Source organism: Rhamphochromis sp. 'chilingali' (genome assembly GCF_963969265.1).
Source record: "Rhamphochromis sp. 'chilingali' genome assembly, chromosome: 15".
Taxonomy (NCBI): Eukaryota; Metazoa; Chordata; class Actinopteri; order Cichliformes; family Cichlidae; genus Rhamphochromis; species Rhamphochromis sp. 'chilingali'.
Genome location: NC_137942.1, coordinates 19431564 through 19503652, shown reverse-complemented (window position 1 = coordinate 19503652; position 72089 = coordinate 19431564). Strand labels below are relative to the sequence as shown.

The 72089-nt window shown below is 38.9% G+C and overlaps 2 protein-coding genes across 2 annotated transcripts; both read left to right on the top strand.

Annotated features, from left to right (window-relative positions):
• Positions 1–26589: 26589 nt before the first annotated feature.
• LOC308411391 (Ig heavy chain Mem5-like) lies at positions 26590–59551 on the top strand (the record flags this gene model as incomplete). The annotated part of the gene is made up of 8 exons (XM_080905269.1): positions 26590–26626; positions 26723–27031; positions 54442–54501; positions 56836–57132; positions 57801–57854; positions 58240–58569; positions 58997–59130; positions 59537–59551. The coding sequence occupies 8 exons, from the start codon at positions 26590–26592 to the stop codon at positions 59549–59551; spliced, it is 1236 nt and encodes a 411-aa protein (XP_080761395.1).
• LOC308411342 (putative nuclease HARBI1) lies at positions 48578–51046 on the top strand (the record flags this gene model as incomplete). Its single annotated transcript, XM_080905227.1, has 4 exons — positions 48578–49010; positions 49087–49199; positions 49285–49396; positions 49477–51046. 4 exons carry the CDS (start codon positions 48578–48580, stop codon positions 49857–49859), a joined length of 1041 nt encoding a protein of 346 aa, XP_080761353.1. The 3' UTR covers positions 49860–51046.
• Positions 59552–72089: the final 12538 nt, after the last annotated feature.

The following is a 72089-nucleotide window of genomic DNA, read 5'->3' as shown; positions in this document are numbered from 1 at the left end:
CGCTGTGTTTGTGTTTTCCTCCAAACAATAAGTTCCGTTTGAGCAGCCTTTCAACGCCTCTCTCTGTCTCTCGCTAGCAAATTTAACCCACACAACAAAGTAAAGCTAGTTTTCTGCTACGAGCGCAACATGGAACCCAATGTATTAGCCAGAGGTCCCTTTACAGTTTTACGCCTTTTTACCTGTTTTATATACGTGCAGAATAGTTTTCTATACCAGATCACTGCAAAAAGTGCAGCCTTACCTAATGTCCACCCTGCTGTTACTCATTTTATATTAAGATTTTAAAATCTAGTTGGTACTGGTATGGCGAGTAGTTTCAGTAAAAGTAATGAATCACACAGCAATAGTACAGTCATGTAGTTGTAAAAAGCATGATAATATATTAAGTAATCCAAAGTATTCAGAAAACGTTAATGTCATTGAGTAACGTAACAGATACATTCCAAAATACTTTTTGGGGCATGTATTCTGTAATCTGTAGTGGAATACATTTTAAAAGTGACATTTCCAACACTGCAGACAGGCTCCTGGTAAAGGAGTGGATTGCTTACTATATATAGTGGACTGTGTGAACAGTCCCCCATACTCATCCAGGAATTCATTAAAAAAAAACAGAAAAACACTCACACAATTTTCAAATTCAATTTTTCTAATATTTCATTAATTTATTGCTTCAATCTATCATCAATTTGTGGTTGAAGTTTGTCTATTAGATAGTCTCGGATGAGAACATGTGTAAAACTATAGAGCTAACTTTGTATGCAAGTCCAAAATATTTGGACAGAGAAAATGTTTTTTTCCAATTTGGGTTCTGTAATGTAATGAATCTTAAATAAAACAACTCAGATGCAGTTGAAGTGCAGACTTTCAGCTTTAATTCAGACGACTGAACAAAAAGATTGCATAAAACTGTGAGGAACTAAAGCATTTTTAACACAATCCGTTTATTTCAGGGGCTCAAAAGTAATCGGACAAATAAAATTACTGCAAATAAAATGTTCATTTCTAAAACTTGGTTAAAAACACTTTGCTGGCAATGACACAGCCTGAGGTCTGTGGCTCATGGACATCACCAGATGCTGGCTTTCAGTTGCTGTTTGTTTGTGTGCCTTTCTGCCCAAAGCTTAGTCTTCAACAAGTGAAATGCATCCTCCCATCCATCCCATCACACAGTGTTTTACAAATGATGTGTTATGCTTTGACTCATGAACTGCTCCATGTCTTCTCCATACTTTTTTCTTACCATGATTCTGGTAGAAGTTGATCTTGGTTTCATCCAATCAAAAAATGTTTTCCAGAACTGTGTTGGCCTTTTTAACACACTTCAAATTACTCTTGATCCCTTTATTTATTTTAATTTTTTCTTTGCCTGTCCTGTCTGGCAGTGTAGCAATGAGAATTGTTGTCTGAAGGCCAAAAAATGCTCAAGGGATAAGGAGAAGGGTCATGCTATCTGCCTAACGTCTCAAGGTGCCTGGGAGCTCCAGTCTACATCGACTTACTCACAATACCTAACTGTGTGTGGAATAAAGTATGAAACACATATATGATGCTAACCTTCAAATTCACAAAGTCACACAAAAAGTGATATTGATATTACTTGAACATACTTAAACACACTGTTTAAGTTTTTAAGTGTTTTATAAAACGTTGTCTTTTAATTATTAATTAAGTACCCAATAAAATAAATTGCATGGGTTAAAAAGATGTGTCTTCATTGAAGTCATTGTCTGGGCATAAATAATCAAAACACTACACATGGAGATTGCACCGTAAAATAATGTGGAACACTAGAGGGCATACAATGACAAGTTTCTCACATCTGCCAGTATGCAGAGAAACAATGAAACAGGTTTTCAACAGGTATATTGGCACTGACTGGTTAATCATGATTTTGTTTTGTTTGTCACACTGCATGAGACTGTATGAAAAGACTGAAGGAGCTGGTGCCTGCCTTAAACTTTTTGGTAAAAAAAAAAAACAAAAAAAACAGTACACCAGTAACAAAGCATCATTTGACCTTCTTATCTGTGACGTTTCATTAATGTGATAGCTTACATAACTTCAACTGCATTTCAGTTACACAAACAGGCAAATTCATCCCCACCCACTCTGCCTACACAGCATAAATATCTCTCATTCACGTCACCATTTACAGTTGAAGTCTGAACCAGGTTATGACCATGGCCATTTTACAGAGTCTGCTCCTTTTGACTTTTATTTCAGGTGAGTGAAGTCTGTATCAATATAGGAAAAGAATATTATTATAATTTGGATTTTAGCTTATTCCCTCTAAACTCTTTATCTCTTTTAGCTGCTCGCTGTCAGTCTCTCACCTCATCAGAGCCAGTGGTCAGCAGACCAGGACAATCAGTCACTCTGTCCTGTAGAGTTCAAGGACTCTCTCTGGCTTATCTACACTGGATTCGTCAAAAACCTGGGAAAGGACTGGAGTGGATCGGACGCATTGATGGTGGGACTGGCACAATATTTGCCCAAAGTCTCCAAGGCCAGTTTTCCATCACCAAAGACACTTCCCAAAATCGTGTGAATTTAGTGGTGAACAGCCTCAAACAGGAAGATTCTGCAGTTTATTACTGTGCACGGGAGCCACAGTGAAATAAGAGACTGAAAGGCAATGCAAAAACTGTGTGTGTGAGAAGCACTGAACCATGTCAAGCTTAGAAGATAAATAATGACAGACAAAAACTGTACATGAAAAATAACAATCTGAAATGTTTTAAATTTAAGTTCCTAGATATTAAATTAACACTTAAAAAATAACAACTGCAGCATTGTTTTGAAAAATGAATTATGTTTTGCCTATTGTCAGTCCTCGTAAATATAAATAAATTGATAACTACAAAAAAATATGAAATAAACATCTAACTAAATTGGTAGTAGCAAATAGTAAACAGCTGTAAAAGCCAAAGGCAGGTATACTGTTAACTCATTACAGTTTACCAGTCAATCACAGGAATAACACAGAAAGACAGACAATTATATGTAATTCTGAATGGCCAGTTTAGAATTACACATTGATGTAACTCTTTCATGTCTTTAGGGTGCAGAAGGAAGCGGGAGTACCCAGAGTTAACACATGTAGGCATGAGGGAAACACATAAACTCTGCAGAGAAAGGTCAGCGAGTTGGTTAGAAACCAGGACTTCTTTTTTGGCACTGCATCAACAGGTTCTTGAAACCTGAACTTAGACTAATACTGAATACAGAGATACTACTAAAACCTTATTATTAAAAAAATATCAGTATATTAAAGAGTTAATTTATCATTACAATTTAAATATGAAAATATCGGCAGGATATCTGTGAGTATTACTCAGTTCTTATCAAATAATTCAGTATTTAAAGTAATGTGAGTCTCTGTTAAACTGTGTTGGACAGTTTTCAATATTGTCTCTTCCAATCTAGTTTGATTTTAATAAGTTATATGCTTAGACTCAGAAGCCATATAATGGATCCACACAGTTCAATTTAAAGTCCCCAGTTGAATTGAATATTATGATAATAACTCTTTTAATTATTAGTTTGTTTAGAATCAAAATAAACAAACTAATAGCAAGTTAATACTGTGATAACAGAATAATAGCAGAGTCCTTTTAATGGGCACCTCCTTATTTGTGACATTTCATTAAAATGAAAATAAAATACATATTGTAACACAATCACTACTAACAAACAACGAATAACTCACAAATTCAGAGAGGAGAAGGTTAATGGACATACAAACTCTTTCATTGACATCATCATCACAATAATAATTCACTGTCACTTTAAGGGATAGCTCAGTAGGTAGAGTGGTGGCCCCATGATCGGAAGGTCGGGGGTTCGATTCCCCTGAACAGCTACCCTGAGGTACCCCTGAGCAAGGTACCGTCCCTACACACTGCTCCCCGGGCGCCCAGTGGCTGCCCACTGCTTCACTGAGTGAATGGGTTAAATGCAGAGAGGGATTTTCCCCACGGGGACCAATAAAGTACACTTTCTTAATATGCTGTCATTTAAAGAAAATGTGTGTAACAATATGCAAATAAGGTTGTTTTTTTTGGAGGGGGGGGGCTTATTTTTTTAAAGGAGTGTGTAGCTGTGTGTCAGTGTACAAGTGTACATCATTCAGGTGTAGTCATGATGGTGTTGTTAACGCTGATGCTGCTGCTGGCTGCTGGACACTGTAAGGAGTTTTTAATGGATTCACCTTAATAAATATAATAGCAATGCAAAAAATTCAGATCAATAACAAAGATCGTTTTGATTTCTGTCTCCACAGGTGTGTACAGTATTGATCTCCTCCAACCAGATTCAAGTACTGTGCAGCCTGGACAGACTTTAACCATCACCTGTCAGGTCTCTGGTTATTCTTTGACTGATAACAGCTATGCAACAGGATGGGTCAGGCAACGCGAAAGAAAACCAATGGACTGGATTTTTCATCAGTGGGGTGGAGGAGATTTTTATAAAAATGATGCTCTAAAGAACAAGTTCAGCTACAGCAGAGACACTTCTGCCAGAACAGTGACAATAACAGGACAGAATCTGCAGATGGAGGACACAGCTGTTTATTACTGTGTGCGTCGCTCCACAGTGATGAAAACCACTAACAGACCTGGACAAACACTGAGTAAATGGGAATATAACAGTGATAAAAATGTGATCATTAGTAGTCTCTGTAATAAATTTTTCTCTGTGGGAGATAAAAAGTTTCTTATTGTTTCTTTATTCTATTATTTATTGATATATTTTTAATAAAGACATTGCCTGTTTATGTGGTCTACACACTACTACCAGTCAAAAGTTTGGACACACCTTCTGATTTAATGATTTTTTTCATTATTTTTACTACTTTCAAATATTGGAAGCAAGATATATGGAATTATGTAGCAAATAAAAATTGATAATAACTCTAAATATGTCTTATACCATTGACAGCCCTATTTGGCAACTGTTAGAATTCATATTATGGCAAGAACCAATCAGCTAAGTAGAGTCCATCATTACTTTAAAAGCTGCAGCTCAGTCATTCTGGAAAATTGTAATTTGTGTGTGCAGTTTCAAAAACCAAAAGTATTACGATGAAACTGGCTCACATGAGGACTGCCCCAGGAAAGGATGACCAAGAGTCACATCTGTTGCTGTCACCAGCCTCAGAAATTGCAAATTAACAGCACCTCAGATTACAGCCCAGATTAACCCAGATTAACCCCAATCCAGAATGGAATCCCAGCCGTGATAACTATTAGGGCAGGATATAAGAATATCATTAGTAATTTTTAATAAAGCTGTTTCGGTGCTGTGGTTTAGTCTGTAAGCAGACTGGAATTTATTGACGTTGTTATTTCCGTCAACAAGCTGAAGAAGCTGACGAGCAACAGCTTTCTCAAGGATTTTGGAAATAAAGGGGAGTTTGGAAACTGGCCTATAATTATTTAAGGGTTTTTTTTTCCAGTAGAGGAAAAATACTGGCTTTTTAAAGTAATCTGGAATGCACCAAAATGAATAGGAAGGATTGACAATAGAGAGAAGCAGGGGGAGATGGCAGGGTGAGCCTCTTTAATGAATTTAGGAGGGATCTCTGTTGGGCAGGGTGAAGTGTACACGTATGAGACTACATCCAAAAGATCTGTTGAAGAAGTTAGTTTAACCCTTTACAGCCGATCGGAGCGGGCACGCTCTGTTTTGCGTAACTATTTTTAAATCCCGGTAGCTCTGCAACCAAGTAAGCTAGCGCAATAATTTTTTTTGCATATGAAACTGGAGGAGTTGTACTTACATCTTATGCCATCAGCTTGTCCTAGGTCACAGTTTCCTTCCACATATAGCTTTGCAAAAACTGCATAAAAATCACTTGCAGCAACAAAAACATGATATTCCAGAAACACGCTTCGCCGATCCATCAGCTGTTTGTAACACTTCCTACGTCCATCAGCGCGAACTATCACATGACCGCATGACCTGCCCGAAACCGGAAGTGACGTCATTTTGCGGAAATGTAGTTTTTTACGATCGGGGCCTTATGAGCTTGTGTTTTACTTGTTATGTGTTTTAAAAAGTTATGTTTGACTTTATGACTTTCTGTGTCGTTTCTGGGATGCTTAAGACTCATATTGCACTGCTGGAAATAGTTTATTTTGATGCATATGCTGTTATTTTGCAAATTTGCACTATAATATTTATTTTCGTTTTTCCTGCAGTATATAAAAATTGGTGTATTTCAAAAATAAAACTATGAAGACACTCAAAATAAATTTCCTGTGGTGGGAAACTAGTTTGTGTAACTTTTTTGTATTTACAGTTTTGAGGGATAAGCCTCTTAAATTTCTCTAACTAGAAATATATGTTAAAAAAACAAAAACGATTTTCAATTTTTTTGCAGTTTATTGCACTTTTTTGCAATTTATGTAATTACTATGCACCTAATGCAGACATATTATTAAAGTTTGGGCTATAATGGTTGTATTGATGTATAGCAACTTGAAATGCTCCCAAAAATGGCTCCACAGCATGTAAAAATATAATATAAGCTCTGGCGAACTTGGTTCTATGGTAGGTCTTAAAGGGTTAAACTCAGACAGCAGAACTGTTTGAGAGACTTGGGGTGGTTGAAGTTGTACAGATTTGAACTGTGACTTGATACTGTTGATCTCGTCAGTGAAGAAATCGAAAACCTTTTCACAGTCATCAGAAGCCACGGGAGGGAAAGCATATTAAGGAGGATTAAGAAGTTTGCTGATGGTCAAGTAGAACTTTGGAATATTTTTGATTGCTAATCAAACTAGCAAAACAAGATGCCACCAACCTTTGAAGAACTAGTTTATTTGGTTTGTATGACATGCAATTATAATTTAAATTAAAGCTGCAAGCAGCGTTATGAGGGCCCTCGCACCCCCGGCGCGTCGAGCCACGCCCAACACCTAAAACCAGCACGTCCGATCTGATGTCACATTGATGGAATTCATGCATTTAACCACCAGCTAACATTTCAACTCATTCATTCATGATTAGTTAGTCGTTCCACTAGGTGGCGCTCTAACCATTATGTACAAATGGCATAACAAACATTTCCGAGCTCGAGTCTCATCACACCTGAGACGTTTGGGAGAGATTGGACATTGTGTTTTTGAGTGACAGCAGATTACTGCTTTTTGGCGAGTGATTCAAACTCTAAGTGCCGCCATAACCACCCCGTTTCCCTGGACGTAAAAAGCTTCGCAATTTAACATCACAAAGGTCTTTAGATTCCACACACTGGAGATTGGTTCAATATGATGAAATCCCTTGGAGGAGTTCGTCAAAGAACGGTGCCTGGAAAGAGGGGAAAATGTCACAAAAATTACACATTAATTTTAAAATGGCTGACTTCCTGTTAGATTTGGGATATTGCTCCAAGAGACTTTTTTGTACATCTTGATATCTCCTATAAGCTTACCAGGTTTCAGACTCATACATAAAACACAGAGCTGGGGCTGATGTTTTGAAATTTTGTAGGGGGCGCTGTGGAGCCATTTTGCGCTATTCAATGAAAATGATCACATAACAACAAAGCCTTAAGCACAATGGAGGTGTGTGCCAAATTTCAAGCCTCTATAAACTTTCCAAGCCCCTCAAAAGCCACTTCATTTTTCACGGTGAACAGCGTTGCCACCAGGGTGCGCCGTTCAGTTTAAAGTCACAATTTTTGCACTAAAGCATCATCAAGGACTGATGGTGATATTCACCGCTTTTGAGGTGGCCACTATGAACCTGTGAAAATCAGTACAACAAAGTGTAAGACATGACATTTCCTGTTCCCACTAGGTGGCGCTCTTCATATTCCTGACAATGGGCACATCAATCTGTTCAGGGCGGGTGTGACATCATGCCTGTAAAGTCTGGTACTAATCAGACTGGATTTCATGGAGTTATACTAATTTGTTTCTTCATGGCAAGATATCAAAGTTCGCCATGCTGCTGAGGTCACACCCTTTCGTGAAAAGCCACAGTTTTCACTGTACCCCAAGACCAACTCCTTAAGGCTTTCCTGGAGAAATTTGAGGCTGCAGATGTCACCCATCACTATACTGTACCCCAAAGTGTAAAACATGACATTTCCTGTTCCCATTAGGTGGCGCTGTCCTTGATGTCAAATATGGCAGTTGAAATATGTTCAGGGGTGGAGCCTTATCATATGTGTTCACTTTGGTCAAGGTCAGAAAATGTATGACAAAATGAGAGGCAATAAGATTTTCATGGCGAGTCATCGAAATTCGCCGTGGCGCCACGGCCTCATGGTATTGTGAAAACTCAAAAGCTCCGCAATTTAACATGGCACAAGGGTGTAGTTGGCACTGACCAAATATGAAGGTTATGAAATCAAACCCCAAGGAGGAGTTCGTTAAAGTTCGAGGCATGGAAACGGTAAAATCAGAGCCAAAATGTCACCTTCAATCCAAAATGGCGGACTTCCTGTTGGGTTTAGGACATTGCCATAATAGACTTTTTTGTTCGACTCTGAACGTTATATAGGTGTACCGACTTTCAAACATGTAGGTCATACCCATACCGGGGGCTCGCGTTTTTCATTTTTCTAGGTGGCGCTACTGAGCTAATTTTCCCTGGCCATGTCTGAGAACATTAAAATACGTAAATTTTCACCAGACCTGACGCGTGTGCAAAATTTCATGAGTTTTCGAGCATGTTTAGGCCCTCAAAAGGCCAATTCATTTGCCGAAATAATAATAATAATAATAATTAAAGCTGCAAGCAGCGTTATGAGGGCCCTCGCACCCCCGGCGCATCGAGCCACGCCGAAAACGTAAAACCAGCATCTCCGATCTGATGTCACATTGATGGAATTCATGCATTTAACCACCAGCTAACATTTCAACTCATTCATTCATGATTAGTTAGTCGTTCCACCAGGTGGCGCTCTAACCATTATGTACAAATGGCATAACAAACATTTCCGAGCTTGAGTCTCATCACTCCTATGAGCTTTGGGAGAGATTGGACATTGTGACTTTGAGTGACAGCAGATTACTGCTTTTTGGCGAGTGATTGAAACTCCACGTGCCGCCATGACAACCCCGTTTCCCTGAACGTAAAAACCTTCGCAATTTAACATCACAAAGGTCTTTAGATTCCTCACACTGGAGATTGGTTCAATCTGATGAAATCCCTTGGAGGAGTTCGTCAAAGAACGGTGCCTGGAAAGAGGGCAAAATGTTGCCAAAATTGCACATTAATTTTAAAATGGCTGACTTCCTGTTGGATTTGGGATATTGCTCCAAGAGACTTTTTTGTACATCTTGATATCTCCTATAAGCTTACCAGGTTTCAGACTCATACATAAAACACAGAGCAGGGGCTGTGGTTTTGAAATTTTGTAGGGGGCGCTGCAGAGCCATTTTGCCCTATTCAATGAAAATGATCACATGACAACAAAGCCTTCATCCATTTGGAGGTGTGTGCTAAATTTAAAGCCTCTATAAACTTTGCAAGCCCCTCAAAAGCCACTTCATCTTTCATGGTGGACCACGTTGCCACCAGGGTGCGCCGTTCAGTTTAAAGTCACAATTTTTGCACTGAAGCATCACGAGGGACTGATGGTGATATTCACCGCTTTTGAGGTGGCCACGATGAACCTGTGAAAATCAGTACAACAAAATTAAAGCCATGACATTTCCTGTTGCCACTAGGTGGCGCTGTCCGTATTTCCGACAATGGGCACATCAATCTGTTCAGGGCGGGTCTGACATCATGCCTGTAAAGTCTGGTACTGATCAGACTGGATTTCATTGAGTTATACTAATTTGTTTCTTCATGGCGTGACATCAAAGTTCGCCATGCTGCTGGGGTCACACCCTTTCGCGAAAACTCACAGTTTTCACTGTAACCCAAGACCAACTCCTTAAGGCTTTCCTGGAGAAATTTGAGGCTGCAGATGTCACCCATCACTATACTGTACCCCAAAGTGTAAAACATGACATTTCCTGTTCCCACTAGGTGGCGCTGTCCTTGATGTCAAATATGGCACTTGAAATATGTTCAGGGGTGGAGCCTTATCATATGTGTTCACTTTGGTCAAGGTCAGAAAATCTATGACAAAATGAGAGGCAATAAGATTTTCATGGCGAGTCATCGAAATTCGCCGTGGCGCCACGGCCTCATGGTATTGTGAAAACTCAAAAGCTCCGCAATTTAACATGGCATAAGGGTGTAGTTGGCACTGACCAAATATGAAGGTTATGAAATCAAACCCCAAGGAGGAGTTCGTTAAAGTTCGAGGCATGGAAATGGTAAAATCAGAGCCAAAATGTCACCTTCAATCCAAAATGGCGGACTTCCTGTTGGGTTTAGGACATTGCCATAATAGACTTTTTTGTTCGACTCTGAACGTTATATAGGTGTACCGACTTTCAAACATGTAGGTCATACCCATACCGGGGGCTCGCGTTTTTCATTTTTCTAGGTGGCGCTACTGAGCTAATTTTCCCAGGCCATGTCTGAGAACATTAAAATACGTAAATTTTCACCAGACCTGACGCGTGTGCAAAATTTCATGAGTTTTCGAGCATGTTTAGGCCCTCAAACGGCCAATTCATTTGCCGAAATAATAATAATAATAATAATAATAATAATAATAATAATAATAATAAACAGAGCAATTACAATAGGGCCTTCGCACTGTCAGTGCTCGGGCCCTAATTAAAGCTGCAAGCAGCGTTATGAGGGCCCTCGCACCCCCGGCGCGTCGAGCCACGCCCAACACCTAAAACCAGCACGTCCGATCTGATGTCACATTGATGGAATTCATGCATTTAACCACCAGCTAACATTTCAACTCATTCATTCATGATTAGTTAGTCGTTCCACTAGGTGGCGCTCTAACCATTATGTACAAATGGCATAACAAACATTTCCGAGCTCGAGTCTCATCACACCTGAGACGTTTGGGAGAGATTGGACATTGTGTTTTTGAGTGACAGCAGATTACTGCTTTTTGGCGAGTGATTCAAACTCTAAGTGCCGCCATAACCACCCCGTTTCCCTGGACGTAAAAAGCTTCGCAATTTAACATCACAAACGTCTTTAGATTCCACACACTGGAGATTGGTTCAATATGATGAAATCCCTTGGAGGAGTTCGTCAAAGAACGGTGCCTGGAAAGAGGGGAAAATGTCACAAAAATTACACATTAATTTTAAAATGGCTGACTTCCTGTTAGATTTGGGATATTGCTCCAAGAGACTTTTTTGTACATCTTGATATCTCCTATAAGCTTACCAGGTTTCAGACTCATACATAAAACACAGAGCTGGGGCTGATGTTTTGAAATTTTGTAGGGGGCGCTGTGGAGCCATTTTGCGCTATTCAATGAAAATGATCACATAACAACAAAGCCTTCATCCATTTGGAGGTGTGCGCCAAATTTCAAGCCTCTATAAACTTTCCAAGCCCCTCAAAAGCCACTTCATTTTTCACGGTGAACAGCGTTGCCACCAGGGTGCGCCGTTCAGTTTAAAGTCACAATTTTTGCACTAAAGCATCATCAAGGACTGATGGTGATATTCACCGCTTTTGAGGTGGCCACTATGAACCTGTGAAAATCAGTACAACAAAGTGTAAGACATGACATTTCCTGTTCCCACTAGGTGGCGCTCTTCATATTCCTGACAATGGGCACATCAATCTGTTCAGGGCGGGTGTGACATCATGCCTGTAAAGTCTGGTACTAATCAGACTGGATTTCATGGAGTTATACTAATTTGTTTCTTCATGGCAAGATATCAAAGTTCGCCATGCTGCTGAGGTCACACCCTTTCGTGAAAAGCCACAGTTTTCACTGTACCCCAAGACCAACTCCTTAAGGCTTTCCTGGAGAAATTTGAGGCTGCAGATGTCACCCATCACTATACTGTACCCCAAAGTGTAAAACATGACATTTCCTGTTCCCACTAGGTGGCGCTGTCCTTGATGTCAAATATGGCAGTTGAAATATGTTCAGGGGTGGAGCCTTATCATATGTGTTCACTTTGGTCAAGGTCAGAAAATGTATGACAAAATGAGAGGCAATAAGATTTTCATGGCGAGTCATCGAAATTCGCCGTGGCGCCACGGCCTCATGGTATTGTGAAAACTCAAAAGCTCCGCAATTTAACATGGCACAAGGGTGTAGTTGGCACTGACCAAATATGAAGGTTATGAAATCAAACCCCAAGGAGGAGTTCGTTAAAGTTCGAGGCATGGAAACGGTAAAATCAGAGCCAAAATGTCACCTTCAATCCAAAATGGCGGACTTCCTGTTGGGTTTAGGACATTGCCATAATAGACTTTTTTGTTCGACTCTGAACGTTATATAGGTGTACCGACTTTCAAATGTGTAGGTCATACCCATACCGGGGGCTCGCGTTTTTCATTTTTCTAGGTGGCGCTACTGAGCTAATTTTCCCTGGCCATGTCTGGGAACATTAAAATACGTAAATTTTCACCAGACCTGACGCGTGTGCAAAATTTCATGAGTTTTCGAGCATGTTTAGGCCCTCAAACGGCCAATTCATTTGCCGAAATAATAATAATAATAATAATAATAATAATTAAAGCTGCAAGCAGCGTTATGAGGGCCCTCGCACCCCCGGCGCGTCGAGCCACGCCCAACACCTAAAACCAGCACGTCCGATCTGATGTCACATTGATGGAATTCATGCATTTAACCACCAGCTAACATTTCAACTCATTCATTCATGATTAGTTAGTCGTTCCACTAGGTGGCGCTCTAACCATTATGTACAAATGGCATAACAAACATTTCCGAGCTCGAGTCTCATCACACCTGAGACGTTTGGGAGAGATTGGACATTGTGTTTTTGAGTGACAGCAGATTACTGCTTTTTGGCGAGTGATTCAAACTCTAAGTGCCGCCATAACCACCCCGTTTCCCTGGACGTAAAAAGCTTCGCAATTTAACATCACAAAGGTCTTTAGATTCCACACACTGGAGATTGGTTCAATATGATGAAATCCCTTGGAGGAGTTCGTCAAAGAACGGTGCCTGGAAAGAGGGGAAAATGTCACAAAAATTACACATTAATTTTAAAATGGCTGACTTCCTGTTAGATTTGGGATATTGCTCCAAGAGACTTTTTTGTACATCTTGATATCTCCTATAAGCTTACCAGGTTTCAGACTCATACATAAAACACAGAGCTGGGGCTGATGTTTTGAAATATTGTAGGGGGCGCTGTGGAGCCATTTTGCGCTATTCAATGAAAATGATCACATAACAACAAAGCCTTAAGCACAATGGAGGTGTGTGCCAAATTTCAAGCCTCTATAAACTTTCCAAGCCCCTCAAAAGCCACTTCATTTTTCACGGTGAACAGCGTTGCCACCAGGGTGCGCCGTTCAGTTTAAAGTCACAATTTTTGCACTAAAGCATCATCAAGGACTGATGGTGATATTCACCGCTTTTGAGGTGGCCACTATGAACCTGTGAAAATCAGTACAACAAAGTGTAAGACATGACATTTCCTGTTCCCACTAGGTGGCGCTCTTCATATTCCTGACAATGGGCACATCAATCTGTTCAGGGCGGGTGTGACATCATGCCTGTAAAGTCTGGTACTAATCAGACTGGATTTCATGGAGTTATACTAATTTGTTTCTTCATGGCAAGATATCAAAGTTCGCCATGCTGCTGAGGTCACACCCTTTCGTGAAAAGCCACAGTTTTCACTGTACCCCAAGACCAACTCCTTAAGGCTTTCCTGGAGAAATTTGAGGCTGCAGATGTCACCCATCACTATACTGTACCCCAAAGTGTAAAACATGACATTTCCTGTTCCCACTAGGTGGCGCTGTCCTTGATGTCAAATATGGCAGTTGAAATATGTTCAGGGGTGGAGCCTTATCATATGTGTTCACTTTGGTCAAGGTCAGAAAATGTATGACAAAATGAGAGGCAATAAGATTTTCATGGCGAGTCATCGAAATTCGCCGTGGCGCCACGGCCTCATGGTATTGTGAAAACTCAAAAGCTCCGCAATTTAACATGGCACAAGGGTGTAGTTGGCACTGACCAAATATGAAGGTTATGAAATCAAACCCCAAGGAGGAGTTCGTTAAAGTTCGAGGCATGGAAACGGTAAAATCAGAGCCAAAATGTCACCTTCAATCCAAAATGGCGGACTTCCTGTTGGGTTTAGGACATTGCCATAATAGACTTTTTTGTTCGACTCTGAACGTTATATAGGTGTACCGACTTTCAAACATGTAGGTCATACCCATACCGGGGGCTCGCGTTTTTCATTTTTCTAGGTGGCGCTACTGAGCTAATTTTCCCTGGCCATGTCTGAGAACATTAAAATACGTAAATTTTCACCAGACCTGACGCGTGTGCAAAATTTCATGAGTTTTCGAGCATGTTTAGGCCCTCAAAAGGCCAATTCATTTGCCGAAATAATAATAATAATAATAATAATAATAAACAGAGCAATTACAATAGGGCCTTCGCACTGTCAGTGCTCGGGCCCTAATAAACAGAGCAATTACAATAGGGCCTTCGCACTGTCAGTGCTCGGGCCCTAATAATAATAAACAGAGCAATTACAATAGGGCCTTCGCACTGTCAGTGCTCGGGCCCTAATAAGAAAATGTTAAAAAGCATTGAAGAATCCAGGCCATTAGATAATCAGGGGAAAAAGTCATAGTATTACTAAATGCTTGTAGTGTTCAATTTTGCTTCATTTTTACAAATGTATTCTTGGAATCAGGCACTGCATCATCAAGTCACTCATTTCAATCGACATTGTGTTGCTTACCAAACAAACACTATAAGTATTATGCGTGTACTTTAAAATTATATTTATAATCAGTAAAACCACAGTCTCAGCAAGTAAGTCTAACCTCCTCCTGCAATTTAAATACATTTTAATACATTATTTATTTTGATGCTTTAAGGTGGAGCCAATGCAAATATTGATCCTTCCATCTGTATTTAATTCACAACAAAGTGCAGATGACTAAACCATACAGACAAAAACAACAACTTTTCAATAGGATTTCATCTACATGTATAATGCTTGTCCTGCTATTAGTGATACCTGGTAACCACCACAGTTTTGCACTCTTCTGTATTCATGCTTAGTTTTATTTTTTGGCTCATTTCTGATCATATTTATTTTCTTCTAGCTGTTTGTAGTCAGACTCTTACCGAGTCTGAACCAGTGGTAAAATGGCCTGGAGAATCTCACAAGCTGACCTGTACATATGCAGGAATATCAGATAGCTCTGATATGAGCTGGATCAGACAGGCTGAAGGAAAAGGGTTGGAGTGGGTTGCCTACATTTCTGGTCCAAGTGGGAGCACCAAATATTATTCCACATCTGTCCAGAATCGCTTCACCATTTCCAGAGACAACAGTGTGGATCAAGTGTATCTGCACATGAGCAGCTTGACAACTGAAGACTCTGCAGTGTATTACTGTGCTCGAAAGCCACAGTGAGACAGGAAGGCACAGAGCTGTACACAAAACACTGCAGATATTGTTGACATACTAACTGGTAGGAAATTTTGCAAAGCAACTACTGATTTTTGTAAATGTTTTTGCCCCTGTATTTATCCTACATACCAATTCCTATAATGAGACCAAAGTTTGTTAATAAAGTTCTTGTTTCCTGACCTGTGGTTGAATAAACGACAACAACAACAAAAAACAGATTAATAAAACTATAAATAGCCATTAGTTTCACCGTATTTTCTTGTTAGTTTTTGCTGTTTATTAATTATATCATAATGTTTGATCAATCTACTGATGTGCATAGCGGTCAGGAAGCAATAGCGTAATAGGGTTTGACATTGTTATAGTTGTCATTGTCCAGTTGAGCTTTTCTTCAACTAGGTTTTGTGAATACAGGTTGAGCAGAGTTTCTGTAACACAATTGTAACAATGTGAAATTAGGTGTGTTATAAAACTACAATGAAGTGCAGTTTAAAAGTGTTGAATGAATGATTTATTTTAACATTTTAAGGAGGAGTTAATGCAAATACTGGCTTAGCCAGCTTTACTTATTGAATGGGAAAGTGAAGACAAACCAGACAGACAACACAGACAAACAACTTTTCAGTATGACTTTAACTCAATGTATAATGCTCATTCTGCTAGCAGTGATTCCAGGTGAATAACACAGTTCTGCACTTTTCTATATTCATACTTAGGATTATGTTTGGCTTCTTTCTGATCAGTCTTCTTCTTTTTTTCCAGGTGTTTGCAGTCAGACACTCACTGAGTCTGAACCAGTGGTAAAACGACCTGGAGATTCTCACAAACTCACTTGTACATATGCAGGAATATCAGATGATAATGCTGATATCAGCTGGATCCGACAGACTGAAGGAAAAGGACTGAAGTGGGTTGCTCACATTTCTGCTCCAAGTGGGAGCACTAAAGTTTACTCCACATCTGTCCAGAATCGTTTCACTATTTCTAGAGACAACAATGTGGATCAAGTGTATCTGCAAATGAACCGCCTCATTGCTGAAGACTCTGCAGTTTATTATTGTGCTCGGAAGCCACAGTGATATAGGAAGCAACACAGCTGTACATAAAAAACACTGCAGATGTAACTGTGACACTGATGGTTAGAATCCATTTCATATTAGTTGTTTTAAAGACTCTTTGTTCTAAATGTTTCATATTTATTTAATCTTTGTTAAAACAGCAATCCAATCATTTAATAATAATTAGTGATTAGAACATTTAGCAATAGTACATATATTTCTGCCCCATTGTCTTTCCAAAAAAATCAAGAAACACTGGAGCCATTTCAACTTCTTTAAATTATGATAAAATTACTGTCTGGGTGTAAATGGCAGAAATACTACATGTGTATATTTAGGGACATAAAATAATCATTTGGAGTGGGGGCATTGTCCTGTAAAATAATTCTAAACACTAGAGGGCATGAAATAACAAGTCTCTCTCACCTCTGTCATTATGAGATGAAACAATGAAAGAAGACTGCAGCAGGAACTGCTGGTTATTACGGTGCCTGACACTTTTTGGTAAGTTAAAACAACAATAACAGAGCTTCCTTATACTGTGCACCTCCTTATTCATGACATTTCATTAAAATGACAGCATAGATTAGATGATATAAAAGGGCTGACAACACACTCTAACTAACAAAAAACAAATGGCTAACAAATGCTAGAAAGGAGGAGCTTAATGAACACATTCAAGCTCTCGTCATCATCATAATAATTCACTTTCGCTTTAAAGGACACGAGCTATAAATATGCTTTAATTCAAGTAAAATTTCTGCAGCAATATGCAAATAAGGGTTTATTAAAAGGAAGTGTGTGGCTGTGTGTCAGTGAGAAGACAGACACATCACATATCACTCAGCTTTGATAATAATGCTCATGTTAAGGCTGATACTGCTGGCTGTTGTACACTGTAAGGAATTTACTGAATTTGCCCTACTGAATATAATATAAATGCTAAAAAGTCAAATTACCAAGATAATGTTTATTTCTGTGTCCACAGGTGTGTACAGTATTGATCTCATTCAACCAGACTCAAGGGTTATTCAGCCTGGACAGACTTTTACCATCACCTGTCGTGTCTCTGGTTATTCTTTGACTGATGGCAGCTATGCAACAGGTTTGATCAGACAGCGTGAAGGAAAACCAATGGATTGGCTTTTTCATCAGTGGGGAGGAAGTAGTGGCAGCCTTTATCAAAATGATGCTTTTAAAACCAAGTTCAGCTACAGCAGAGACATGTCTGGTGAGACCGTGACAATAAATGGGCAGAATCTGCAGCCTGAAGACAGCTGTTTATTACTGTGTGCGTCGCCCCACAGTTATTCAAACCACCAACATCCATCCATCCATCCATCTTCATCCGCTTTATCCGAGGCCGGGTCGCGGGGGCAGCAGTCTAAGCAAAGAGGCCCAGACCTCCCTCTCCCCAGCCACCTCCTCCAGCTTATCCGGGGGAATACCAAGGCGTTCCCAGGCCAGCCGAGAGATATAATCTCTCCAGCGTGTCCTGGGTCTGCCCCGGGGCCTCCTCCCGGTGGGACATGCATGGAACACCTCACCCAGGAGGCCCCAGGGGGCATCCTTGTCAGATGCCTGAACCACCTCAGGTGGCTCCTTTCAATGTGGAGCAGCAGCTGCTCTACTCTGAGCCCCTCCCGGATGGCCGAACCTCTCACCCTATCTCTAAGGGAGAGGCCAGCCACCCTTCGGAGGAAGCTCATTTCTGCCGCTTGTATCCGCCATCTCGTTCTTTCGGTCACTACCCACAGCTCGTGGCCATAGGTGAGGGTAGGGACGTAGATCGACCGGTAAATTGAGAGCTTCGCTTTTACACTCAGCTCCCTCTTCACCACGACGGACCGGTGCAGCGTCCGCATTACTGCAGCTGCAGCCCCAATCCATCTGTCGATCTCCGGCTCCCTTCTCCCATCACTTGCGAACAAGACCCCGAGATACTTGAACTCCTCCACTTGGGGCAGGAACTCATCCCCGACCCGGAGTGGGCACTCCACCCTTTTCCGGCTGAGAACCATGGCCTCAGATTTGGAGGTGCTGATCCTCATTCCCGCTGCTTCACACTCGGCTGCGAACCGTTCCAGTGCGAGCTGGAGGCCCTCACCCGATGAAGCCAACAGAACCACATCATCCGCAAAAATCAGAGATGATGCCACCAAAGCGAAGGCCCTCCGCCACTTGGCTGCGCCTAGAAATCCTGTCCATAAAAATTATGAACAGAACCAGAGACAAAGGGCAGCCCTGGCGGAGCCCATCACCCACCGGGAACGAGTCCAACTTATTGCCGGCAATGCGAACCAAGCTCTTGCAATGGTTGTATAGGGATCGAATGGCCCGTAGCAATGGGCCAGACACCCCATACTCCCGCAACACCTCCCACAGGACACCCCGAGGGACACGGTCGAATGCCTTCTCCAAGTCCACAAAACACATGTAGACTGGTTGGGCAAACTCCCATGCACCCTCAAGTATCCTCGAGAGCATAAAGAGCTGGTCCAGTGTTCCGCGACCAGGACGAAAACCGCATTGTTCCTCCTGTATCCGAGGTTCGACTAGCGGACGAACTCTCCTTTCCAGCACCCTGGCATAGACTTTCCCCGGGAGGCTGAGGAGTGTGATCTCCCTGTAGTTGGAACACACCCTCCGGTCCCCCTTCTTAAAGATGGGGACCACCACCCCGGTCTGCCAGTCCACAGGTACTGCCCCTGATCTCCACGCAACATTGCAGAGGCGTGTCAACCAGGACAGCCCTACAACGTCCAGAGCCTTCAGGAACTCGGGGCGGACCTCATCAACACCAGGGGCTCTGCCACCAAGGAGTTGTTTAACTGCCTCAGTGACCTCGCCCCCGGAAATTGGCGGATCATTCCCCTCATCCCCAGACTCTACTTCCTCCTCGGAAGACGTGTCAGTGGGATTAAGGAGGTCCTCGAAGTATTCCTTCCACCGCCTGACAATTTTCTCAGTCGACGTCAGCAGCGCTCCGCCAGCACTATACACAGTGCAGGTAGAGCACCGCTTTCCCCTCCTGAGACGCCTGACGGTTTGCCAGAATCTCTTCGAGGCAGTCCGAAAGTCTTTTTCCATGGCCTCTCCGAACTCCTCCCACACTCGAGTTTTTGCTTCAGCCACTGCCCGAGCCGCATTCCTCTTGGCCTGTCGATACCTGTCGGCTGCCTCCGGAGTCCCACAGGCTAACCAAGCCCGATAGGACTCCTTCTTCAGCCTGGTGGCTCCCTCTCTGGTGTCCACCATTTGGTTCGGGGATTACCACCACGGCAGGCACCAACCACCTTGCGGCCGCAGCTCAATGCAGCAGCTTTGGTAATGGAGACGCTGAACATGGTCCATTCGGACTCAATGTCCCCAGTCTCCCTCGGAATGCTGTTGAAGCTCTGCCGGAGGTGTGCATTGAAGATCTCGCGGACTGGGGCCTCTGCTAGACGTTCCCAGCACACCCTCACTACGCGTTTAGGTGCACCAGGTCTGTCCAGCGTCCTCCCCCGCCACCTGATCCAACTCACCACCAGGTGGTGATCAGTTGACAGCTCAGCCCCTCTCTTTACCCGAGTGTCCAGAACATATGGTCGCAGGTCTGGTGATACGATTACAAAATCGATCATCGACCTACAGCCTAGAGCGTCCTGGTGCCACGTGCACTTATGGACACTCTTATGTTCGAACAGGGTGTTCGTTATGGCCAAACTGTGATTAGCACAGAAGTCCAATAACAAAGCACCGCTCGGGTTCAGATCAGGGAGGCCGTTCCTCCCAATCACGCCCCTCCAGGTCTCGCTGTCGTTACCCACGTGAGCATTGAAGTCTCCCAGCAGGACAACAGAGTCTCCAGGTGGAGCACCTTCCAGCACCCCCCCCCCCCCCCCCCCCCGCCCAGGGACTCTAAGAAGGCTGGGTACTCTGAACTGCCACTCGGCGCATAAGCGCAGATGACAGTCAGGACCCGTTCCCCGACCCTAAGGCGCAGGGAACAAACCCTCTCGTCCACCGGGAAAAACCCCAACGTACCGGCAGCAAGCCAAGGGGATATTAGAATACCCACCCCAGCCCGCCGCCTCTCACCAGGGGCAACTCCAGACTGAGACAGAGTCCAGACCCTCTCCAGGAGACTGGTTCCAGAGCCCAAGCCATGCGTAGAGCAACAAAGCTGCACAAATACTGAGTAATTACTGGGTACTGATCAGTTACAGTTGTCCCCATGGTACAGAATAAAGCAAAGCTAATGTGGCTCCATGGTGTTGTGGTCTACACATTCACCATGTGTAAACCATTCACATTTACCATTCACATGGTTCGATTTTGGGAGGAGACACAAACTTTATGGGGTTGCATCAGGAAAGGCACCCAACATAAAATTCTGCCAAATCAAATATGCACTACAGTACCTGCAGTCTTGACCCCTTCAGAATAAGGTAGCAGCTGAAATTAGGTTTATCTGGCAAAAAAATAAAAAAATAAAATAAATAAATAGCATTAACATCACAAAGGGAAGTTTGGGCTGTTATTATAATATGCAAAATAATTTTTTCTCTATTTTATCAGTCAATGGATCGTAATCATGCCCACACGAGTTTGGAATTAGGTCAAACTCCATGGCATGAACTGTAATGGCATGAGTGTTTACCTCTGTTCAGGTAGGTGGGCAGGCAGAGCGATATAGCCTAACTGCTGACTATTCTGAATCCCATAACCTAACCAGAAACCTGAAATGTCCCACCCTAGAAATGTAGACCACAACATCTTAACAAGTTGCAACAATTTAATTCAGTGCTGTTGTTTAGTCCAATACTCAAGCTGCTTCTTGTGCCACAATCTTAATAACTGGCTGGATAAGACTGGATAGAAGAGTGTAACCCAACTTCCACCTTGTACCACATTGGCCACTTACATAGGAAGTGTTGTAGGGTGTACATAGTTTTAACATAGATGATCAATTAAACTGAATGTGAAGCCATAAGGCACAATGAATAGGGCACAATGAATGCCCCTTCTGGGGCTCCTGTTGAAATTAATCACAAGACTTTTTAAAGGAAAGCTATTGCCAGTGAGGTCATGCACCTCCTGGGTGAGGTTTTCCAGGCTTGTCCCACCAGGAAGAGGCCCCGGGATAGACCCAGGACACGCTGGAGAGATTATATCTCTCGGCTGACCTGGGAACGCCTTAGTGTTCCCCCGGATAAGCTAGAGGAGGTCGCTGGGGAGAGGGAGGTCTGGGCTTCTCTGCTTGGGCCGCTGCCCCCACGACCCAGCCCCAGATAAGCGGAAAAAAAAGGATGGATGGATGGGTGGTCATGCTGGTAACATGCTGTCAACAACAACTGGCTGCATTAAGCAAAAATAATATAAATGACTAAATAGAAACAAGTAAAATTATAGACAGTTGGATTGAAATATGTAATGATCAATTCAAACAAACCAGCAGGTTTTGGTGCCTTGCCAATTTTAGAACTTGAACTGCTTTAGCATCATGTTCTTAGCTAAGAACCAAAGTCATTGACATCTGTCAGTCTGGGACTGTGTGTTCTAGACATAACAGATTTACTCAACTGAAAATAGAGTTGTAACAATACATTACATTTAAAACAGATTGTCTATTTACTGCTGATACCTTGAATGGCTCAAAACAACTCCTTATCCCCCTACCCAACCCTGTTGCTGGTCACGTGCTCTATAATGTTGTACTGTGGACATTTGTGTGCTTTTCTGTGCAGAGGAGATTTTTTTGTTTCCTGTTCTCATGCTGTCCTCCTGTAGCCCAGCATGAGTAGAGGTCTCTTTTTTTCCTCTTGTACCTTTCCCGCTGTAGTGTACATTTCAGTGTTTTTTTTCTGTAATGTAACCGTTCTCTGACTTGTATCCCCATGTGATGTCTGTGTTGTATGTGTAAGGTCGGGGGCGGGTTCATTCCACTGCAGGGCAACCTGCCACTGCATGTGGCGAATAAACTTTGAACTTGAACATAATATATTCAAGAATATGCAAATAATTGTTACTTAAAAGGGAGTAATATGTCTGCCTGTCAGTCAGAAGACAGATCAGCTCCAAAGATTTAATCTTCAACTTCAAAGTACTGTACTACAAGAACTTGTAGAGTTTCTGTCCCCAATTCTTTTTTTTATTGTATATGTGGCCTCTTGAAAGCATAATATATCTTCCCACTGCTTCACTGATGACATCCAGTTGCCAGTCAAACTGAAAAGCAGAGATCCACAGGAGCCTGTGCTGTGGATGAAGATCAGGCTCCTCAGTTTTAGTCAAAGATGTTTATGGTATAATTGACTGGTAGAAGTGTCCAACTGTATGTCACCCCTAAAGAATCTCTTCTGAAACTCTGAGTTATATGATTTTTTATTGTCATGCTCCTGCACAAAATCTGGGCATGATTTTTGTTCTAACTCCTGCAAAAGGGACTGTAAAAAGTCATTCTTGCTTTATCACTTCCTACCTGGATTACTGTACTTTACTTTAGTATTGAACAAAAACTTACAGAACCTCTAATTTAGTATAGAACAATCATCTGTGTGTTGCCTGAAGTTCATATTGAATGAGCTAGCACTTTTGTGTCTGTCTTAGCTGCTTCACATCATATCAAAAATTAATTTGATGTAGAGATCTCTTCTAGCATCCTTCTACAGTGATGGTCTGGTGACTGGCCTTGTTTTCTGGTTTCCTTTCTTTTAGGTAATTAATGGGTGGAGCTCACACCCACACCTGAGCATGCCAGGATCAGGTGCACAATAAAGCAGATTTGCCAGAGCATTTGGTGGTTCCTCTCCTTTGTATGCTTGGCTATGAAAGCATTTAGTTTTTGTGTTTTGCACATGCTCACTCTTGCATCCTCTGTGCATTCAGCCATTGCATGTAAGCTACTTTTAGTTTCTTTATGTTATTTCACTGAATCATGTAACAGCCTCTCTTATTGTTTGTACTAGAATAATTAAGTCTTCATTATTAGCAAATTAGGCAGTGAATAGAGTGACAAAGGAGTACAAATCTCACAAGAAGTACTACTACTATTATAACTATGATAAACAGCATTTTATTTTTTCTGTCTTGCACCTACAGTCATGATAATTTCATTGTCATGGTAATGACTAAAATCTCTCCTATTTTCATATTTATTTCTAAGAAAGCATGGAAACAAAATTGAATTTTAAATTGATTTCAAAAAGCATTTTTGCTGAAATATAGAAATGTTTGAAATGATGTGAGGTACAAAATGTAAAACAGACTTAAACTTGTATTTAATTAATTTCTGGCTCAAATCAAACATTATAATGTGGTTTAAATTTGTGTGGACTCTAAACATGTTGAGAAAATGATTAATTCTGAGTTCTTCCAGTGAGGAGGAGTTAATGCAAAACAGCAATGTCTTTCATGTGTACTTATCTAACAGCAGAAAGGATGACAGAGAGCAGTGGACTCAAACTTTAACAATATGGACTTCAGGGCAGGACTGCTGCTTTTAACTGTGTTCTTGGCAGGTGAAGATTTTTCACTTACAGATATAAATATTTTGCTGCAGTAGGACCTCCTGTTATTGTAAATGACCACTTTTCTTTGTTCTTTCTTTAATCCAACAGGTGTTGAAAGTCAGACTATAACACAGTCTGAATCAGTGGTTAAAAGGCCAGCAGATTCCCACAGACTGACCTGTACAGGCTCCAACATTGATTTCAGTAGCAGGTGGATGGCCTGGATCAGACAGGCTCCTGGAAAAGGACTGGAGTGGATTGCAATCATCGAATATGACAGTGATAACATCTTTTATTCTCAGTCAGTTCAGGGCAGGTTTACCATCTCCAGAGACAACAGCAAAGAGCAGCTGTATCTGCAGATGAACAGCCTGAAGACTGAAGACACTGCTGTTTATTATTGTGCTCGAGAGCCACAGTGACTGGAGCTGGTTGAATGGCTGTACAAAATCCACCATAATGTATGTTTGTTAAAAATACAACTTAAGACTATTCTCTCACATCTCAGAGACAATGCTTGAATGATTTTGTTGGAGGACAGTCAGTGTCACATCTGTCCATGACTTTTGAATTAGGCTATTTTGTCTATTTTAAGAAAAGAAAAAACAAAAGCAAATGAGAAACCCTGATTCTTATGATCATTTCTTAACTTTGATCACTCTTTAGCCTTCAGTTACTCCTTGTGTCATTAATTCATACTGTCCAGTATTCCCCTTCTTTTAATACCAAGTCACATCCTCCTTAACCCTTCAGTCATACTGCAAGCTGCACCTATACTAATGTGCAAAATGTCTTCATCTGTATCATTTCAGGAGGTGAGGGTGAGGAAGAGAAACTGAGCTTTGAATATCTGCTTATTCACTGTCAACTAAACTCTGTGTCTGTTTCAGCTGCTTGTGATCACACTGAATCTTCTGTTATCAAAATTATTAAAACCATTTGTATAGAATGAAGAAATATAACTGTTTATATTAAACCATATTCACTAAATAGGTTTGTTTTTATAACACAAATGTAGGTTTTGACTGATAGGGTATGAGACAAACACACAAATCATCCTTCCCTGTATTTTTCTTTGTTAATGCCGGCGCACATCCTTCTGATTCCCCCCATTCTGCAAATTGTCACCATCACAAAAGTGCAAATTATCTTCATTTTTGGTATCTTTTTGCTGGGAGGAAGAGAAGAAGCTAAATGTATTATTCCCGACTGTGAACAACAAGTTTTATTGGGAAAATGCGTTAAATTTCTTTAATTCATGTTAAAAGGACCTTTCTGAGAAAGTGCAGTAGGCTACGAAAATGTATCTAAAGAACGTTAGAAACAGCTGAGAACCAAAGTCATTGACATCTGTCAGTCTGAGAATGGTTACGAAGCCATTTCTCAGGCTTTGGGACTCCAGGGAACCACATTCAGAGCCATTATCCAAAAATGGAGAAAAGTTGTATATTGTGTTATGTAGACTCCCAGGAGTGGTCAGCAAAAAATGACTCATTCAGAAGATCACAAAAGATTCCAGAACAACATCTAAAGACTGCACGTCCAACTTGTGTCAGGTATGGCCCTTATTCATCATTCAACAATGAGAAATAGTCTCTGCAAAAGTGACATCCATTGGAGAGTTACAATTAAGTAATCATTTAAAAACTGGATTTTGTATTTACATGGGTTTTCTTTGTCTTATATTAAAATTTGCTTCAGATTCAGAAACATGTAATTAAGACAAACACCAAATAACAATAATAATAAATTACGAAGGGGCAAATAGTTTAACATATGTATCCTCACTTCAATTTAACGGACAGCTCATGAAACAACTGTAGCTTTAATGTGCTAGTTGTGACCACAGTGATTCAAACCATCAACAGATGCAAACCCAGTAGCATCACGTCTAAAAATATATCAACATTAACAGTTTGATTGTTTATATTTCTTGGATCTGGAAAAACAATCACAAATTAACAATTAACTCAGTACATATAGTACTATATAGTCAACATTAGCCACCTTGGATTCTATCAGGATTCTTACCAGTCCAGTGCTCACAATTAAAAAAAAAGAAAAACATTAGGCTGAATGGCGTTTGTATTTTCCCTTACCAATCTCTGGGAGGGTTCTCGCTGAGTGCTACCAGATTCCTCTAACATCCAAAGACATGCTAAAGGTTATAAGTGACCATGTGAGTCCCATGACAGACTGGCAGCCTGTCCAGTGTGTGCCCCGGTTCTGATCTCATATTCATTTATTTGTTATTTACTTAGTTAGTTATTTAAGGAAAATAAATAAATATCTCAAAATGCTTTGCATAGGACAATATAACTCTGTTCTAGATCTAACAGATTTACTAAATTGAAAACTGCAACAATACATTACATTCAAAACAAATTATCTATATACTGCTGACACCTTAAATGGATCAAAATATAATATATTCAAGAATATGCAAATGATAGTTACTTAAAAGGCAGTAATATGTCTACGATGTCTGTGTGTTAGTCAGAAGACAGATCAGCTCCAAAGATTTCCTCTTCAACATCAGTCATGTTAGCTCTGATACTGCTGCTGGCTGCTGGATCATGTGAGGAGCTTTTAGTGAATTCACTCGTATAAATATATTAGAAATGCTTAGTTATCAGATGAATGATGGAGATAATGTTAATTTCTGTTTCCACAGGTGTGTACAGTATTGATCTCATCCAGCCAGAATCAAGGTCTGTGCAGCCTGGACAGACTTTGACCATCACCTGCCAGGTTTCTGGTTATTCTATGACTGATAACAGCTATGCAACAGGTTGGATCAGACAGCGTGAAGGTAAAGCAATGGATTGGATTTCTCATCAGTGGGGTACTAGTGGTCTTCGCCAAAATGATGCTTTAAAGAACAAGTTCAGCTACAGCAGAGACACTTCTGCCAGAACAGCAACAATAACAGGACAGAATCTGCAGACCGAGGATACAGCTGTTTATTACTGTGTGCGTGTTAGTGACACAGTGATCCAAAACACCAAGAGACCTGAACAAATACTCACAAACATGCACGACATACATGGTGTAAATTTGAATATCAACAATGAAATGAAAACAAAAAATGACATGAATTAACACTCATTGCTCACTTCTTCCTTAACACACAACTCCCAAGTATATGCATTTGATTAAGTTTAACACACAGCAGATTTATTCTTACTTCCAGTTATTAACAAATTCACACGTTGGAAGACTTTGTTGCAGTATTTTGTAAACCACAGGTTTTGTCCCTCTCAAGCTGCACTGTTAAAAAAAACATCTTAAAAAAACAGTAATATTACGGCAGCTGGGGCGCCAAAATACTTCCGTAAAATAACAGAAAATAACTTTCTCATAAAAATACAGTTACAGTGGGGCAAAAAAGTATTTAGTCAGCCACCGATTGTGCAAGTTCCCCCACCTAAAATGATGACAGAGGTCAGTAATTTGCACCAGAGGTACACTTCAACTGTGAGAGACAGAATGTGTCTCTCACAGTTGTAAATTCTTTACAATTGTAAAGAATTTATTCGTAAATCAGGGTGGAAAATAAGTATTTGGTCAATAACAAAAATACAACTCAATACTTTGTAACATAACCTTTGTTGGCAATAACAGAGGTCAAACATTTACTATAGGTCTTTACCAGGTTTGCACACACAGTAGCTGGTATTTTGGCCCATTCCTCCTGCAGATCTTCTCGAGAGCAGTGATGTTTTGGGGCTGTCGCCGAGCAACACGGACTTTCAACTCCCGCCACAGATTTTCTATGGGGTTGAGGTCTGGAGACTGGCTAGGCCACTCCAGGACTTTCAAATGCTTCTTACGGAGCCACTCCTTTGTTGCCCGGGCGGTGTGTTTTGGATCATTGTCATGTTGGAAGACCCAGCCTCGTTTCATCTTCAAAGTTCTCACTGATGGAAGGAGGTTTTGGCTCAAAATCTCACGATACATGGCCCCATTCATTCTGTCCTTAACACGGATCAGTCGTCCTGTCCCCTTGGCAGAAAAACAGCCCCATAGCATGATGTTTCCACCCCCGTGCTTCACAGTAGGTATGGTGTTCTTGGGATGCAACTCAGTATTCTTCGTCCTCCAAACACGACGAGTTGAGTTTATACCAAAAAGTTCTACTTTGGTTTCATCTGACCACATGACATTCTCCCAATCCTCTGCTGTATCATCCATGTGCTCACTGGCAAACTTCAGACGGGCCTGGACATGCACTGGCTTCAGCAGCGGAACATGTCTGGCACTGCGGGATTTGATTCCCTGCCGTTGTAGTGTGTTACTGATGGTGACCTTTGTTACTTTGGTCCCAGCTCTCTGCAGGTCATTCACCAGGTCCCCCCGTGCGGTTCTGGGATCTTTGCTCACCGTTCTCATGATCATTTTGACCCCACGGGATGAGATCTTGCGTGGAGCCCCAGATCGTGGGAGATTATCAGTGGTCTTGTATGTCTTCCATTTTCTGATGATTGCTCCCACAGTTGATTTTTTTCACACCAAGCTGCTTGCCTATTGTAGATTCACTCTTCCCAGTCTGGTGCAGGTCTACAACACTTTTCCTGGTGTCCTTCGAAAGCTCTTTGGTCTTGGCCATGGTGGAGTTTGGAGTCTGACTGTTTGAGGCTGTGGACAGGTGTCTTTTATACAGATGATGAGTTCAAACAGGTGCCATTCATACAGGTAACGAGTGGGGGACAGAAAAGCGTCTTACAGAAGACGTTACAGGTCTGTGAGAGCCAGAGATTTTCCATGTTTGAGGTGACCAAATACTTATTTTCCACCCTAATTTACGAATAAATTCTTTACAAATCCTACCATGTGAATTCATGGATTTTTTTTTCACATTCTGTCTCTCACAGTTGAAGTGTACCTCTGGTGCAAATTACTGACCTTTGTCATCATTTTAAGTGGGGGAACTTGCACAATCGGTGGCTGACTAAATACTTTTTTGCCCCACTGTATATATATATATAGTACAATGAAAGAAAATCTAAATGCTCCAGTTCAACTACAGTGCAGCCCCTTCAATCACAAAAGCTCAAAAAATAAACTGCATACGGATTTTTTTTACTGCTCTTTAAAGTGAAATACGCCTACAAAGAGGCATACAAAGAAACATTTGCTATTACTTTTTACTTTGACTAAAGAACAAAAAAGACACCAATCATATTTCTTTTTTTCTTATTTCATACACTGTAGAAACTGGACTGAAGGCATGACTTGGCATCCATGTTTATCTACCTCTACAGTGGTACAGATATTGATCCACTCACAACACAGAGTTGGATTGATGTCTTCTTGCAAGATTAAAATTCTACTCCAAAAAATAAATAAATAAATAAATAAATACAAAACTAAACAAAAACAACAAGAAAATTAACCCAACCTTTTATTTAGCAGGCTAATGTAGCTACCACCTCCCACATTAATAAAGAAGATTTAATATAAAGTAATCTTAAAGTAAGCATCAACTTACACTCGGGTCACAAGTACAAACAGCCACTAATATTGAAAAAAAATGCCACGGTCTTTACTGTTTTTAATGTGGATGCTGCTGAATAAATTAGCTAGGGCTAAAAATTTATAAGGGTAACAAAGTGCGTTGCTAAATCAGCAAAGCACATTTCGTATTTTGTATTTTGCAGTTGTATAGTTAAGTGGCAAACTGTTTTGTTCTTACCTTTTCCTTGATCTGCAGTTCCAGTTGCCAAAGTGTTCCTGGGTCTGATATCGCAAAGACTGCCCCACTCCAGTCGAACTCCGTGTAGCTACTTGACTCGTTGAAGCTACCCGGGTGTTAGCTGGTCTAAAAAGTTCCCTCATCTCACTTTCCACCATGCTGTGGGTAACACTGGGTGCAGTTGAGCCCGTCCCATCTCGATCAAGTGACCAGGACAACGATGTGACCGTTTCAGGAGATGATAAAATATTTCTTAACAACCCGACAGCTTGCTGAAGAACTCGAGTTTCTTCTCCCGCCTCCATGCTGTCAGACACTTGAAAGTGACCCGCGCATGCTTCTCAGCCAATCACAGCGGTACAGACACCCAGCCTTCCATTTCCATTAAACTCCTTCCGTTTCCACTATACTCTTTCATTCACATACATTATTATCTTGCATACATATATTTTCTTCAGATATGTATGCATACTCTTCTTACATACATATATTATTTGTAAGATTAAACGCATTTTGAAGGCATGTAAATGAGAGCAAAATGTAGGAATGCATAAATGAAAATGCATGTATGTTAGAGTGCAAATGTGTAAATATGTAGATTAAAATACATGTATAAGAGAGCATAATATTGCAATGTGTGTGTTAAATATGTGTAAACATGAGAATAAAAATATCTAAATATAAAAATTAAAATAAAACTATATGAGAGTGAAAGTATACGTGTGTGAAAGAAGAATATATGTGTGCGAGAGTGAAAATATATGTACGTGAGAGTGAAAATATATGTGTGTGAGAGTGACAATACATGTGCATGAAAGAAGAATATATGTAGCTATGTGAGAGTGAAAGTATGAATTTTGGCTTGTACAGCCCCTCATAGAAAACCACGGCTCGCATCGTTCATTTCAAAGAGTTGGCTCTAAGAGCCGTTTCGTTTGCGACTGACACATCACTAGTTGGTGGGTTGTTGTGGTGGTGTGATATGCGGCTGGCAGCTTGGGAGCTGCAGCCAGTGTAAATAAATGGCTCAAAACACGGATCTGTGGTCCCGCCGTGCCTTATTCACGCCACAGACAGTTCTACATTTTCTGTAGTTATAAATTACTTAGGTTTATTTTTGGCTCTTTTCTTATCACTCTGGTTTTCTTCCAGGAGATTGCAGTCAGACTCTTAGTCTGAGTCTGAACCAATGCTAAAAAGGCCTGGACAAGCCCACAAACTGACCTGGACATATTGAGGCTGGTTCTGTCAGTACAGCTGGATCCAAAAAGCTGAAGAAGAAGCACAGAAGTGAGTTGCCTTCATTTCTGTCCTAAGCAGAAGACATAAATACTATTTCACATCCATCCAGATTCACTTCACCGCCTACAGAGACAATAACCAGATATATCTGCACGTAAACAGGCTGAATCTAGCTCTACAGTGACACAGAAAGCCACAGAGCTGCACAGAAAGCACAGCAGATGTCGCTGTTATCACTGATAGTAAGAATCCACATTGTAATACTTGTTTTAAAAACCTGTATATGGAATATATAATATAGGTATTTAGTATTTTCTAAATATATTTAAGAAATACTCAAATTAAATTAAAAATTAGAAATATACTTTAATAGTATATAAGTGAGGTGTTCATTTGGTTTATAGTCAGAATTAACAAATAAATAGAGTAAAGATTATAATTTTAAAGTCATTTTACAATTTTTCAAATGACAGAATATACATTTCATTCTTCCCTCTAATGCCAGTATAGGTTCCCTTACAATACAGGGTTTTACAGACTTTGCTTTTTTGTATTATTGTTTGTCACTGTGATACACTGGCTGGGGGGCACTGTGATGTATAACCATACAAAAACATAAAGAAATACTGTACCTCATCCAATTTTATGATGTGTCTAACTAATTGAATATTTAGGTTAATAACCAGTTTAACGTCATTAGAGTTGATATCTATTTTGGTTGTGATTCAGCAATTTGATTTGTGAGCAGCACTTTATTAATGTAAAACTATATTTTTGTATTCTCCAAAAGTTGATTCTGTTCATCTGGGCGTAGCGTTTTGTGAGAGAAAAACATTTTGTCACTCATCCAAGTGGATATATCTATATCTATCTAGATAGATAGATATCTAGATAGATAGATCGATAGAGAGAGAGATACTATTTTGCTTTCAACAACAGTTCCCTGTATAATTAAGTGAAGACATTTGGCACCTTAAAATTTAAAGAGAGCATGTCCTGAGTTCTGAATGTAATAAACATAGAAAGCCTTTCAAGATGTTGCTCTGTTGTTAAGGTTCTTAACAACACTTGAAATCAAAGTACCAAAAATGTTTTCAGTTAAATTCTTGAGGTTTTCTGCTGTTTCTCTGTTCTTATATTATGTGTTTATATTATGTTCCTATATTCCTATGACGATATATACAATTTTTTTCATCATCTAGAATATTTCAAACAACAAAAAGATATGTGTTTCCTTGGGTATCTCTAATAATGGATGGCAGCTATACAGGTGGCATAGGTTTTTTAACTGTGATATGTCACAGTGTATCTGGGGTGGCCACATTGATTCACACAGTTGCAAAAACCTCCTTAAGAAAGGCAAGGTCTTTGTGCTGTAAAGAGAATGTGTTTAGGTGATATATACTGTAAGGAGAGCCTTTATTTAAAAAGAATTTACTTCTCTGAGAAAGCTAACTATATTAATATTACTATGTATGGGGAAAAAATATAATTAGAAAGTATATATTTTATATATAATCTGCAAGTTCAACCAAAAGGTTTATGTAAAGATAGGGTGTAGGGTGGAGTTTTTGTGTAGGATTTCATCACAGTGGAGTATTACAACCACAGTGATTCATCCTGTGACCAAAACCTCCTGTCATTGAGTCATTTAATATGAGGATATTCTAAATTTCAACAAAAAATATTTGCATTATTTCTGATTATCAAACTCGCACACATCCACTGTTTCACTAACATGAATCACTATGGTATAAATGAAAGTGTTACTGACTACATACAGTAAGAGCAGTAGTTAAGAGCAACTGCAAAATTTAGAAAAATGATTACTTTGGACAAAAAAGACCACTCATTTGTCCCTTTTTGTTTAAAACCTTTATTTGAACATTTACTTCCAAACTATACACACAGTTTTATGGTTAAATGCCTGAACATCCAAATGATTTTAATTACTTAGTTAATAACTGGTATTCAAAACATTATATAATTAGGATTCACGATTTAAAATAAAATAAATTATAATATGAATAATTATAATAAATTATAATATTAAATTAAATTATTTTTAAAAAAGAGTTACTGAGAGGTCAAACACACCGCTACTTAAGAAAATGCCAGCATGCGTTGCGCATGGAAAATAGAAAAAATAAACAACGGGAGTTGAATAAAACACACCGTATGATTAATAAAAAACAATGTTAGTTGAAAAAACTGTGTTCCCTTAAGTTGCATTTAACAGTGCATTTAACCTCTCAAGACCATTGTAATATATAGACCACAGCAGCTTCATGAATCTTAGGCACAATCATACAAAGAAAAAAAATAACAATACACTATTCAGAGTTTGTATCAGCCAGAGGTTTTTGTATGACTGTGTGCAACAGTGTATCGGGCCACAGCTGTCCTGAGCTAAAATTATGCAGAAAGGCACTGACCCTCATAAAATAAGAGACTGGTTTATTCCACCACATTTCTAGACCCAGAAGAAAGATTGCAGACCACATTACATCGTAATAAAAAATGTTTATAAAAAATATGCAATTTTTAAATTGTGATCTGAAATCAAAGGAAAACATACCTTTTTACAAAGTGTAACAACAGGAGCAGCTCTTGGAGACTGCAATCTTATTATTATTATTATTATTATTATTATTATTATTATGCAAACATTATTTGGTCAGTCCTCATTCTTACTCAAAGGTCTTCAGATTTAGAACAGTTTATCATCTGCAATAAAAATGTTAACAACAGAGGTTTTTAAATCTCAGGTGAAATAATGGCTGAAAATGAACAAATCTCTGGACATTGATGTAAACCAGCCTGCTTTTGCTGTGGCTGGATAACACAGTATTTCTAACATGCATGGCCATGTATTTTCTGTTATTAGTTATAGTAATTCTCTCTCTCTCTCTCTCTGTGTGTGTGTGTGTGTGTGTGTGAACTGACTCATTTAATCTTTGCTGTATTTTATTTTATTTTTTAACTCCAACTACAGAACAACAACAGCATTATTTCATCATGTAACATTGTATTTTGTGCTGTCCTTGATTAAATAAACTTAACTAAGTAATAGGGCTGCACAATTAATCGTTAGAAAATCGCGATCTCGATTCATACTTATGTGCGATCTCATTTCCAAATGACAACGATTAAAAAAAAAAAAAGACGACGACCACGATTGTACCGCATTTTGATCTGGGACGTAATCTGCATGAAAACAAGCGCTCACTCTTCCTGCTCAACAAATGACAAGGGCGGAGCCTTATACAACGTGATACTATCACGATCTGGTACAGGGACTCAAACGCAGAGCGGTAAGGTGTCTCCAAGGTGTAGTTTATTTACAGTGCCAGTGCAATATATGTACAGTGAAGGGATCAAAAACTCCGGGGAATCACAGGGTAACTCGTTCACGTCTTCTTTGCTCACACTCACACACGTTCACACAGCAGGGAGGTCGCAGGTCCGGAGGGGGGGGGGAGATCTGAGGCGGAAGAGAAGGAAAGTCACCAACCAATCACAAATCACGAATTACGAAGCACAAGAGCTGTGAGAACACTAACGTCAGGAGTACAATCATCCAGCGACGAGAGGATCTCTGTTCCAGCCTCAAATAGTGCTCCCGGTGATGACAGGTGATTGTTGTCAGGTGTGTGTGTGGGCCAAGGGCGGGAGCCCACAGTGAGCTCCGCCCAGGCAGAGGGGGAGAGAACAGAAACAGCAAATGTAGCCTTGTGGGGCCGACCGGGCAGGCACGGAGACCATGACAGATACAGAAGCTGTGCCGTGTGATGCTAAAATTAGCAGGGAAAAAACAATGGAGAGCACGTCAGGGATGACGAGAAAGTGACAGGAGAAAATCCGTCCCGGTCAACCACCCAAACATCAATAACGGGAACCTTATACAGCGCTTCCCTATACCCGTCGAACTCCCGCAGGCACAAAGAAATTACGGAGGCTATCACTTATCACCTGACCAAAGATATGGCTCCCATCAACACTGTGTAAAACGAGAGATTTAGGAAAATGATCAACACCCTAGACAAACGCTACACAGTGTCGTCCTGCAACTATTTTTCTATTGTAGTTGCACTACCTGCTCTATACATGCAGTGTCGAGCAACAGTGGAGACGGAATTTCAAGCAGTACATTTTGTGGCAACAACAAAACGTGAGACATTTCTTGTTTTTATGTTTATTTATTGTTTTTGTGTTCAGTCTCAACTGTTACCAAGTTGATGTGCAGTTAATAAGTGCAATAAATATTTATACTGGAAAAGAGAATCGTGATCTCAATTCTAAGCCAAAAAAATCGTGATTCTCATTTTATGCAAAATCGTGCAGCCCTACTAAGTAATCAGCTCATCTACACCATGGCAGCAGTGATCAGTAAGATGCTTAGCTACAAAATGAATAGCCACAAGGAGCAGTTCCCCCCATGGAGGAAACTAGAAGCAAAGACCAAAGTAGAATGGAGGGAAGTTAGCCAACTATCCAAGTTGCAGAAAGGTGCGATGAAGAAGGTGCCTATGAACTACACCAAACTGTCCATAGGCCTTGGAAAATGCCATGTGACCAATATGTAGCCAGGTGAAAGGTCGGTATTATGGGACATGCCACTGGATAGCGCCGTTTCTTTTGGGGTACCTCTGAGAGCGCAACGGACGATGGGGATCTACAGAAACATTCACGGAAGTGCTAGCTTGCATTGGTGTAATGTGGGTGTGTAATGCCGTTTTTTGCTGCATGGTTTGTTTTAAACGCAAAGTGTGGAACAGTTAAGGCACCAGGAGTTGCTGCAACTGACTTCGCCGTTCATCTCAGAGGGCTCTGTATTCCGTTTTTCTGCTGGATTAAGGCACTGTATGTATTTGAGTTCACACTTGTATTATAATATCTCTGTGGGTAAGAGGGAAAATGTACCTTTGTTAACTGTTTAATTTTGGCTCTGTATTTTAGCAGGAACAACCACTACAGTTATTATTGCACTGCTAAGTTTGTTTTGTTTCTGGATGGGTTTATATCAGTCACAAATTGACGCTAGACATCTTTGAGTTCCAGACGCTGATAAAGTTGGGAAAATAACCTGCAGTAGCAGTGGGTTACCAGTGCACAAAGTTGTTACTGAATAAGAACTGTCTGTAACAATTTTATTTCTTTATTTTGAAAACCTTTTTATTTTCTTCTGAGCACTTACTTTGTCATTCAGATTAAAAGAACCCCAAAGATAATCTGTGTTCTGGGCTGGTTAATTTAACCAGGCTAGAAATACATCAATAAAAGAAATTCCAATACATCTGTAACATGCATCGCTCTAATAGAATATTAGGGTCAACAGTATCAAACGCTGCACTGAGATCTAGGCGTACAAGCACAGAGATGAGTCCACTGTCAGAGACCATACGATTACTTGTAAGCTTCACTAAAGCTGTTTCAGTGCTGTGAACTCTGAATACTGACTGAATCTCTTCAAATAAGCCATTCCTCTGCAGATGATCTGTTAGCTGTTTGACAACTACACTTTCAGATAAAAATGAAGGTTAGAGATTGGCTATAATAAGCTAAAACAGCTGAGCCAAGAGATGGCTTTTTAAGTAAAGTTTAACTGTGTAACTACTGCCAGTTTGAAGGCCTGTGGTACATAGCTGATTATTAGAGATAGGTTGATCATATTTAATATTGAAGCATTAATTAATGGCAGGACTTCTTCGAGCAGCCTTGATGGAAGGAAGTCTAAAAAGAGAGGTTGATTGTTTGGAGGAAGTAATTACTGAATAAAATCAGAAAGATCAATTGGAGAAAAAAGTATCTAAATGAATATCAACAGTACTGAAGGTAGTTGTAGAGAATGTTACATCTGAGAGATGATTATGAGTAATTTTTTCACTAATAGTTAAAATTTTACTTGTGAAGAAATTCATGAAGTCATTACTAGTAAACATTAAAGCAATGGTTGGCTCAACAGTGCTCTGACTTTTTGTCAGCTTGCTAAAATGCTGAAGATAAACAGAGGGTTGTTCTTATTTTCTTCAATCACTGATGATTAGTAAGATGCTCTAGCTTAACTAACATCATTTAACTCAGGGGTGTCAAACTCAAATACACAGTGGGCCAAAATTCAAAACTGGAACTAAGTCGCGGGCTAACGTTAATATTTATTGAAATATATTTATTCCTCCAGATATAAGAATGAATCTTTTCTTATGGACTCAAACACGTTTTGCTGAAAAACTGAATATGGAACAAGCAAAGCTTAATACCAAACAATGTATATATTAGCTGTATAATACCAGTAGGCCAGCTCTAATAGTAATTTGGTATGGCTTTGCGGGCCAAGTGTAATTAGGCTGCGGGCCAAATTTGAAACTAATTAAAATGTACAGCTCTGCTATCACTTCCAACATAAATGAAGACAGAAAACTAAACAGCAGTGGCGTTTGCAGGGTTACTGAAGTTGGACTACCTGGTATATAATGATGTGCTACGTGATTGCTAGCGACACAGCTATGTTAGCATGACATTAGCACAGTGAAGCTGGAGGATGAACGCTAACTTTTTTCCACTCGATAAAAGTTAACGTGAGGGATTCTGGTGGCCAGGGACAAATGCAATCGCATAGCAGGATGCTGTAAACGGGCCAAACTTCAGTCAGGAGAACAACTGAGATTATTCATCCACAATACGAGGTTAGTTATTAATATACTGCAACAACATGGGAATAGAGCAGCTGCGAGAGAATTCAACATTAATGAATCAATGTTAGGGAAGTGGAGGAAGCGCAGTTTTTGGCTTTCCCCATATTTCAACAGTGCTTCATCTCTTTGCTATGACTGTCGCTCAGCATAATTGCAGATGATAATAGTTGTAGCCGCTGCGATGCTGTCAACCAAAACAGGTGCAGCTTGATGACATCATCAACATGCGCTATCGCGATAGAGCGATATAATCAAAATCTCTATCGTTGGCCAAATTTATATAGTTTCTATCGTATATCGTTTATATCGCCCACCCCTAGTTGGAATGGATGTTTGTTTCTGTGTGTGCCTGTATGTCTGTGTCCACATGTCAGGTTGGGTATCAGACGCCACCTCTCTAGGGACATTTCAGGCCCTCCAATGTATGTGTCAGGCGTTGTGTGGAGGCGAGGAAGAAGGAACCCAAACGCAAGACTGGCAGGTAGGTGAGGTTTATTATAAGGAGTGGGTGAACGGACACTGACTGGCTGGACAACTGAATGGCGGACTGAACTGAGGGAACACACGGGAAGGACAACATAACATCAATGACATGACAGTGAACGAGTAGAAACAGAGGGCTTAAATACACAGACTGATGAGGATGATAATGAGAGACCAGTGAGTACACAGCTGAACATAATCTGGCTAATGACACAAGACGAGCTGACACAGGAAAAGCAGGAAGTGAGCACATGGAAGTGGCAAAATAAACTGAACATGAACAAAACTGAAAACACTGGGTCACCGACCCAGGAACCCTGACAGTATGGAGGCCTATCTCCCCCACCACTTCCCCTGCTGGTGGCAGACGCCCGCAGACTTCAGTGCGTTGGTGGTTTTTTTTGTGTCTGGGGATGGGCATCCAGGTACCCGCCAGCTCACTCCTTGGTGGCTGCTTAACGGGGCCTGGAGCCTGGGGCTTGCTCGGGCCACATCGGGGGTGGGGTACCCTCGGCCTCTTGGCCTGGGGCTTGGTCACTCTGGCGCAGCTGGCTGCCGGCGGAGCTCGCGGGCACGTCACTGCAACCCCCCCGGCTTCTGCTCCGCGGCTGCTGAGTGACCCCTCATCTGGGACTCTCCTCAGCTCTTTCTGGGATAGTGGCGCAGCTGCCCCTCTGTTAGTCTTCCTTGGTCTCTCGTGTTCTGAGGGCCTCTGGATGTCTGGAGTCTTGATCTCCTCCATACCTGCTTCATGCCCTGGTGGACGGGGCTGTGGCTCCCCACACCCTCTAGCAGATCATTACATGAAGGAACCTTTTAAAAACAAGCACATTCATGCTCACAGGTGTACACACGGGTGCTCACACAAACAAACTACACCCTTTTTGGCTCCTACCTCAAAGCACACTGTGCGCTGTCGATATTACGTGCTCCACAACAATGTTTAATATTTAGTATTTACTGTTATATCCCCATAGATCATCATGATGTTGTTTATTATGTTGCTCTTTTTTTTCTTCTGCTTGATTTCTCTTTTTTCTTTCTCAACAGGTGATCCAGGTCATTGATATATGTATATTTTTGTCTGCTTATTTTGTTGGTTTTTGTTTTTTCCCCGTCCCTCTTCTCCGCTGTTTTTTTTCCCCCTCTTTCTTTCCCCCAGTTAAGTCTGCCCCATATTTAGCAAGTGAAAATAAAATAAAATAAACAGTAAAAGGTGAATCAAAGAGACCATTACGGCAAGTCTGGGATGGTCCATTTGGTAAAGTAAATCTGTTCGGCGTCTTTCTTTGCCTTTAGACAATAATTCTGATGGCAAAAGAGTCAAACGGGACAGGCAGAAAAAAATAATAATAAACTGGTGTATAAGACTGGAAGAATAAAGAAAGGATATTTTGTTATACAAGTTGTCTTTTCTCAAATGTAGCATACAGATGGAAATTGAAACTAATACTCTAACATCAATATTCTAACATTTTAGAACTGCACAAAGTAAGTAAAAAGTAAAATTTTATTTATATAGCACATTTCTAGATAAAAGATCACAAAGTGCTTTACAAGGTATAAAACAAAAACAGTCACAAGTTAACAAAATGCAGTTTTAAAAAGATGTGTTTTTAGCTGTTTTTTTAAAACTAATCACTGAGTCTGCAGATCTTAAGTTCTGAGGAAGAGAATTCCACAATCTGGCGGCCACAGTGGCAAAAGCTCTATCACCCTTGGTTTTCAGTCTTGTATATTGAATAATAAGTAGGCCCTGATCACAAGACCTCAGGGACCTACTAGGGGCATAGGACTGTAAAAGTTCAATGATGTACGCTGATGCTTGTTCTTGAAGAGCTTTAAATGTCAGAACCAGAATCTTAAAATGAACTCTGAATTCAACGGGGAGCCAGTGCAGCTGTATAAGCAATGGTGTTACATGAGAGTATTTCGATGTTTTTGTCAGAAGCCTTGCTGCAGCATTTTGGACAATCTGCAGACGCTCCAGGGAGTTTTTGTTTAGACATGTAAACAGTGAATTACAGTAGTCCAATCGTGACTGAACAAACAGACTTCTTTTCAGAATTTACGATGGCAAAAAGTATTTATGATTTTTTTTTTCTAAGTATTTTTTATTCATCTTTAAGCGTGAAAAGATGAATAAAAATACCTAAGAAAAAATCCTGTTTGAAGTTGTCATAATTCATGCATGTCAGGGTTAAATAACAGTAATTACGATGAAGCATGTCATACATCTATAGCAACATTAAACGACCAGTGGGTGGCAGGGTATGGAGTGACACATCAGTGTCCAATGTAGTGGTTTTGTGCAAGTATACCATCAACACTGACACAAATACAAGAAAACAGCCTTTGAATAGCTATTCTATGACAAAAACATCCTTCTGCTGGAAACAAAGTGGTCAGTAAATAAAGAAACACTGGCAGTTAAAGACATCTGCTTCCTGTATCTGCTTCCTCTTGACAAAGTCTTTCTGAAAAGTCTTGCATGAAGTCTTTTTCATGACAGTTTTAGTATTCAGCAAAATGAGTGGCCATGTTTTGAATTCTGCATACAAAAACATAATAACATCATGTTATTGTTATGAGGACTAGCAAGGGCACAAATATTCATTATAGAAAAGATATAGAGTTAAGATATTTTGAATAATAACATTTTTAAAAGACTACCCATAGAACAGCATATACATATCAAATACAGTATAAGAACAAGAAGCACAGAAATAATAATTACTGCAATAAATTGAAAAGCACTAACTTCTGCTGCAACTAATCTGACAGAGTTTGAGCTTTTAGGACAGGTGTAATTGCAGTAGTGTCACTATTTTTTTATAAAGATGGGGTTTGCTTTAATTACAGTTTAATTAACTCATTTTATTCATTCAGTTTAGTTTGATTTGACAGATAATACAAATGGGAGGAAATATCTGTATTACCAAAATCACTGACGTTTTATTCTTTTGTTTTCTTTTGTTTTTCTTTTCAATATTATTTCCATGGATGATTTCTTGAGAGCCTGACTGTAAACCAAGTTTCCAAGTGGGAACAATAAAATGACCAAACCACAAATTATTATTATTTTTGTATTTTTCTTTGAAAGTTTTAAATACGAAAGAATATCTACTTTACTGCTTATTGGTTTAAATATAAGCAGAAAATATGCCACAATGGCAACTACATGTGGCATATTGTATTACTGTCTGTCACTGTGTATATAACTGGGATGGCCACAGTGATTCACACAGTGACAAAAACATCCTTATGAGAGTAAAGGTACGTTTGCCGTAGAAAACGATGTATATGTAATACATATATAAGGGGACCTTGATTAATATATAGTCAGCTCTTTAGCATATCCTTATCCTTACCAGAATTTCTTACAATCGAGAAGAAAGATGTTACATAACAATCAACATCAAATGATTGACTTTTTTGGCCACTAAATGTTGGGAATTCACACACACACACACACACACACACACACACACACACACACACACACACACACACACACACACACACACACACACACACACACAGAAAATGGGGATAAAACAACTATTAGGGCTCACAGTAATTATAGATATTAGATGTGGTGCAGTTGTACTGTACCAAATTTTTTGTTGCGTTTTATCATGTGCATGATAAGGGCCACAACTACAGATCCCTACCAAAGAAGACCAGTTAAGCTCTGCGGGTGTGGGTCACAATCAGCCAGGGTTTTGGGTGCGCTGATTGTGAAACCTAGACCCACCTGCTTTCACACCTTGGCTCACGTGATTAGGTAGAGGATCATCAGGGGGTCCTTTTGCCCCTTTTTGGGGGGATACTCCCACGGGGTTTAAATCTGGGACTCTCCACCATTTTACCCTAGAACTGAAGAAGCTTCTCGGATGAGAGGTGAAACATCTTCAAGCAACTTAAAGAAGTCCAGACGCTTTTCTTTCCAAGCCTCTTAGACTACGATGACCTGGATGACTAAGAACCTTCACAGACAATACCCAAAATAGGCTTTACTTTCTAAGAAAGTTAAAGCAAGCTCACCTCCCTTGTCAACTGCTGACCAACTTCAACAGTCAACAATTGAAAGTCTTTAGACTTACTGTTGCATGTTGTGGTTCGCCAGCTGCAGAAACCTAAAAGGATCCGCAATGGGTGGTGAATGCAGCAGAGCGTATCATTAGTGCAACTCTAACCCCCCTCAGTGATATTCACACTAAATACCCAATAAAGTTCAGAACCAATAGATTAATAAACAGTTCATTTCAACTGGCAATACCCATCCCTAAGATAATTTAATTGAATCTGGAAACACATTTTTAACATGCCATTCTATCCTCCTGTGACACTCTGCATTTTTGTGTTTATTTGGTAAATACTGTCTTGGATATTGTTGCTCCTCTAAAAATTAAGCATTCTAAGACAAAGCTTGAACCCTGGTTGAACGATGAAACCCGTGCTGCGAGGCGTGAATGTCGTAGGGCTGAGCGGAGATGGGAAAAAAGATAACTTACAGGTCTCTTTACAAAGTTTAAGAGAGTGCTGGGCCTTATATCAGCTTACAATAAAACAAGCAAAGCGGAAACACTTTGCAAACATTATTATGGTGAATTATCAGAAACCACATATATTGTTTAAGTCAATTGAGACTCTTTTAAGCCCTCCCTCTGCTCTTAGTTTTGAGCCTTCACTTGAAATGTGTGAAAGGTTTCTGCACTTCTTTATAAACAAGGTAGCCTCGGCTAGGGCGCAGATTATTTTGCCCACATCTGACCCCTCTGACCCTTCCAATTTGCTCAGCTGTCTTTCAACAGTTTGAGTCGGTTACTCTTGCTCAGCTACAGGAGGTGGTGGATCATTTAAAGCCTGTAGGCTCACCTTATGATCCTATCCCTCCCCTTTTTCTGAAAGTTTTTTCTACCATAGGTCCAACCATTTTAACCATTTTAAATAGCAGCCTTACTTCAGGTATGGTTCCAAAGAATTTCAAAGATGCAATTGTGCAACCACTTTTTAAGAAACCTGGGCTAGATACGAACGCTGTTGAGAACTTTAGACCAATATCTAAGCTGCCCTTTTTATCTAAAGTCTTAGAAAAAAAATTGTATATGACCAATTGATCTCATACTTGAATGCACAAAATGTTCAGGAGACTTTTCAATCTGGTTTTAAAGCAATGCATAGCACTGAATCAGCACTTTTAAGAATTTTTAATGATATATTTTTATCATGTGATTCTGGTGAAAGTGTCATTCTTATTTTACTCGATTTAACTGCTGCATTTGACACTAGACCATGAAATTTTAATCTCACGTTTGGAGCAGTGTGTCAGTATAACAGGTGTGGCTCTGAAATGGTTCAGGTCTTACTTAACAAACCGAACCTTTTCAGTTCGCTTAGGAAACTGCGAGTCCTCCCGTGCTCCGTTGTCTCATGGAGTACCACAGGGTTCCATTCTGGGCCCTATCCTGTTTTCACTTTATTTACTTCCATTGGGCTCAATTTTTAGAAAACACAGACTCTCGTTTCACTCTTATGCAGATGACTGCCAGATTTATGTTCCTCTTAAAAAGAAAGATGGGTCGTCTGTAGGGATGGGTACCGGTGTCCAGTGCCATGATGGCACCGGTTCTGACATAAACGGTAGTAACCAGACCGAAAAGCAGCGCACATTTCGGTGCTTTTTTTTTCCTGAGCTGTGATACACTTCTAGCCAATCATTTTACGTTTCCGAGGATAGTAGGCGGGGCCAGGTACGTACGTTCTTTTAGAGCAGAGCTACAGATTAAAAATGCCCAAGGCGAAGCGGTCAAAAGTCTGGCTGTACTTCACAGCAAAATATGCAAACTCAGCAGCCTGCAACAGGTGCTTTAAGCTGATACTGTGATACTGTCAAAGGAGGTAACACCTCAAATCCGATGAAACACCTGGCGACGCATAGCGTTTTTTTTAAAAGCCCAGAAATGCGCTGTGTGATAGCTTGCTGCGAGACCTCACACCGAGCACATTTACTGCGGTTGTTGCCTGTTATCGGACCCGGAGTTAGCAACATCCCCCAAAAACACGAAGAGGAGAGTCCTGGCCCCTAGCCCTGCCACTGTAGCAGAAATGATGACGGATCATGATGGCAGCAGCAGCCGTTCTTCTCTGCGTGAGTAGCTTAATGTTGTTCGTGTGTAATTTACGTTGAGTAGGCTAACCATGTTATTACATTAATGCATGTAAGGTGAACTAGCAAACATCATCATAGCTACATGCAGCTGTCCTCTTGTTTGATGGCAGATACTCCCTTCAAAAAGCCAAAAAGGCTAAAATGACCAAAGAAAAAGTGGAAAACAGTTAAACATGAGAGGTTTAGGACAAAGTTTGTGTTTTTTTCCATTGTTTAAGCACTGCTTCCAGCCAAGAGTGATACCATATATGCCCCATAGCTGCAGAAAAGGCAAACATTGTTATCTTTTTACAAAAAACCAGCTGAACATGAGAGGTTTTTGGACCAATTTTGTGTTCTCCATTCTTTAAGCACCGGTTTGAGCACCGTTTGAGCACCGGCACCGTTTCAAAGTACCGGTTTGGCACCGGTATCGGATAAAACCTAAACGATACCCATCCCTAGTAGTCTGTAAATCGTTTACAAACATGTCTGGAGGACGTCAAGTCGTGGTTGGTGCTAAACTTCCTTTGTTTTAATGATTCTAAAACTGAAGTAATGGTGTTCAGACCTGCCTCCACTGCTGTTCCGTGTGTTGATTTGCAATTTCTGAAATCATTCTGTAAACCAGAGATTGTTAATCTGGGTTTTAAAATGGATCCTGAGCTTAAACTTGAAAGCCAGATCGGGTTGGTTGTAAGGTCTAGTTTCTTTCATCTGAGACCACTGGCCAAAATTAAGCACTTTCTTTTACGAGACAGCAATTTGAAACAGTAATCCACGCTTTTGTAACCGTTCGGCTGGATTACTGTAATTCTCTTTATTTTGGGGTGAGTCGATCTTCTGTTTTTCGACTGCAGTTAGTCCAGAATGCTGCTGCACACCTTTTAACTGGCACTCGTAGATACGAGCATATCACCCCAGTTTTATATTCACTTCATTGGCTGCCCGTGCATTTTAGGATCCATTTTGAGCTGCTTTTATTTGTTTTTAAATGTTTGTCCAATGCTGCCCCTCTGTACCTCTCTGAGCTTCTTCATCCATACATACCTCCCCGGTCCCTCAGGTCGGCAGACCAGCTCCTCCTGAGTGTGCCCAGGACTAATTGTAAGCTCAGAGGGGATCGGGCGTTTGCTGTGGCAGCACCAAAATTGTGGAATGAGTTGCCTTTACATGTTAGACAGGCACCTTCCTTATCTGTTTTTAAATCACGTCTTAAAACATTTATTTACCTTGGCTTTTAGCACAGCAGGACTTGTTGATGTCTCTTAATATGTTTCTTATTAATTATAATTTTTTTTAATTTTAAGATATTTTATATGTAATTTAAACTGTTTCCTCTGTTTTATATTTGTAGCACTTTGGTCAACATTGTTGGATGTAAAGTGCGTTATAAATAAAGATGCTATGCTATACTACCAAACTGGGTTTACCTTTATTTATTTTATATTTATGCTATAGTCTACTTTTGTCTTTTGCTTTCAACCTATAGCTGCTTAATGGTTCTTCATTGTTTTGTGAACAATGACATAAAAATGTCATATGTCATGCCATAGTAGCCACTTCTTATATGCATAACTGCGATACATTTCATAACTTTGAACATTGCCATTCCGGTGGATTTTTGTATGACATGTATACCTATATATCTATCTGCACTGAACATATATACTGTAACTCATGTAGAGTCTTAGGCATGAAATGTTTAGCCCTCACACAGACACAATTATAAACGTTTTTCATGCAGCACATTCAAACATATGTCTCTTAGAAAATAGTTATATGGTAACAGAGATACTGAAAACAACATACTGAAATCAATGCATGGATTATGTGATCACACACACACACACACACACACACACACACACACACACACACACACACACACACACACACACACACGTTTTAACCTAAAGATATTTGTTTAGCATGATAGTCTAGCGTTGCATTACGGTGCTGCATTGTGACCACAATAATAAAAGACAGGCAAAAACCTAAACTCAACTAAGAAAGACAGGTGATGCTGGTACTGAAAATGAGCACCTGCAAAATTAACTGAGTGAGCATTTCATATATGAACTTGAAGAGGGATATTTTCTGCAGTTCTCCTTTCTCTGTTTCCGACTATATGGTACACTTGTGGCTAATACTAATTACTTACTTCAGATAAACAAATGAATGGTACTGTGAGAAAAACAAACACATACAAAAAAAATGTAATCACTTGTTCTAGGGATTTGACTCGTTGTGGAGTTTACACTGGGTTCTCCATTGTTTGGGGTCATTGTAAGAGCTGTGGTGAGGGGCTGGGGGTATTGGGGTGTTGTTCTGTTTAAAAGGGTGTGTTTTGCTGGTGGGGTGTTGTGGTCCACATTCAGTCCATCTCTTTCTTCCTTCTATAAAAACCCTAATATATGCCCACTGATGTAAATGTTCCACAACTTGGGTCTTGTCTGAGGTTTGAGCTGGAACATTAAAAGCATGGACAGCCCACTTAAGAGATCAAGGATATTTGTTCATTTATAACGTCTTAAAGCTGACTTAGTGTTTTTGCAGGAAACCGACATGCACACCAAAGATCAGGTCAGACTTAAATGTCCTTGGGTTTCTGAGGTGTTCCACTCAAACTTTAACTCTAAAGCCACCGGGTAGCTATTTTAATTGGTAGGTCAATCCAGTTTTCAGCTTCAAACGTTATATCCGATAAGAAAGGCAGACACCTAATTGTTATCAGTACATTATTTCATGCTCCCATTCTATCATCACAGCTAAAATTGATGATGCTATTTACTGCTATAAATCAGAACATGAAGGAGCCAATCTCATGCTCACTACTCCACCAGTGTGTGAATGCAAGAGTGAATGAATAGTGGCATTGTAAAGCGCTTTGGGTGCCTTGAAAAGCGCTATATAAATCCAATCCATTATTATTACTGTTGGAATCACTGAAAGCAGACATACAGGGACTAATTATTTTCTCCTCTGCCCACGTAAACAAGTCCCATGAAGCAAAACTTCAAGAATCCAGTATTAATATTATTAAACTGAACAAACAAATCGCTATTTTTCCCTCTCCTAGTTGACTTAAACACAAGGTGATTTACAGACTAAATTTGATCTTATCCCACTAGGGATGCAGAGAGACTTCTTTCATGATCATCCTCACATATAATTCCTCAGATAAAAGATTCATCAGGAACATTGCATAGGTATTCCACTGTATTTTCACTCATTTTATTCGTCTTTATATCAATCTGAATCTCCATCTGACTCCACTGCAATAAGTTAATTTCTAGACACCCTCAATTTCCCTGCGATAAACTCAGATGCTGCTAAAAACAGATTCCCTGTTGAAGTCTTTAAAAAAATGTCAGGATAATCTGCCCCCATTACTGCTTGCGGTATGTAAGGAATCATTACAAAATGACACTCCCCCCCTACTCTAACACAAGCCTCAATAAGTCTCTTAAAAAAAAAAAAAAAAAAAAGGATTAGGACAAATCTTTGCATCTTAGAGACGTCTCTTCTTAATGATGTGAATGCTAAGATCATTGCTAAAGCTTTGGCATGTTGTCTGGAAAATATTGCACAAACTATTGTTTCACAGAAGCAAACTAGATTTGCTCCTGTGAGGCAACTATTTCTTCATCTCTGTACTCTTAAACATCATCTACTCTAAAGTAGTAGTAGTGATCTCAGTAGACGCTGAGAAAGTAAATTTGGGCTGGGAAATGTATTAATTTCATGGATACATCTCCTCTGTCACAGTGTGCCGAAGCAGACTATGAATTGTGAATAGTAGACCCAAATGAAGACAAATGAACGTAGAACAAAACTTGATATTAACAAAAGGCGAGCCGTTCAATAAGACTGATGAAAAAGGTGCAAACAAAAGAAAAGTCAAACTGATGCAAAGCTAAACATTAACCTAAACTGGGAGAACTAAAAAAACAACATGAAGAACCCTGACATGAACTTGAACAAACCTGGACATGAAACTTGGAAACATGGTAAAAACAACAGATGACCTGGGCCCTGTTTCAGGAAGCCGGTTTAGTGGAAAAACTGAGTAAGTATACCCTGAGTTAACGAAAACTCTGGGTTTTCGGTTTCACAAAGCGAGTTCAGATGAAGCCTCAGTGAGTCACTATGACGACACACTCCGTGAAGCTAACCTGCCCCCTAGCAGGTTTACTACAACTAACCCTGACTGTCTCCGCCCCTTTGTCGGAAACCTGACAGTAGGAAGTGTCGGACATGGCGTGCCCCTTCCTTGAAGAGCCAGTAGATCGTGAAGCACAAATTCTCCGCAGAGCTCTCCGCCGGGAGAGAGTGATCAGAGCGCGTTTGGACATTTTATCATTTCCTGATGATTTTCTGTGCGAACGTTACCGTTTCTCAGCACAATCTATAATTTATTTGGATAACATCCTCAGGCCATATATTACGCATGTGACACATCGCGGACATGCTCTCAGTTCATTGCATATTATTTGTATTGCACTTCGGTTTCTTGCAAACGGGAGCTTTCTGTATAATATTGGTGACGCTGAGCACGTTTCCAAGGCTACCGTCTGTCGGGCAGTCAGGAATGTTACAGTTGCACTGAAACGTCTCCTGTACTCGTCTGTGGTGTTCCCCGGTCACAGACCCACAAGATTTATCAAAGAGGGATGCCACAAAATTGCAGGTATCAGGATGAACGAAACTTAATTTATGATGTGGTGATACTTGGACTACTACTTAAATTGCACATTTATTTTCAGGGTTCCCAGGCGTGATTGGCTGTACAGATGGCACTCACATTCCAATCATTGCTCCTTCAGTAAATGAAGGAGACTATGTGAACAGGAAGTCTTTCCACAGCATTAATGTACAGGTACATAGTTCCCTGTAGCATGTCAAACTAACAAATTATTTCATTATAGTAATGGATGCTAATTTGTGTTCTCTGCACTGTCAAGATCATATGTGATGCTGCCAACATTATCACAAATGTGGAAGCCAAGTGGCCAGGCTCTGTCCATGACTCACAAATATTCCGTGAATGTACACTGAGCACAAAATTTGGACATGGTGAGTTGAGAATACTTTAAAATATATAAAGACCAATTGCTTCAGGGACATTTGAACTGAAGTGTATCCTTCTGTCTTAGGAGAGTTCACTGGCTACTTGCTTGGTGATAGGGGGTATCCATGTTTACCCTATTTGCTTACCCCTTACCCTGACCCTGAACCGGGCCCACAGCAGCGATATAATCTGGCTAATTGCAGGACAAGAGCCAGAATTGAAATGACTATCGGAATGCTTAAGGCCCGGTTCCAGTGCCTGCAAAGACTCAGGGTCACCCCAGAAAGGGCATGTGACATTATTGTGGCATGTGTGATTCTTCACAACATTGCCACAATTAGAGGAGAACACTGTCCTTCTGAACCAAACATCAGCAGTGATCCAAACCATGAACATCCTGACCCTCCCACGGACATACAAGATGGAAGAGCAGTCAGAGACACCATATGTCACAATCATTTCTTTTGACCCATCACCTCAACATGTTGAAAGAAGAATAAACAGATTTTTTGTTCAACTGGCTTTATTGGTCACCTGTGTTTCCTGTACACAAAGTATTAAAAGATGTAAACCTCATAAAGTGTCTCTGTTGCTTCCTCCTCTGTAACAGCTGTCAATGTTTCTTCATTATTTTCCTGTAGTAAAGAAATAGACAACATTGCTGTTCTACTGTAAACTCATATAATCTGTGGAGTATTACTCACAACTGCATGTTGGTCTGGCTCAACAGGAGGCTGCACCAGATGCAGTACACCACCACCATCAACTGATAGAATATGAGGTTTATACAGGTCACTTATAACTTACAAGGGACCAAATGGCAATTAACAAACATACCAATCACCTTACACTTCATTGTCATTATGCTCTCAAAGACAACCAAGGCTGAGGGAAGGCAAAATCAGTCGGAAAATAACTTCACTACAAAATAATTCATTATGGTAAAGAGTTTATCAAATGAATGTGTCGCACTGCAAAGGTGACTGTGAAGAAAGGATGTATGCACATCATGTATTATTTTGAATTTACCCCTTATGTAGGCACTTGTGTCTTGCGGGGTTATTGACTCAGAGGATGTCCCCGCAGAGATGCCTTCGGCCACAGGGCGCCCACTGTTTTGGCTGAGGGCCAACTGCTCAGCCTCTGTGAGTGGTGGTGGTGGAGGACCCCCACCTGTTTTTCGGGCCTCCGCTTTTTTTCTGTTGGCTATAACGGGCCACATTTGAGCATACAGAGTAAGCAAATATGTACTTGTAATGTGCTCAGATAATTTCAATAAGTGCTTACAGAAAGAAAATTAATGTAGCCTCTAACTGCAATTGATTTACATGGGACAAACAGACCAAGCACTATGGCTCATAATACAATTACACCTTACCTGTTTGGACTATATTTTTATATTTCATTTTTACTTGCTGCCAGGCACGTTTGGGGCCTGTTGGGTTGCACCTGCGCTCACATCACATCACAAAATAAAATGTATAAAATAACAAATAAAATAACATATGATAAAATAACGTGTTAAATGGGTGGAAATCCCTCGATCAATGTTTAAATTAACACTCACGCATTGACTCTGTCGGCTATGTTTTGCCATGCATGCTTTTGCAGCTGTGGCTGTGTTACTTTTTTCCGCAAAATTTGCATGTTATCGGCATATGCTGCCATCAGAATTTCGGCCTCAAGCGCTGTGAAATACATTGACCGCGCCTTCTTTCCCTCCGTCTCCATGGTGACTCGCTTAATCTGTGCTCCGCTTATCAGGGCTTTATGTATCCTCGTCCGCGCGCTTCACTTGGGGTTAAAGCAACTCCGCGTTGACTGAACTAATTGTTATCAGCCTTTCTGAAACGGAATATTCCGAGTTGGACAGTTCGGGGTTACTCAACCGTGAGTGTCGTTTTTCACTCTGAGTTTTCCAAACCGGCTTCCTGAAACAGGGCCCTGATACCGAATGAAAAACAACACACAGACTAAGGCTGTGTCCAAATTCAAGGGAAGGATGCTTCAAATGCCATATTTGGAGGTAATGACGTCAGAGCAATGCGACGAAGGCTGTCCAAATTCGAATAGTCCTCCAGATGTGGTGACAAATGAGTCCTTATTTTCCCCGAATTTCAAGGATGGGTCTGGTGTATCCTTCGTGTCCTACCATATCTCAGGATTCATTGTGGGCCATACAGAAGATTTTTTTTTTTCTGATAACGATGGTGGTTGAAGCGGGAGAGGAAAACACTTTCAAATTTAAGTATATGAAAATCTGGTGGTACAAAAGTTAAATTTTTATAGTGGTTGTAGTGTGGGCATCTGCATAGACATTTTTTTTTTTTCATAATCATAAAATAGCTTGTATGGTGGATCCTGTGTTTTTCCATGTATTGCTGCTTACATACAGCTAATTAACCTTTTAGTGATATGTTTTGGGACCAAAGACCGAATGGCTCAATTTATTAAAATGAGGAGAAAATGATCACCACCTTCACTGGGGTGAAGAATTTGCCACTGTGGGATGGAGGTACAAGAATAAATCAATTTACACATCATATTCATAAGAATACGAATTTGTTAACCCTCATGCTGTACCAAACCTGTAACGTCCAGATGGAATTCCTCTCGTTTTCTGCTGTGAAAACTTTTGGATTTAGGAGAGGAGAGAGCGCAGGAGAGGATGGACAGACTGAAGATCTTTACCAATGGTATTAAATCCATCTTTTTTAGACTTTCCTAAGGCTCCAGACAAGGACGTCCATCATCCCCTCTATTGTTCGCACTTGCTATAGAACCTCTGTCAATTTTTCTGAGGTTCTCCTTTATTTTTAGCTGAATTTAAGTTATGAAGTTAAGTTATCACTTTATGCTGATGAGTTATGTCTCAAGTCCTGTTCTCTTCATATCATCAATTTTATCTGCTTTTCAGAGATTTGGTTCATTCTCTGACTATAGAGGGATCTAGGGATCAATGCAACCAGAACATTGAATACTCTTTTCGCTGTTAATTTCTTGCCTTTAATGTCTAAAATTAAACAGGACCTCCAAAGATTGGGAAGTGTACATCTCTTGTTTATCAGAATAATCAGTGCAGTTAAAAATGAACATTTTACCCAAATTCCTCTTCCATTTTTCTTGCCAAAGAATTTTTTCAAAACAACTGATCAAACTATTTTGGACTTCTTATGGTGAAAAAAGGCAGCTGGGATCTTCAAAATCCACACTTCAGAAATGCAATCCTGCATCTGATAATTGCAACCAATGCCATGTTCCCTCCTGCAAATTAACAGATATGTTTTGCTGTTACTCACTACTCACTCGCTTTTGGCAGAATTATGTTGCTACCATGTGAAGGATATTTTCAACGATCTCAACCAGATGCACAAAAATAGCTGGCATCATGACACCGATTGTATCTCACACCTTTTTGTACTCACTATACAACTTCTGATCAGATTGTCGGGACTCTGTGTGCGGGCAGGTAGAGATGTGGATCCAAATGCAGGACTCTGAGACGGAAATGTAACTGAAGACCACAGCTTTATTGCTGGCACCAAGCAAAAACAGAAACCAACCCATGAAACCGCAAACTGGACCACACAGGCAGGATCTGAAAGTACAACTCAACACTGAGCACAGGAAAACACAGGGCTAATATACACAGGGTGGTAATCAGGGAATGGGCAACAGGAGGGAGACACAGCTGGGAGAAATTGGACTAACAAGACAGGGGAGCAGTAGAACTGAACACACTCACATGAGACATAGACCTTCACAATAAAACAGGAAATAAGAAAACACTAAACAAAGACGCAGACAGAATATAACACATGCAACTCAAACAATACATGCAACAACAAATCCTTAAACACGGATAAACAGAAACATGAAACTAATAATCATCATCATCATCATCACCATCACAAGCCCTACAAGAGAATAAGAAAACAATCCATAATGCAAAGACACACCAAAATAACTGAAACACAGATTCATCATAAAACCCAACAAACCAGAGAAACATAAAGAACAATCCATCATTCAAAAATAAACCAAGACATAAAAAACTCCAAATGTTGGGTCAATCCGTACCAGGACTGTGACACAGATCCTCGAGTATTAATATGTATACCTGACACATGCATTCATACAAAACAAGTCAACAATCCTGCCAGTGGGATTAAGGCCAGGATACCTAAGCTAAGGAAATCCTCGAAAGTTGGTTCATCTGGACGTAACAGTTTCCAAGTGACTCCTTCAGGCGAGTGATGAAACATTGAGTGATGAAACATTTTCCCCATTAAAAACCCTAGGTCCAGTTGAACAGAATCAACTTTTAGGAAATAATCAGATAGCGTCAAACACCATACAAATCAAGTGAACACCAAGTAGTTGTTTCTGTTATACTTTTGACATGAGGTCTGCCTGAAGGACTCTGGTATTTGGTGTATTGTAATGTATTGATGCATGGAAAAGTCCTCAAGGTAAAAAAACAACAAAAAAAACAAAACAAAAAAAACTGGCAGGCCTGTATGGGTCTAAGTATAGTCTTGCATTCATTCTCTGATGACTTATTTAGACCACTGAAACACAAAAGGACCCGAGTGGATGCAGAAAGACAGACTAACACTGATGTTAGGGGTTATGAAATTAATTAAGCAAGCTGACTGAATATTCACAACTATGCACTAAACATTGTGACTGTGTGATATATCTATAAAGTACTAAGAATGTTTGGTACCATAAGTAATTTCAGCCTTTAAAATTATTGGTTCCATAGTCCAAAGGGTGTTTACCTATTTTTAGGACATTAATACATTAAATAGATTAGATATTAGATTAGATCTATTTGAAAATGAATAATTAACTTCTGCTGCTGGTTTGCTATACATACTGCAGTTAACAAGAGGAAGTTGGCATATACCTAATTTTATAGAAGCCAAACCACAGGAAATAGATGTCTCAAAGGACATTGCTTATAAAAGGCACAGAGGGAACTGCTTTTTCATACTTCCTTGGTTTAAATTAAAAAAGTATTTGTATTACAAGCAGACTGTAACAGATCACTGTGATGGCTACTTTGACTACTGGGGGAAAGGAACACAAGTCACAGTAACTTCTGGTAAGTAACAATCTAATCTGTTTTGAGTGAGCACAATTCTGTATTTGTCAGTTAATGAAAAATTGGTTACACTGTGTGCTTAATTGACATTGGCGGTAAAGTAAAACATCTGTGTAAATAACAGATTTATCCAGTTTATTAGGTTAGTGTAATCATGTGAAAAAATATTTTTGCACTGAAGTACAATTGAAATCTGTCACTGTGACTACTTTGACTACTGGGGAAAAGGAACCACTGTGACTGTCACAACAGGTAAAAAATATCTGTATTTTTTTCTACAAATTTTTTAAAATACTTTTTAATTCATTAAATTTAGACTTCGGTGGCACTAACAGAGCTTTAAAGGAACTTGTTTTTGTGTGTTGGATATATTGAGATATTACACTGTGATGGTGCTTTTGATTACTGGGGAAAAGGAACAATGGTCACTGTCACAACAAGTAAGACACGCTTCATATTCTCCTTATTAAAAAGGTTAAACTTTCACAGTTTAATTTGACATATTTAAAAGTTCAGTGTGGTTGTTTTTTGCATGTTGCATATTTTTGAGATTTTATACTAGACACTGTTTTGGACTACTGGGGATAAGCCACAACCAGGTAAAGGGATCTGATTTCTTTTTCTTTAATGTTGACATTTAAGTTCAAAAACACTGTGAAAACCATGCAGTGCTTTAATTTCTGGTTTATTGCAAGGCTATAGTCTGTAGCCATGATTTTAACTCTGGTGATTAAAAACTTTGTGACCTTTAATTTAATTGGAGCATAACTATGTAAACAATTATTGAGTTTAGAGTGGTTCTAGTTATTTCAAATGTCAGAAAAATGTTACAAATTAACAGGATATCTGAGAAGTTAGTTTTTGTGAGAGGTGCAAACGACTCCGTTAACTGTGATAACTGGGCTTTCGACTACTGGGGGAAAGGTACAATGGTTACAGTCACAACAGGTAAGGCACTTGGAATATGTCCTTAATCTTAAGATTTTGAGTTAAAAACTTTGATATTTTCCGAAGAAACAGTGTGTTAGTGTACAGTGTATTCCCACTGTATTTGTAAAATACTGCAAGTCGAATGTGAGGTAATTTGAAGACTTGGTGGTGAAAAACAGGTTTAATTCAGTCTTTTGAGTCTTAATTTGCACAAACAACATGAAGAAAACCAAGTATGCCAAGATGGAAAGTCTGTTTTTGTATGAAGTGGTGAATGACTTGTTAGACTGTGACTACGCTTTTGACTACTGGGGAAAAGGCACAAAGGTCACCGTCACGTCAGGTATGAATTGATGTATTTTTCACTAAAGACAGAATTTTTTTTATCAACTACGACAATACATCAATTGGGATAAATTCAGCAAAGCAAGTCATTATTGGAACACTTTGTAGCCAAAAGAGCAAAGAATTTGTAAAAAAACAAACAAAAAAAAACAACAACAACAACAACAACATAATTTATTTATATTAGTTATAACTATATCAAGAAGTGAGTGTTTTAAACTTATTTTATTTTTCTCTGAGACAAAATTGGAATGTCATAGTAATTAATTTGTGTAAGAAGTAACTGTCACAAATGAGCTTTTGACTCATAAGAAAATGGCATCAAGATAAAAATGTCATTAGGTAAGACTTGTCCTATTTAAAATCTGCATAGGATATGTTTCGGACAGAGAAATTCATTTTACAAGTTATAATATAACTTCACATTATGTGAGAAATATTCTTAAACGTGATAATGTCAAAATGGGTATAATTTGGTGACTTAATAAGATTTCAATCTAGTGGGAATAAAATTAATGTTGAATTAGACTTTTTCCATATTATGAATAGATTAGCCTTTTGATATCATGAAAGAACTAGATTCTATACTGTGCTACGGTGTTTTTGACTATTGGGGAAAGGGGACAACAGTCACTGTTTCATCAGGTAAGATTACCATCTCATTTCAGCGATCACTGCTTAAGTTGGATCAAATTTTTTGTGTTTTTGTAAGAATTTGCCATCAACACTGTGAAAGGACATTTAACAACTTTACACTATGCTTTTCTAATGATTTCTGTTCATGTTCTACATTTAAAATAATGTTCTAATTTATGTGTTGAATAACAGATGATGATGATGAACAAACTGCCTCTAAAAAAATGTTGCACGGAAGGATTCAGGCACTTGAAATGTTTTTGTATTGTACATTTAGAAAAGGCAATGTCTTCACGCTGGCCTTTATTAAACAAAATGGTCCTCTCATGTGTTTTCTCTTTAATCATTTCTAAGAGAAAATGTGTGGTATATTATTGTATTTCTATTCCGGTATCTTAATTAGTGTTGTCTCCCCTTTCTTAGACACTTCAACTGCACCCACTGTGTTTCCTCTGGTACCATGTGGTTCTGAAAGTGGAGATATGGTCACTCTTGGCTGCCTTGCCACTGGCTTTAACCCTCCTGCAGTGACTTTCTCATGGAGCAACGACAACAATCCCTTGACAGACTTCATCCAGTACCCTGCAGTACAAAAAGGCAATGTTTATACTGGAGTCAGTCAAATCCGAGTGAGGAGACAGGACTGGGATGGACAACAGAATTTTCAATGTGCTGTAAACCACACTGCTGGAATTGCACAGGCTCGTATCACAAAACCACGTAAGCCTCATGCTAAGTCACATTTGTGTTAGTTATTTTCTGAGCATTATTTACAATTACCACATGACAGCATTGATAATATATTCCAAAGTTAAACAATTTGAATGAATTTAAACTTTTACAAAAATTAGAATTGAACTGATGTGTAATGCATTATAAAATGCACTAACCTTTTTCAAGTTGTTCCTTTTTTTGTTAGTTCTTTTCAGACCAGTAATTACAATTACTCTTAAATTATTACTGAGCTACACCTAGTGATTGCTACCGCTGATAAGAACACAAGTTAGCTCTCTTTCATTCTCTATTTTATTGGTTTTGATGTTTTTGGTAGTGGAAGCAGTAATAAGCCCAGTTTGAACTGCTAACATTGACAAAATAACATACCGAGGAATTATTGTTTCAACCTTTAAAAAAATACTATATATAAATAAGCTGTTTGTGCCAAATAACCAACATAAAAGCAAATATTTTGCCTTATTAAATAGCATGACTTATTCTTACATTTTTCTAAATTTATAAATAGAATGCTCAGTCATTTTATTTTGTTACTACTTTAATCTAACTAAATCAATATAGTAGGAACACAGTATCACAGTTTCCCTCAACTTCTGTATACTTCTGTATACTGCTTTTGCATACATACATGTGTGCATGTCTTTGTATTGCAGAGGTGTCTAAGCCGAATCCACCTGTGAACAATCCTGACCAAAACGACAAAGGAGGTGAGTAACTCATAGCTGTTGTTGTTGTTTTTGAAAAAAACAAAACACTTTAATTCTTTAATAAAACAAGGTAAACCCATAAAAGCAGGTGAGCCTTATGCATATATATGCATATATGATTGATTTTATTAGTTTATTTTAGTTTTCTTGTATTGACATTAAAGTGTTAGTGGTATAACATATTATGAAAGTAGTAGTTTCATTTAAATAATTTTGATGTTTCACCAACTACAGATCTGACAAACAGTATGTTAAATTCACACACATACACACACACACACACCTTTCTGTCTGTCTACATATATACATTTGAACTCAGTGTCTTCACTTTAAACTTGAACATAAATCTCTCTGTTTAACTGACTATCTCTTTCTGATGGGACAGAGCCAACAGTAGCAGTCTACATCCCCCCACAGCTGCACACTGACCAGCTTCAGTCTGAAGATAAAATCACTCTGGTGTGTCTGGTCACCAGTACTGTGGATGAGACATATAAAATCGAATGGTCAGAAATGTTTGGAGAGACACAAGAACCTTATGCTACAGGCACTGACGTCCCTGCACAGCAGAGCAAAAATGACCAGAAATGGCGAAGTATCAGTCTTTACACCACCAGTAAGGCAAACTGGGACAAAAAGAATCCAACCAAAGAGTTCACCTGCCGTGTCGGAGTCGGACCTAAACATATTTTAAAAACAGTGTCCAGTGTCCATGGTAATTCCATAGAATGTGACTGTAACTACTAAGCTTTAAATGTGATATTTTGTGCTTGTGTCATTCTTTGTCTGTGAGAGTTTTCTATATGAAAACCTGTGCACTTGTGATGTCAGTAACTGTGAGACAAAATGTTTGTTTTGTTTTCATCATGTTGTTGTTCAGCCTGTGTGAGTCACAGTGTCCAGTTGCTTTTATGTGTGCTGTCTGTTTGAAATAAACGTTGCATGGAAACTCTTTGGTATATGTGTAGATGAATAGCTTGAAACAACATCAAAAAGCAGACATACACATAAACTGTTTCTTTTTTCACTTTTCCATTAACACTAGTAACAAAGAGGAAAATCACATTACCCTAAAAAAACAAATGAAAACAGATGCACATAGATCTCCTCTAACCAAGTGTAATGTATCTTCCACTTCTTAGATGATTTTTGTGATCTGAGTTGGGGCGATATCACCGCTGAAGACGATTTTGGCAGCCTGTGGTCCACAGCTTCCTCCTTCATATTCCTTTTCATATTCTCTCTCTTCTATAGCATTATTATCAGCCTTCTTAAGGTAAACATGCAATTTACATTTTCTGCATTTCAGTTTTATTGAAGTCTGTGAGTTGTAATGTAGGATAAACCCAGTCACAAGAAAATGCAGTAAATGGGAACTCTAAAGAGCACTTAAATATCTTTTTTTTTTAATCAGGAATTTTAATGTTCTGTTTGCACTTGAAAAGTACACCTTTTATAATGTAAATTATACAATTATTTAGCTTCTTAAAGAATAAAAAAAAAGACATTAGTTTATTTGAGAAATTATAGCCTTTAATTTCCATAATATAATCTTCCAGAACTATCTCCTGGAATAAATAACATTAGGATGTAAATTTAAATTGTGTAAATGGGTAAAATAAAAATTGAAATTGCTCTTATTAAGAGACTTTTTTAAACTTTCTGATGTTTTCTTTTTGCAGATAAAGAGATCATAACGAATGGGATGGAATGGGTGCGCTTCATTTCTACGCTATTTTTAAAATGTTTTTCATTTTCTTTTTATGCACATAATCATTTATTTGTTATATTAAATGCCTGTCATATATAAATAGTCAATTAACACATCTGTAAAATGTGTAAAATAGATCAATAAAATGAAACTGCATATTATACTGCATTCTGATATTGATATTACTATTTTTCTGCTATGGATTCTGTTGTTACATTAATTCTCAGTAAACAACCAAATGAACTGCTCAAGGAAATTAAAAAAAAAAAAAAAAACGAAAAGAAGAAACACTACAATGGTCATTTCAATTCTGTAAATACTTCATTACATTACAGTTACATTAATAAGATTCAGTAAGAAATATTTGGCACCTGAAATATTAAACAGAATATGAATGTGAGGATGTAATAAATATCGAAAGCATTTTTGATGTTGCTCTATTATTTCTCAAAGTTTCTAAGAATAGCACAACAACATCTGAAGTCAGTGTACCGTAAACCTCTGTTATCAGTTAGAGCTTTGAGGTTTTGAGTTTCCTGGTGCACCCCTGGGGCCAATCCTGCACAATTACAACTGTGCACCAACCATTACAACCGTGAATGAATTTCCCTGAAAAACAACATACTCATCTGGCAGCTTACTGTATATTTACATATCCATAGCATATTTGATTCACACTTACAAATTTCTGTTATCAGTTAAGGCATGATAGTTTTCAGTTTCTAAAAACAGTCTTTATAGAGTTGCTTCTCTGCATCTTTAGGGTGACATCTGCATCGTGGGATGAAGGCCAAGAAACGTAATTATTGATGAATAATCAGAAAGCTGTAGACACCTTAGACACCAAGTGAAGACAAAGTAGTTGTTTCTAATAAACTTTTCACATAAGGTCTACTCAAGGGACAACTCGTATTCAATTTCTAATGACATATTTATGCCACTCAAACACAAATGGACCCAAGTGAATGGAGTCACGGAGTAAGAGCTGAGAACCATAAGGTGAAAGAAGCATGTATTTACATGTGTTACTAAAAATAATTTCAACCTAAATTTCTTGGTCATATAGTCTAGAGCTGGGGTGTCAAACTCAAATACACAGTGGGCCAAAATTCAAAACTGGAACAAAGTCGCGGGCTAACGTTAATATTTATTGAAATATATTTATTCCTCCAGATATAAGAATGAATCTTTTCTTATGGACTCAAACACATTTTGCTAAAAAAATGAATTTGGAACAAGAAAAGCTTAATACTAAACAATATATATATTAGCTGTATAATACCAGTAGGCCAGCTCTGATAGTAATTTGGTATGGCTTCGCGGGCCAAATGTAATTAGGCTGCGGGCCAAACTTGGCCCGCGGGCCAGAGTTTGACACCTATGGTCTAGAGGGTGTTTAAGTAACTGTAACCCTAACCCTTTTTAAGATACCAAGGCAAAGGCAAAAAGATGTCATTAGTGTTGATAATAGATACTCCAGTAATAAAATGTAATTTCACCATGAGTAGGAAGAATTTGTAAATTTTTTAATTTGAAAAAGCACTATATAACTTCTGCTGGTTATTTTCTATAAAAGTTGGGATTAACAGGAGGCTCTAAAAAAGAGGACGCTGGCAAGAAGCATAATTTTACAAAAGCCAAACCAGAGGAAACTGATCTCCCAAAGGAAACTGCTAATAAATGGCACAGAGGGAACTGCTTTTTCAGAGAAACATGTACACTTCCTTTATTTAAGTTAATAAGCGTTCATATTAGAGCAGATTGTAACAGATCACTGTGACAGCTATGGCTATGCTAGCTACTTTGACTACAGGGGGAAAGGAACACAAGTCAGAATAACCTTTGGTAAATAACAATCCGATCTATTTTGAGTGAGAACAAGTCTACATTTGACAGGTTGATATGAAATTAAATCTTTGTTATATTTTATGCTTAATTTGACATGCAAGGAAAAATAAAACATCTGTGTAAATGACCGGTTTATTTATTATTTATCAGTTTAGTGTAATCATATATAAGGTGACAAAATATTTTTGCACACATTTTTTTTTCTTTCTATGAAAGATTTTGTTGGATTTATCGAGATATTACACTGTAATTCTGCTTTTCATTACTGGGGAAAAGGAACAATGGTCACCGTCACAACAGGTAAGACAAGCTTTCTGTATTGTTCATATTAAAAATGTTTGACTTTCACAGTTTAATTTGACACATTTAGAACTTCAGCGTGGTTGTTTTTTGTATGTTGCATATTTTTGAGATTTTATACTAGACACTGTTTTGGACTACTGGGGATAAGCCACAACCAGGTAAAGGGATCTAATTTCTTTTTCTTTAATGTTGACATTTAAGTTCAAAAACACTGTGAAAACCATGCAGTGCTTTAATTTCTAGCGTATCACAAGTCTACAATCTGTAGTCATAATTTTAACTCTGGTGATTAAAAACTTTGTGACCTTTAATTTAATTGAAACATAACTATGTACACAATTATTAAGTTTAGAGTGGTTCTAATTATTTCCGAAGTCAGAAAAACTTTACAAATTAACAGGATATCCGAGAAGTTAGTTTTTGTGAGAGGTGCAAAAGACTCAACTGTGATAACTGGGCTTTTGACTACTGGGGGAAAGGTACAATGGTTACAGTCACAACAGGTAAGGCACTTGGAATATGTCCTTAATCTTAAGATTTTGAGTTAAAAACTTTGATATTTTCCGAAGAAACAGTGTGTTAGTGTACAGTGTATTCCCACTGTATTTGTAAAATACTGCAAGTCGAGTGTGAGGTCATTTGAAGACTCAGTTTAAACACTTGGTGGTGAAAAACAGGTTTAATTCAGTCTTTTGAATCTCAATTTGCACAAACAACATGAAGAAAACCAAGTATGCCAAGATGGAAAGTCTGTTTTTGTATGAAGTGGTGAATAACTTGTTAAACTGTGACTACGCTTTTGACTACTGGGGGAAAGGGCAAAATGGTCACCGTCATGTCAGGAATGAATTGATGTATTTTTCACTAAAGACAGAATTTTTTATTTTTATCCAAGACTAGTACAATGTTGATTCATCTATTGGGATAAACTCAGCAAAGCAAGTCATTATTGGAACACTTTGTAGCCAAAAGAGCAAAGAACTTGTAAAAAACTGGACTTAATTTATTGATGTTAGTTATAGCTATATCAAGAAGTAAGTGTTTTAAACTTATTTTAATTTTCTCTGAGACCGAAATCAGAATGTCATAGTGATTAATTTTTGTAAGAAATAAGACAAGACTCGGTTAACTGTCACAAATGACCCATATGGAAAAGATATATATAAATCTTATAAAGTTTGTATCTGTCTTGTGTGAAACTTGTATGAAAAGCATATAAGAGTGAAAACAGATATAAGATCCCTTGAAAAATTATATAATGAAACTTGTATGTTTTGGATACTTACTAAAACAATGTATGAAAGTAATGCAAAAGTGGCCACTTTCATGAGTAAATCATGTAAGCCTTATATGATTTACTCATGAAAGTGGCCACTTTCATGAGTAATCACATATAAGTTTTTACTATTTCTTTTCCGTATGGGGAGGTTTAGGCTACTAAGAAAATGGCATCAAGATAAAAATGTCATCAGGTAAGACCTGTCCTATCTAAAATCTGCATAGGATATGTTTCGGATAGAGAAATTCATTTTACAAGATATAATATAACTTCCCATTCAGTGAAGGTTTACTTCAAAATACAGTTATTGTGTTAAAGTACATTTATTGTAAAAATATTCTCAAACGTGATAATGTCAAAATGGGTATAATTGGGTGATTTAATAGGATTTTAATCTAGTGGGATTAAGAAAAGGTTCTATTTAGACTTTCTCCATATCATGAATAGATTAGCCTTTTGATATCATGAAAGAACTAGATTCTATACTGTGCTACGGTGTTTTTGACTATTGGGGAAAGGGGACAACAGTCACTGTTTCATCAGGTAAGATTACCATCTCATTTCAGAGATCACTGCTGAAGTTGGATCAAATTTATTGTGGTTTGTAAGAATTTGCCATCAACACTGTGAAAGTACATTTAACAACTTTACGCAATGCTTTACTAATAAGTTCTGCTCATATTCTACATTTAAAATAATGTTCTAATTTATGTGTTGAATAACAGAAAAGTAAACGTATAATTCTATTGGGGGATCCTGATGAACCAACTGCCTCCAAAGCAATGTTGCAGGGAAGGACTCGGGCACTTGAAATGTTTTTCTATTGAACATTTAGAGAAGGTAATTGTCTTCACGCTGGCCTTTATTAAACAAAATGATCCGCTCAAGTGTTTTCTCTTTAATCATTTTCAAGGGGAAATGTCTGGTATGTTATTGTATTTCTATTCTGGTGTCTTAATTACTGTTGTCTCCCCTTTCTTAGCCACTTCAAGTCCACCCACTGTGTTTCCTCTGATACCATGTGGTTCTGAAAGTGGAGATGTTGTCACTCTTTGGCTGCCTTGCCACTGGCTTTAACCCTCCTTTCTCATGGAACAAAGGCAGCACTGCCTTGAAAGACTTCATCCAGTACCCTGCAGTTCAAAATGGCAATGTTTATACTGGAGTCAGTCAAGTCCGAGTGAGGAGACAGGACTGGGATACACAACAGAATTTTCAATGTGGTGTCAATCACACTGTTGGAAATGGACAGGCTAATATCACAAAACCACGTAAGCCTCATGCTTAGTCACATTTAATCAATTTATCTTATTCTGTTTGACTTACAACAAGTTTACATGAAAAAATATATATATTCCAAAGGTCTGATGCGTAATGCATTATCAAATGCAATAGCTTTCTTCAATAAAAGTTCTTTTTTTTTGTTGTTGTTTTTGAACAGTAATTACAATTACTCTTAAATTATTACTGAGCTACACCTAGTGATTGCTACCTTTGATAAGAATACAAGTTAGTTCTCTTTAGTTCTCTATTTATTTGGTTCACGGTTTTGATGTTTTTGGAAGATTTGTACTGGAAGCAAACTTATTGTAAGTTCACCCCAAGCTGCTTATATTGACAAAGAATCTGAGCATACCAAGGAAAAAATGTTTCAACTTTAAAACCCCAAACCATATTCAGATATGCTGCTTATGTCAAATAAATGACATAAAAGCAAATATTTCTCCTTATTAAATAGCATGACATGTTCTTAAATATTTCTCATTTCTGCGGTTAGCTTAATTGGTGATTCTAAATTGCCCAAAGGTGTGAATGTGACTGCAAATGGTGGTCTTTCTCTATGTGTTGGCCATGCAAAAGACGAATGACCTATCCAGGGTGTACCCTCACTCTCACCCTAAGGCAGTTAGGATCGGCTCCTGGTTCTTCCATGGAAGATAATGAATAGATGGATTTCTACATTTATGAATAGTTTGTAAATTGAAAAACAAAAACCATGCTCTTGCATACATACATTTGTGTACATCTTTGTGTTTCAGTGGCGTTTAAGCAGACACATTCGCAAAGACAGCAGCTTTATTCAGTAAATGTTGGATTTTGTGCAGCAGTAACAATTACTAGTAAAGTATTACCGCACTAAAACTTGTGATTGTTACTTCTGAGAAGGATAAGAGTTAGTTCTTGATAGTTCTCTATTTTTGGTTGTTGTTGTTGCTTTTGGAAGGTAGAAGCTGACTTCACTGAAAGTACACCTTGCATTTATACGTTAAAAAAATAGCCTAAAAATACCAAGGAATAGGTGTTTCTACTTGAATAAAAGCACATTTAATTCCTTCTTGAATACATACATTTGTGTATTTGAGTGGTATTTTCAGTGGTATTTGAGCAGAATCCAACTCTTAAAGTGATTTCCTCTCCTGATGAGGATGGTACCTATACTGCCTCCTGCTTTACCAAAGAGTTTGCACCAAAGAAACATGACATCAAATGGCTGAAAATTGGAGCCGACGTCACCAGCAAAAAAGATCCGATCACTACAGTTTCTGAAACAAGACAGGCAGACGGAAAGAAAGTGTAGAACGCAGCAGGTTTTCTCACAGAGTGGATCTTATTCAAAGTGGATCTTTGAATAAAACTGACAGAGACAACACACTAGGTAACTGATGTTTCCACAACTGCCGATCCAAAAAACAGTATGTTACAATTACACACACACACACGCACACACACACACCAATCTATCCATCCACATATATACATAACTTAATGTCTTCTTTTTAAACTTGTACATAAATCTCTCTGTTTAACTGAGTATCTCATTCTGATGGGACAGAGCCAACAGTGACAGTCCACATGCTCCCACAGCTGCACACTGACCAGTTTCAGTCTGAAGATAAAATCACTCTGGTGTGTCTGTTCACCAGTACTGTGAATAAGATGTATAAAATCGAATGGTCAGAAAGTTATGAACGAAATTCTAGACCTTATACTACAGCCACCGACGACCCTGCACAGCAGAGCAAAAATGACCAGAAATGGCGAAGTATGAGTCTTTACACCACCAGTAAGGCAAACTGGGTCAAAAAAGATCCAACCAAAGAGTTCACCTGCTGTGTCGGAGTCGGACCTAAACATATTTTAAAAACAGTGTCCAGTGCCCATGGTAATTCCATAGAATGTGACTGTAACTACTAAGCTTTAAATGTGATATTTTGTGCTTGTGTCATTCTTTGTCTGTGAGAGTTTTCTATATGAAAACCTGTGCACTTGTGATGTCAGTCACTGTGAGACAAAATGTTTGTTTTGTTTTCATCATGTTGTTGTTCAGCCTGTGTGAGTCACAGTGTCCAATTGCTTGATATATGTGCTGTCTGTTTGAAGTAAACGTTGCATGGAAACTCTTTGGTTTATGTGTAGATGGAAAACTTGAAGCGTCACAAAAAAAAAAAGAAAAATTCTTCCATTTTTCACTTTTCTATTAACACCATTAAAGAAGAGAAAAATTGTATTACCCCAATGAATAAATAGAAAACAGATGCACATAGCACTCCTCTAACCAAGTGTACTGTACCTTCTACTTCTTAGATGATTTTTGTGATCTGAGTTGGGACGATATCACCGCTGAAGACGATTTTGGCAGCCTGTGGTCCACAGCTTCCTCCTTCATATTCTTCATATTCTCTCTCTTCTATAGCATAATCATCAGTCTTCTTAAGGTAAACATGCAATTTATATTTTCTGCATTTCAGTTTTATTGAAGAATGAAGTCTGTGAGTTGTAATGTAGGATAAACTCAATCACAAGAACATGCAGTACACTCAAAAGAGCACTCATAGATCAATTTTAAAAAAATTAGGAACAAGGAATTGTAATGTTCTGTTTGCACTTTTTAAAAGCACACCTTTATCATGAAAATTATATCATTGGATTTTTAAAGGAGGAAACAAAAATGAGTGTAATTTAGAAATGTTTAGGCTTTAATTTAATCCAAAACTATCTCCTGGAATAAGTAACATTAAGATGTAAACTTAGAGTACATTAGGGTTTACTAGTAATAGTAATTAAATGACTGTTCTTAACAGATTTGTTTTAACCTTCTGATGTTTTTTTGTTTTGGTTTTTTTTTTTGCAGATGAAGAGATGATAACAAATGGGATGGAATGGGTGCGCTTCATTTCTAATCTACTTTTAAAATTGATTTTTCATTTTATATTTATGCACATAATCATTCATTTTTTATATTAAATAGATGTCATATACAAATACCCACTTAGGAGATGAGCAAAATGTGAAAAATAATTAAATAAAATGAAACTACATATTATACTGCATCTTATGGTCATTTCACTTCTGTAAATGCTTCATTAAATTAAAGTTATGTTAATAAGATTCAGTAAATAACATTTGGCACTTTAAATATTAAACAGAATATGAATGTGAGCATGTAATAAACATCAAAATCATTTTTGATGTCGCTCTATGATTTCTCAAGGTTTCTAAGAATAACACAACAGCATTTGAAGTCAATGTACCGTAAACCTCTGTTATCAGTTAGAGCCTGGAGGTTTTGAGTTTCCTGGTGCACCCCTGGGACCACACCTGCACAACTAAAACTGTGCACCAACCATTACAACTGTGGCATCTGGCAGCTTACTGTATTTGCATCTCCATAGTTCATTTGAGTCACATTTCCAAATTCCTGTTGTCAATTAAGGCCTGATGTTTTTCAGTTTCTAAACGTGCCATCTTTAGAGAGCTGCTTCTCTGCACGTTTGGGGCCACATTTGTATAAGTGGATTTCTTCAAGTCCCAAAAAATATCTTGTTAGGTTGCAAATGCATCCAGCTATAAATTGATACACATGCCTTCAGAAGGCATAAATGTTTGCAGACAAAAGAATATATGCTCAAAATGTAACCACACCCTGCTGACTTCATGATCTTCATTGAAATCTGGAATTTTGTTGTCTTTGGTTGGGCCTGTCTCCTTTATTCCTGTGGCTGAGTTGTGGCTTTTGTCACTCACACACCTTCACATTGCTTCAGTTGTTGCGGTTTGCAGTTGGGGGCAACCTTCCAATCGACTTTTGTCGATGGAAGACTTGTCATGCATTGATGATACATTCATGAATTCAGTGCTGATTGGGCTTTTTCCTATAGAATAAAATACTATAGGAAATTAATACAGGTCACTTATTCATCTAAGCTTAAAATTATATATATATAGATATATATATATATCTATATATATATATATATATATATATATATATATACAGTGGGGCAAAAAAGTATTTAGTCAGCCACCGATTGTGCAAGTTCCCCCACTTAAAATGATGACAGAGGTCAGTAATTTGCACCAGAGGTACACTTCAACTGTGAGAGACAGAATGTGAAAAAAAAATCCATGAATCCACATGGTAGGATTTGTAAAGAATTTATTCGTAAATCAGGGTGGAAAATAAGTATTTGGTCAATAACAAAAATACAACTCAATACTTTGTAACATAACCTTTGTTGGCAATAACAGAGGTCAAACGTTTACTATAGGTCTTTACCAGGTTTGCACACACAGTAGCTGGTATTTTGGCCCATTCCTCCATGCAGATCTTCTCGAGAGCAATGATGTTTTGGGGCTGTCGACTTTCAACTCCCGCCACAGATTTTCTATGGGGTTGAGGTCTGGAGACTGGCTAGGCCACTCCAGGACTTTCAAATGCTTCTTACGGAGCCACTCCTTTGTTGCCCGGGTGGTGTGTTTTGGATCATTGTCATGTTGGAAGACCCAGCCTCATTTCATCTTCAAGGTTCTCACTGATGGAAGGAGGTTTTGGCTCAAAATCTCACGATACATGGCCCCATTCATTCTGTCCTTAACACGGATCAGTCGTCCTGTCCCCTTGGCAGAAAAACAGCCCCATAGCATGATGTTTCCACCCCCATGCTTCACAGTAGGTATGGTGTTCTTGGGATGCAACTCAGTATTCTTCTTCCTCCAAACACGACGAGTTGAGTTTATACCAAAAAGTTCTACTTTGGTTTCATCTGACCACATGACATTCTCCCAATCCTCTGCTGTATCATCCATGTGCTCTCTGGCAAACGTCAGACGGGCCTGGACATGCGCTGGCTTCAGCAGCGGAACACGTCTGGCACTGCGGGATTTGATTCCCTGCCGTTGTAGTGTGTTACTGATGGTGACCTTTGTTACTTTGGTCCCAGCTCTCTGCAGGTCATTCACCAGGCCCCCCCGTGTGGTTCTGGGATCTTTGCTCACCGTTCTCATGATCATTTTGACCCCACGGGATGAGATCTTGCGTGGAGCCCCAGATCGAGGGAGATTATCAGTGGTCTTGTATGTCTTCCATTTTCTGATGATTGCTCCCACAGTTGATTTTTTTCACACCAAGCTGCTTGCCTATTGTAGATTCACTCTTCCCAGTCTGGTGCAGGTCTACAATACTTTTCCTGGTGTCCTTCGAAAGCTCTTTGGTCTTGGCCATGGCGGAGTTTGGAGTCTGACTGTTTGAGGCTGTGGACAGGTGTCTTTTATACAGATGATGAGTTCAAACAGGTGCCATTCATACAGGTAACGAGTGGGGGACAGAAAAGCTTCTTACAGGAGATGTTACAGGTCTGTGAGAGCCAGAGATTTCCCTTGTTTGAGGTGACCAAATACTTATTTTCCACCCTAATTTACGAATAAATTCTTTACAAATCCTACCATGTGTATTCATGGATTTTTCTTTCACATTCTGTCTCTCACAGTTGAAGTGTACCTCTGGTGCAAATTACTGACCTCTGTCATCATTTTAGGTGGGGGAACTTGCACAATCGGTGGCTGACTAAATACTTTTTTGCCCCACTGTGTATATATATATATATATATATATATATATATATATATATATATATATATATATATATATATATATATATATATATAATTTTAAGCTTAGATGAATAAGTGACCTGTATTAATTTCCTATAGTATTTTATTCTATAGGAAAAAGCCCAATCAGCACTGAATTCATGAATGTATCATCAATGCATGACAAGTCTTCCATCGACAAAAGTCGATTGGAAGGTTGCCCCCAACTGCAAACCGCAACAACTGAAGCAATGTGAAGGTGTGTGAGTGACAAAAGCCACAACTCAGCCACAGGAATAAAGGAGACAGGCCCAACCAAAGACAACAAAATTCCAGATTTCAATGAAGATCATGAAGTCAGCAGTCGGTACCTGTGTGCACAGGGATTTCAGCCAGAAACAGGTAGTTCACAACTTCATATAGTGAGGAGACAAAGCAAGAAGCAAAAGCAATCAAGCCTGTACAGTTACACACATATGCATATATTCTCTCATGCACAGATGCACACACAGAAAATCGATGTTGACATTGATCTATTGATTTTGTGTGGGGATTTTTTTTCTTTTAAAAATGTTTTTAAAAACAGGATAATACAAAATATTTCAAACATTAAATCATTCTTGTGTTGACAAAAATATAGTACAAGTGTAATACAAATCAATATTCTTAATTAAAATAACAAAAGTAGCATAAACACATAGATTGTCCAGTTACTCATGCATCTAAGTTAAGAACCGTCACTGTTTCCGTTTTATTGCAATTAACATTTTATCCTTCATAATTTAACATCCATTCAGTTTTAACCACTGTATTGTTTTGAAACCTCATCTAAAACATTTTCATCTGTGCCTGTATAAAAACTCAAAATACGCCAAATATGTACAGCTTTACACAGTACCCAGTGCATAACTGAAGTGGGAAACATGATGAAATACCACCACCTAGTGGGTTAGCTTATTTTGCAGTTAATAAAACAGTTGGATGATGTTGATGCTTTGAATAGAAGCAGTGCTTGGAAACCAAAGAATTCACTTACCTCATGCAAACATTAAAAGGTGATTATTATTATTATTATTATTATTATCTGTATTTGCATTCAGATAATGGTGCTGTGTGGCTGAGAAACTGAAGCAGCAAAAAAGGAACTCCATCTCTGGCTGCCTCCTTTGTGTATTCAGAGAGGTGACCTGTACAAATTCAAGCCTTGCTTCTGCTGCCACCTACAGGTCTTTATGTAGACAAAAACATATAGTGTGAAACTGTGTGTCCCTGATTAATGAAAGAATGAACATAAAGTGGACAGAAGTGTACAAAATGTGAGGTTTTAACCAACAATTATTTCCTGTCAAGCAAGCTTAAGTTTAACGTATTTTGAAGACCTAAAAGTCACCAGGTGACTCCAAAAGATTTAAGTCTATGATTCAACAAGAACTCACAGCTACAAAGAAGGAAAATACATTAATGTATTTCCACTCTCATAAAATAATAATACAGATAACACAGAAATATTCTCTTAAACCTTTTTAAAATATGCCTCTGTTTTTGTGATCATCTTAACTAGAACATCCTGTTGTTTTCGTAGTCTAAAAATCTTAAGTTCTGGCAAGAGTGGGAAGGTTTTGGTAAGAGCTTGTGTCACTGTGATACTACGGGGGCTACTACACAGTGTTATACCTAGGGTTGCAAAATTCCCGGAATTTTCAAAGATGGAAACTTTCCATGGGAATAAACGGGAATTAACGGGAATTTATGGGAGTAAACTGGGAATTTTCAAAATTGAAGGTTGGCTCTTCTTAGGGAACTTAAATATAGTTGAGCAAAGCATATTTTAGCATAATATTGACAAAAACAAACAAATGCAATTCAAATACACTTGAATATCCATGCCATTCCTTAATCACATTTACAGAGCACAAGCTTGCTGCATGGCTATTGAGACCACCTACTGGCACTGTGCATGCCTCCATCACATGTACACATGGACCACACTTTTGAGCCTGAAGGACAAAGAGTATTGAAGGCACACATTTGAGCCTGTGGACTTAACAAGTGAGGTAAGTTTTGATGATTTTATGGGAAAATATATTCATTAAATGTTTAAATTGTGAATATCACATAAAATGTATTAATCTGGTAGATAGCAATCTGATAAGATGCTAAATAAAATGCTAGCATCTGTTAGATGCTAAATAAGCCATAGCTAGTATAACATAAATAAGATGCT